This window comes from Piliocolobus tephrosceles, chromosome 7 (genome assembly GCF_002776525.5).
Source record: "Piliocolobus tephrosceles isolate RC106 chromosome 7, ASM277652v3, whole genome shotgun sequence".
Lineage (NCBI taxonomy): Eukaryota > Metazoa > Chordata > Mammalia > Primates > Cercopithecidae > Piliocolobus > Piliocolobus tephrosceles.
The window spans coordinates 94,480,505-94,533,213 of record NC_045440.1 but is presented as its reverse complement, the minus strand read 5'-3'; the positions used below and the strand labels follow the sequence as shown (position 1 = coordinate 94,533,213).

General features: G+C 39.8%; 2 protein-coding genes across 7 annotated transcripts; one reads left to right on the top strand and one right to left on the bottom strand.

Moving 5' to 3' along the window:
* The first annotated feature begins 7,017 nt into the window (after nt 1–7,017).
* On the top strand, nt 7,018–19,825 carry RBM12B (RNA binding motif protein 12B). 4 transcript variants are annotated; one of them, XM_023222847.1, is made up of 4 exons: nt 7,028–7,164; nt 7,349–7,416; nt 10,662–10,710; nt 11,572–19,825. In XM_023222847.1, the coding sequence occupies exon 4, from the start codon at nt 11,600–11,602 to the stop codon at nt 14,603–14,605; it is 3,006 nt and encodes a 1,001-aa protein (XP_023078615.1). In that variant the 5' UTR covers nt 7,028–7,164; nt 7,349–7,416; nt 10,662–10,710; nt 11,572–11,599; the 3' UTR covers nt 14,606–19,825. The 4 variants fall into 4 exon arrangements, with proteins under 4 accessions (XP_023078614.1, XP_023078615.1, XP_023078616.1 ...); XM_023222846.1 differs by lacking the exon at nt 7,349–7,416 and having other exon boundaries at nt 7,018–7,164; XM_023222848.2 differs by lacking the exon at nt 7,349–7,416 and having other exon boundaries at nt 7,039–7,182.
* On the bottom strand, nt 14,839–49,014 carry CIBAR1 (CBY1 interacting BAR domain containing 1). Of its 3 annotated transcripts, XM_023222850.1 has the most exons (9): nt 48,854–49,014; nt 48,068–48,302; nt 45,512–45,580; nt 44,198–44,299; nt 40,864–40,869; nt 39,046–39,150; nt 30,047–30,160; nt 21,759–21,878; nt 18,737–19,775 (listed from the first exon to the last, which is right to left on the bottom strand). In XM_023222850.1, the coding sequence occupies exons 1-9, from the start codon at nt 48,877–48,879 to the stop codon at nt 19,683–19,685; spliced, it is 870 nt and encodes a 289-aa protein (XP_023078618.1). In that variant the 5' UTR covers nt 48,880–49,014; the 3' UTR covers nt 18,737–19,682. The 3 variants fall into 3 exon arrangements, with proteins under 3 accessions (XP_023078620.1, XP_023078619.1, XP_023078618.1); XM_023222852.1 differs by lacking the exon at nt 21,759–21,878 and having other exon boundaries at nt 14,839–19,775; XM_023222851.3 differs by lacking the exon at nt 30,047–30,160 and having other exon boundaries at nt 14,839–19,775.
* Nucleotides 49,015–52,709: the final 3,695 nt, after the last annotated feature.

The window sequence follows — 52,709 nt, the reverse complement described above, 5'->3', positions numbered from 1 at the left end:
CTTAGCCTCCTAAGTAGTTGGGATTATTGGTGCAAGCCATCACACCTGTTTTACATTGTAAGCATTTAATACACATTTTTTGTAGTGGAAAAAATAAAACATGTCTCATTCCTTTCCTTTAGTTTATTGTTGACTTCCAAACTGTGAGGGGAACTTGATGTTTTCTCCTCTCATTTCATCACAAGGAAGAGGATAGAGGGCCAATATGGGTTTGGGTCCAGGACAACAGAGCCTCTGAAACTGCCTTTGCAAAGATTATGACAGTGAGAGAAATCTAATGTGGCTTCACCCCATCTTGCTTCTAGCCTCACAGGCTGGGGGTGCTCATTCCTGGGTGAAGGCCAAGCTAACTATGGGAGGAATTTAGTTTCTAGTTTAACTTGAAAGCAAGGATGATAATAGCCCTTTCCTAAAACTAACCCCTCTTGCTCAGGGCCCAAAAATTGCCCTTGTGAAACTAATGGAAGGGCACAAGATTAAGATTATGGGAGGGGCCTGAATTTTGCTAAACTGTAGATGCAGTTTCTATAATCCCTTATTGCTCAGGAGTCATGTGGTCAGAGGTCACAAGATTTGTGACTTCCTCAATTGCTCCCATAGAAAACATCACTATTGTAAAACCTAAGATTGGTCTTTTGAGATATTTTTCAGACTGACCTCACCTGGATTCATGACTCATGACTCAATTGGTCCTATGCCTGCCCCCGCAACCCCCTGTGTGTACCACAGGGGGGTGTACCACACAGAGGTGTACTCAGTGCGAGAGGATTGTTTTCCAGTCCTCTATGATTTCATCCCCAACCAATCAGCTGCACCCATTCCCTAATCCTCTGTCCACCAAACTATCCTTGAAAAACCCTAACCTCCAAACCTTTGGGGCGACTGATTTGAATAATAACTCCATCTCCCACATGGCCAGTCTTGCATAATAAACTCTTTCTTTACTGCAATCCCATGGTGTCAGTGAATTGGTTTCATTTGTGCAGTGGGCAGTAGAAACTTCTCAGGCGACCACATCTCTGACCACTGTCCTAAAGGACAGAGGACTTTTTGTGTCCATATGACATGGTCTTTGTGAGACAGAGTAGGAACAGGGCACAGTTTCAGCTCACTGTCACTTAGAGTACTCTTTCATGCATTCCCACTGATCACAAAATCCATACCACTATCACACTGATAAGAGTCCTTTTACTTAAAGAATTCCAGGAACTGGCCTTAGGAGATAAGCAAGGTTGTGGAGTGCCCTACCTTGGAAAGGAATATTAAACAAATTATTTATAGCCTTGTTGCCTCAGGCCAATCCACCAGGTGGCCCATTACTCAAGATAAGCATTGCAACCAGTAATGCTGACCTGCATACCCTAATCCTGATGACAATTCCCATGCTTTGCCTAATAAAAAAGCCCAACTGACTCTTTTCTTTGGAGAGTCAGTCAAGGAATTCTCTCCCTCTTATGCCTTGGCATAAGCTGTCCCTCTTATACCTTGGCATAAGCTCCAATGAAACCTTGCCTGGGAAAACTTTTTTGGCCTCATATCAATCTCTATTGCATTGAGAGCCCAAGAACCTATTGCTGTTAACATTTGAGTTTACACTTTTTGGTTTTCTTCTTAAATTCTCTCTCTCTGTAGAGTTTGTTTTCAGAGCTTTAGGTCTTCCTCTTGCTGCTTTCTTCTGTTTTATACACCTGGGATTGGATGGTACCCAGGGGGAAAGGAAGGCTAAGCAGAAGGACATCCTGTTTTACATGGGGTCTTGCCCCATTCACTAAATGGATTCACCTGAGATTTGTGATCCAAAGCTCCAGCAGTAAACCAAGAGATTTTATCCAGCATCCTTTCTACATACCTCCTTTCTGAACCTATAACATTGATAGAGTGTCAGTCAAGACCCCAGAGACAAGACTCCCACTTAACTCAGGCAAAAAATTACCCAAGTTGGAATTTGGAGGTCCTGTTCAGTTCTATCTACCACAAATCATTTGTTAATTCTGTTGAGTCTCTTGAATCTAACTTCTGTCACACACAACTGACCAGACCAAGCTCCTTTATTTGATCAGCAGTGTCCAAATCATGCTCCAATAATCCCTAGGAGTTTTGTAGTTGCATCTCTGAGGACCACTGCAGGGGACAAGTTGGCAAAGAGCATGAGGGACATCAGAGAAACATGCTATGTGACTTTCTTGGTGCTTTACTACGTGTCTTGCTTAATGTTTATATGTATATGTGTCGGTGTGTGTATATGTGTGTATGTATGTGTATACTAATTTTATCTACACAACAACCCTATTATTATCATCTTCCTTTGATACATGAAGAAATTAAGGCACAGAGAGATTCAGCAACTAAAGTGATATAGGTGACAAGTAGCAGAGTTAGGCTTGGAACTATGATATTCTGATTTCTGAGCCAGCTTTCTTGATTCCTACTTTATACTGGAGTTTACTGTGTGCTGAGGATTGTGCTGAATGTTAATGATTTCATTCATTTTTCATGACTGCCCTGTACAGTGGGTACTATTATCTTTACTCTTTCTCTTTTTGCTTTTTTTGTTTTTGTTTTTGAGACAGAGTCTTGTCCTGTCACCCAGGCTGGAGTGCAGTGGCACGATCTCAGCTCACTGCAATCTCTGCCTCCCGGGTTCAAGCGATTCTCCTGCCTCAGCCTCCTGAGTAGCTGGGACTGCAGACATGTGCCACCATGCCCGGCTAATTTTTTGTATTTTTAGTAGAGACTGGGTTTCACCATATTAGCCAGAATGGTCTTCATCTCCTGACCTCATGATTCGCCCACCTTGGCCTCCCAAAGTGCTGGGATTACAGGCATGAACCACTGAGCCTGGCCTTATCTTTACTATTTCAATGAAGAAATATAAGGAATTTGTTCACAGTCATGGAGTGGCAGAGCTGTGTTCACACTTGGGTCTGCCTGCCCTGAGAACCCACTGACTTAATCCCATTACACACACATCTTCCTGTGTGTAATGACTAGTGGATTGTGTGTGCTTTCTCCTCTGCTAGAATGTGAGCTTTTTGAGGAAAGAGGACAATACCATTTTTATCTTTGTCTTTCAGGAGCCTTAGCAAGGTTCTTCTTCTTCTATCTTTGTCTTTCAGGAGCCTTAGCAAGGTGGTGGTTGTTTTTGTTGCTCTTTCTTCTTCTCCTTCTCCTTCTTCCTCTCCTTCTCCCTCTCCCCCTCCCCCTCATTATTCTCTTCTTCTCCTCCTCCTTCTTCTTCCTCTCCTCCTCCTCCTCCTCTTCTTCTCTTCCTCCTCCTCCTCCTCCTTCTCCTAATGGAACTGTGGTACAGAGGACTTAGCAAGGTTCTTGACTCATAGTCAATGATGCTTAATAAATGCTAGATTTGTTACCTACACAGTGGGTGGATTTGTTAGCTTGGAAGGTGACAGTCCAATGACCACAACCAAGGAGGATTTAACGAGGGTATTTCATTACTTGCAACAAGTAAAGAGGACACTGGGGATAGTTCCTAAAGCAGTGCTTCTCCGAGCAACACTGAAAACAGTGCTTTTATTGGGCTGGTTAGCTCAGTCATTGTATGTACAGGTGGAGTAAAGGCAGCAAAGACACAATTGTCGATCACGCTTCTACATAAGTTGCATGTATAGAAAATGGTGAATAAGCTCTTCCCTGGGCGGGGATTTTAGCAGGGTAGTAAAGGGAGTTGACCAAAGTTCATCTTCAACTCAGGCATTTCTGGATCCGAATGGTTTTGGTTTTTGTTTTTCTGGGGCTGAGCTTCTTCCTAGAACTTTTTTGAAACAACAAGAATGCAAGGTGAAACAGTTATAAGTGGGTACTTTTTCACAGTGCATACTCAAAACCCAGGACCTTGGGTTACAAATTGACTGGAAGTCAAGGTATGGAGGCTCTCAGAGTAGAAATCAAGGAATGAGTTGAGAAGATAAAGGTCCCAGAAGTTGAGAAGATTAAGGAACTCTGAGACCAAGTGATAAAAGGCTCTTCGTGTGGATGCTAAAGACCGAGGAAGGGCAACTGAAAACTCTCTGACACCAAAATTGTCCATGAAGGGTGGGTGGTGGTGCAGTGTGGCGAAACACCTGGAAGGCTAATTATCCAAGCAGAGTCACAGAATGGCCACAGCTCAGTGTGGTCACCATGTTTAGGGTCTAGTCTCCTGTTTCTCCATTTGAGAAACTTCATTTTCTCTCGATTTCCCAAAATGATTAGGTTTTCATGCTGACACACCAAAGGCATAAGAAACTGTTCAATAAGCAGAATATCATGTGATTATGCCCAAATTACCTTGACCAGAATTTTCTTGTTCTGATTATAATGGTATCATCATCTAAGAAAGGCAAGGGGTAGACTAGAAAAGGCATTCAGGTGGAGCGTGGTGGCTCACGCCTATAATCCCAGCATTTTGGGAGACAGAGGCAGGTGGATCACTTGAAGTCAGGAGTTCAAGACCAGCCTGGGCTACATGGCGAAACCTCGTCTCTACTGAAAATAGAGGAAAACTTAGCCAGACATGGTGGCACATGCCTGTAATCTCAGATACTAATGAAGCTGAGGCATGAGAATCCTTTGAACCCAGTGTGCCAGGATTGTACCATTGTACTCCAGCATGGGTGACAGAGTGAGACTCTGTCTCAAAAACACCCAAAATGGACAGACATTCAATATAGTGTCCTCGCTGGAGAAAGTCTGTGTGAATAGAAGGAGGGTGGTCAGCCCAGAACAATGAAGGCGGTCATGGGAGGCTGGCAATGCCTGTCAGAGCTTGCTCAGGGGACAGGGTCTGATCTGAGCACACTTGGTCAGGTGAGTCCTATAGTAAGTGGTCATTAAATAACAGCTGTTATTTTTGTTAAGATGAGTGAGGATGTCTCCAGGGAGCCTTAACTGAGAATCACCTTTTGAGATTAAGTAACTCTTGTTCTATTTCTTAGAGTATTGCTTCTGTATTCTTGTTTGAAGGAGTCTGCCTCTGAGGACAGAGTCCTCTTTCTGTGCAATACAGAGTAATGGCTTCTGCAGGCAAACAAGTAGGGTTCAATTTTGCCTGGCTTTTTGTGCAAGCTATGTAATCCTCCATGCCTCCGTTTACCTATTAAAATAGGAATAATAATAGTACCTACCTCCAAAAGTAGTTGTAAAAATAAATTGAGATCATGCATATGTCCTGACACATAATAAATTCTCAATAAATGTTAACTTTTCTTTTTCTTTCTTTTTTTTTTTTTTTGAGACAGAGCTTTGCTCTTGTCACCCAGGCTGAAGTGCAGTGGCATGGTCTCGGCTCACTGCAACCTCCTCCTCCTGGGTTCAAGAGATTCTCCTTCCTCAGCCTCCTGAGTAGCTGGGATTACAGGTGCCCGCCACCACACCCAGCTAATTTTTGTAATGTTAGTAGAGACGGGGTTTCACCATGTTGGCCAGGCTGGTCCCGAACTCCTGAACTCAGGTGATTCGCCCACCTCTGCCTCCCAAAATGCTGGGATTACAGGCGTGAGTCACCATGCCCGGTTAATAAATGTTAACTTTAAGGTCATGTTCCTGAGACTGCAAGGCCAGGACCAAACTATGGATTACCAAGGTAAATGATATCTAGTCAATGAGCCTAGCTCTTCAGAGTGACATCCTCTGCTTCTCTATAGATGACCTTGACATTTCAAACAAGTCACAAATACTTAGTCTCACTTATTTACATATATCTGAGACATACATATTTACTGAACGTTTCCCACAACCCTACTAGTAGTATCCCCATTTTACAGATGAGGAAACTGAGGCACAGAGAGGATAATTTGTCCAGTGAGTAAAAGATGGCTCTCATTTGTGTTAACCATCTTTTTATTTACTTATTAAATTACCTCTTCTTTCTTATAATCTTATCATTTCAAGAATGGGTATTTCGCAGTGAGAAAGGGATCCACAACTCACTTTTTGTGTCATCTGTAACAATGTTTTTAAAATGTACTTTCTGCTTAACGAGCTTTGAATCCATCCACAAACGCATCAAGTAGCTATATAACGTGGTGGACAACTTTGTTATTTGCAAATGATAAAACCAAACACAAGGTTGTTCACCAGGTATTATGTAGCAGGCATCACAGAGTATACCTGTAATAGTGATTTTTCATTACTTAAATTTCAGTACTGGCTCATCTGTTCTCTTGTTTCAAAAATCCAGAAGATGGGAACAAATTTATAAAGACACTTTACAAGGTTATTAATATCTATAAAACCGACTAAGCATGTATTTATTAAGCCCCCAGGTGTTGGGATTGTACTTGGTGAACATCTAAGGCAGTAAAATTACCTTTTCTGTGGTATTCTACGGTCTACAGGAGCTTTTTTATTTGTTTTGAGATGGAGTCTCACTCTTTTGACCAGGCTGGAGTGCAGTGGTGCGATCTTGGCTCACTGCAGCCTCCATCTCTCGGGTTCAAGCGATTCTCCTGCCTCAGCCTCCCGAGCAGCTAGGATTACAGGCGCCCGCCACCGTGCCAGGCTAATTTTTTTTTTTTTTTTTTTTTTTGTATTTTTAGTAGAGACAGGGATTTCGCCCTATTGGCCAGGCTGGTCTCGAACTATCGACCGCAAATGATCCGCCCGCTTCGGCCTCCCAAAGTGCTGGGATTACGACGTAAGCCACCGCGCCCGGCCACAGGAGCTTTTTAGAAGATGCTTTACGCCACACAGTAATGCAACACTGAAAAGACAAGTCGCCTTTTCTCTGCTTCTGCATCTCTTTCCTTAACTTCTGGAAATCTTGAAAGTTTGTCCGCTGTACTTCCACAGTTGTCTACCGAAGATTCTCAGTACATCCACCATCTGAGCCTCGACTGTGTCTCCGAATTTCTCCTGTTGCAAATCGAGGTCCCTGGACTGGCCACAATCTGGGCATGCGCAGAAGCTCAGCCAACTCGGGGCTCCGCCTCTCCTCCTCTAGCAAGGGGAAGCGGGTGAGCGGCAGCGCGCGTGCGCAAGCGTGCTGGTGGGTTACGCCTGGAGAGCGCATGGGCAGAGAAATCTTACGTCCGTTTGTCCGGACCGGAGGGGCAGTGGGCGCCATCTTCTTCTAGGCTCACTGAGGGCTCTACGTGTTCTGGGAAGGCTGCTGCGACGAGGAGTGCCCTCAGCCTCCGGCCTTGTGTGTCCGACTCGGCAGCAGTGGTGTGTGTTTATTGCCAAGTGCGAAGCAGTTCCCCTCGGGGCGCCGGGGGCGGGGAGGGCTTGGCGACCAAGTCGGAAGAACGGGGAAAGGCGGGACCGGCGGCCGCGCCAGTATCTAGCGTAGCTCCTGCCGTTAGGGCACCCTCTTTTTTTGCTAAAACACCGACTCTCCCTTTCCCGTCAGCTTCCATGTGGTGGTGTATGTGCGCTTCCCAGGGATCTTGAGAGTGAAGATCTCGAAGGATTTCATAGGTATTTTTTTTCTTTGCTATGTCATCGTAGTTTGTAGTGGCAGAAAAGCGCTGCAGGCCTGGCTCGTTAGGCTTGAGAAGGGCAAGTGTTTTCAGTTAGATCTGGGGGCAATTCACCCTCTGGCGAGTTAGGGTGGAACGTTTGCCCTTGAGACGGCGTGACGGAAAGGCACAGAGGTTGGGCGGTCCAGGTTAATTTGAAGGCTGATTTTGGCTGAAAGTCTGGCAACAACATCGGATCCCACGTAGCAACTTTGGCCTGGCGCGAAAGAAGGAAGCTCTGACCCCTGGGAGTTGTGGACAAAGGCTTTGGGCTGTAGAATCGATGCCTTCGGATGTGATTCCCGTTTGAGGATGTTGGGAGAAATCCTGTGCCGTGTGGATTCGTCTTCATTTACAGTTCTTCTTAGGGACTGTGGCTCTCATTGGTCATTCCTTTGGTTTTTATTTTAAACATCTACATTATAAAAGGTGGATCATCATAAAGAATAATTGTGGGTTGGTGTAGATTATTTTCTCCAGGGGAAACTCACGTTTAGAGTGTGAATATGCTACATCATGACTTTGGGCTTTACGAATTAGTCGCAAAGAGTTAAAAAAATTCTCTCTCTCACCATATCTGGAAAATGACTTTTTCTTCGCTAGTTAAAAATCAAATGGATCTAATGAGATATTACTTATTCAAATTCTGCCTCCCTTCCGTTTCCCTCTCCGTATCCCGTTAAATCTTGATTAGAAGATACACATTACATATTGTTTAGCTATAATGGTGATTAAGTGGGATGAATCGTTGTATAAAAATAGAAGTTATTTAAAATGCGCTTTTAATTTCACTGCCTTAAGTGACCTTTTAGGGACCCACTTTCTTATTTTCATAGAAATTTTAACAGATTATTGTCTTCAAATGAACACAAAGGCACGATAATACTTTTTGCATTCATAACTAGAAAAATGCAAAATTTTAATTGCAGACTAGGGGAATTTTCGTGTTTTGCTTTTGTGTAATTTAGTGTGTTAAGAGCTGAATTTCTGGAGAATTTGCTTAAGGAAATAGCATGTTGGAACCACAGAAGTGCCCATTTTGAGAGCTGGTCTTTTATAGTTGGTCTCCAAGGGGTGTTACTGTGGAGGCATAAATGGTACATTACCCTACTGTCTCAAGGGCAGAGAGGTTTAAGCATTAGTTGTGTTTAACTGTGGCAAATGAGAGTAAGCTTTTTAAATAGTCTGCTTGAATTGGAATTCATGAGATTTGTGCTCATGAAACTTAGTTAAAAGATCTTACTAGAGATTTTTTTGAATTTGAGATATAATTATTCCTTGAAATGTCTCTAATTTCTCTTGTAGATGAATTTATGTTCCCAGGGTAAATCCCTTTAAATTTTTTAAAAAAGCTTAGGGGAGACAAGAATATGTATATCTTACGGTGCTTTCTAAAATACCTTAACAGTAAAAGAGTAGCTAAGCCAATTTGCATAGGAAGGAGTCTTGGGACTTTAATATGGATAAGCATTCCAGAAGCCATTTATAGTTTTTGTTGAAGTGTTTGTATGGATATTGGTTTGTTGAAGAAAATAGGCTTTTTTTTGGTTGTTATTCTGCAAATACTTGAATAGCAAACCTCATTAATATTTTTCAGATGTAGAATGTGCGAAGTAATTTGATGTCTTTGCTAGTTTAGCTTCTAGTTAATCTATGGACCCTTTTTAAAGGAAAACAAACAGACCTCAGTGCAGTGAATATATCTTCAGACCCCCACTTTGGGGAACAGTGGTACTTAAGTGTAAGTACTGGATTCTCGATTAACGCAACATTTATTTGTACATTGAAAACATATAAATTACGCCAGGCGCAGTGGAGCATACCTGTAAATCCTAGCACTGTGGGAGGCTGAGGCGAGCTAATTGCTTGAGCCCGTGAGTTCCCTACCAGCCTGGGCAACATGGTGAAACCCTGGCTCTACAAAAAATACAAAAATTAGCTGGGTGTGGTGGTGCACACCTGTAGTCCCAGCTACTTGAGAGGCTGAGGTGGGAGGATTGCCTGAGCCTGGGTAAGTCTAGGCTGTAGTGAGCCAAGATCGCACCACTGCACTCCAGCCTGGGTAGCAGAGCGAGAGAGACCCTGTCTCCTCCACCAAAAAAAGTGAGTGTAAATTATAATTATTATTTTGACAAGTCTTCGTGAAATAGTTTGGGTATCCCTGAAAGTATTAAACACAAACTTCTTTAAAAAAAAAAATACATTGAGATTTTCAGTAAACTGGTAATCCCAGTATTCCAGGTTAATTTTTACTTTTACTTTCTACATCATCATTTGGGTTTCCTTAGTAGAGTGCAGAATAGTTGTTTGAAATGGAAATCTGCTATTGGCATTACTAATAAGATAAATAGCATTTTCTGTTTGGCTGAGAAGAATTTTACCAGTTAATATTTTTGCAGTATAAGGAGTGCTACTGAGATTTTTAACTTTAGGGATATTGTAGTATTTGCCTTAATTATACTGGTATTATGAAATTTGGTTCTATGCTCAGACGTGTGAGCTGTTTATGTAGACCTTTAAATTGTATCCAAACAGTAGCCCATAGGTTTGGATTTATTGTTTTAAAAATTGATTTTTGAATTTCAGGCTTTGCTGTTTTATTCATTTATTGTATAATTTTGAATGGTTGCCTTAATTTGATTTGGTCTTATGTTTTGAAAGGGAGGAGAACAGCATGAGAGTTGGATATAAATATGTACTAGATTTTTGAATTTTCATGTGGCAAAATGATTGAAGGTCTTTTTTTTTTTTTAACTTTTGGTATTGAGATTTTACTTGTAGAACAGTTTTTTGAAGTAGATGTAAAACTTGTGTACAGCAAAATGTATAGACCGTAAGGATAGAATTCAGTAAACCTTGATAAATTTATACACCCGTGTAACTACTACTACATTCAAAATATATAACATTTCGGTCACTCCTTTTTTCATGCTACTTCCAATCAAGGAGCAGTTATTCAATTTTCAGCAAGTTTTAAATTTTTAAATAATTTTTATATGTCTATTTGGATATTGTATCTCCTTTTTGCAGAAGGATGATTAATTTCCCCTTGGAACAAAATACCATTTTGTAACACCTGTAATTGTGGTTCCTTATACTGCTTCACTTTTGATAGGTAATTCTGAAATGGATATCCTAATCTGGCATTGTTTAAGATAAATTACAGGGTTCGAGGATTAATTATATTTCATTTTCTTTCCACAGTTAAGTTGCTTTTACAGAATTAACAGGTCTCCAAGAAATTGTAAAAAAGGTAAGATATCCAGAGTTTAAGGCTTTTTACAGAGGCTTGACAAAAAACATGTGAAATAGAATAGTACATCTAGGTACCCATGGCTTCTGTTCCCTTTTTTTTTTTAAAGACAGGGCCTCACTCCGTCACCCAGGCTGGAGTGCAGTGGCACAGTTGCAATCCATTGTATCCTGAGAATTTCAAATTGGGCTCAGGCGGTCTTCCTGCCTCAGCCTCCTGAGTAGCTGGGACTACAGGTGCATGCCACCCTGCCTGGCTAATTTTTTCTTTTTAGAGACAGGCTCTTGCTCTGTTGCCGAGGCTGGTCTTGAACTCCTGGCCTCAAGCAATCCTCTTGCCTTGGCCTTCCAAAGCCTGGAATTATAGGCGTGAGCAATCATGCTGGCCCTGGCTTTTGTTCTCTGTGTCTGGCCAGTGGTAGGCAATTTATTATCATGAGCAGAAATTACATACTAACCATAGATGACTTTTCTAAATATGTAAAATTCATTGCAGTTGATAAAATAATCTACAAAGCTGTCATGTTTCAGTAGAAGATTCTAAATGAGTCTGAAAGTAGTTTGGTCTTCTTGTGAAGCAGCATTTGGCAGACTTACAAAGGAAGATTTGATATTTTTGATGTTCCTATTGTATAGAATAGGTGATACAAAATGTTTCTTCAAGGTAGTTGGTTTATTTGTATTTTTAGATGGGAGAAAGTTTTCTTTAATAATTAGATATGATCAGTATTTTTGTGAACTTGTATCTTGTTTTCATTTATAAATGTTGAAGGAAGCAGGAACGAGGTAATTATTAAGCTTAGTTTGGGCTAAGGTACTTTAAAAATAAGACTTGCTATTATGTGTACCTTTTTGTCTGCAGGTCATTATTGCTGTGGTTTGAACTCAGCATGGCTGTAGTCATCCGTTTACTGGGGCTTCCTTTTATTGCGGGGCCTGTGGATATTCGTCACTTCTTCACGGGATTGACTATTCCTGATGGAGGAGTGCATATAATTGGAGGGGAAATTGGGGAGGCTTTTATTATTTTTGCAACAGATGAAGATGCAAGACGTGCCATAAGTCGTTCAGGAGGGTTTATCAAGGATTCATCTGTAGAGCTCTTTCTTAGTAGCAAGGCAGAAATGCAGAAGACTATAGAAATGAAAAGGACTGATCGTGTAGGAAGAGGGCGTCCAGGATCTGGGACTTCAGGGGTTGGCAGCCTGTCTAATTTTATTGAGTCTGTTAAGGAAGAAGCAAGTAATTCTGGATATGGCTCTTCAATTAATCAAGATGCTGGGTTTCATACTAATGGTACAGGACATGGTAATTTAAGGCCAAGAAAGACAAGGCCATTGAAGGCCGAGAATCCTTTCTTGTTTCTACGAGGTTTGCCTTACCTAGTAAATGAAGATGATGTACGTGTCTTTTTCTCTGGTTTGTGCGTGGATGGAGTAATTTTCTTAAAACATCATGATGGCCGAAATAATGGTGATGCCATAGTAAAATTTGCTTCATGTGTTGATGCTTCAGGAGGTCTTAAATGTCATAGAAGTTTTATGGGTTCAAGATTTATAGAAGTAATGCAAGGATCAGAACAACAGTGGATTGAGTTTGGTGGTAATGCAGTTAAGGAGGGTGACGTTCTTAGGAGATCTGAAGAACATTCTCCACCAAGAGGAATTAATGATAGACATTTTCGAAAACGGTCTCATTCAAAATCTCCCAGAAGAACACGTTCTCGTTCCCCTCTTGGATTTTATGTTCACCTAAAAAATCTGTCCCTCAGTATTGATGAAAGAGATTTAAGAAATTTCTTTAGAGGTACTGATCTGACTGATGAACAGATTAGGTTTTTATATAAAGATGAAAACAGAACAAGATACGCCTTTGTGATGTTCAAGACTCTGAAAGACTATAATACTGCTCTGAGTTTACATAAAACTGTTTTACAGTATCGTCCAGTTCATATTGATCCAATTTCTAGGAAACAAATGTTGAAGTTCATTGCACGTTATGAAAAGAAGAGATCAGGGTCAGTAGAGAGAGATAGGCCTGGACATGTTTCACAAAAATACTCTCAAGAAGGTAACTCTGGCCAAAAGCTGTGCATCTATATAAGAAATTTTCCATTTGATGTTACAAAAGTTGAAGTGCAGAAGTTCTTTGCAGACTTTCTTCTTGCTGAGGATGACATTTACTTGCTTTATGATGACAAAGGTGTTGGTCTGGGAGAAGCATTAGTGAAATTTAAATCAGAAGAACAGGCCATGAAAGCTGAACGTTTAAACCGACGAAGATTCTTAGGGACAGAGGTATTACTAAGACTTATATCTGAGGCACAAATGCAGGAGTTTGGTGTAAATTTTTCCTTGATGTCCAGTGAAAAAATGCAAGCTCGCTCAGAGTCACATGAGCGAGGTGACCATTCTCATTTATTTGACTCAAAAGACCCACCAATATACTCAGTTGGTGCTTTTGAAAACTTTAGACATCAGCTAGAGGACTTGAGGCAACTGGATAACTTCAAGCATCCCCAGAGGGATTTCCGGCAGCCTGACAGGCACCCTCCAGAAGACTTCCGACACTCCTCAGAGGACTTTAGGTTCCCCGCAGAGGATTTCAGGCACTCCCCAGAGGACTTCAGGCGACCTCGGGAGGAAGACTTCAGGCGGCCTTCTGAGGAGGACTTCAGGCGTCCTTGGGAGGAAGATTTCAGGCGCCCTCCGGAGGATGACTTCAGGCACCCTAGGGAGGAGGACTGGAGGAGGCCCCTTGAGGAGGATTGGAGGCGGCCGCCGGAGGAGGATTTCAGGCGGTCTCCCACGGAGGACTTCAGGCAGCTCCCCGAGGAGGACTTCAGGCAACCCCCTGAGGAGGACTTCAGGTGGCTCCCAGAGGAAGATTTCAGGCAGCCACCTGAGGAGGACTGGAGACGGCCCCCAGAGGAGGACTTTAGGCGGCCTCTTCAGGGAGAATGGAGGCGACCACCCGAGGATGACTTCAGGCGGCCCCCAGAGGAGGATTTCAGGCATTCCCCTGAGGAAGACTTCAGGCAGTCGCCCCAGGAGCATTTCCGGAGGCCACCTCAGGAGCATTTCCGTCGGCCACCCCCAGAGCATTTCCGGAGACCACCTCCAGAGCATTTTAGGCGGCCTCCCCCAGAGCACTTCCGGCGGCCACCCCCAGAGCATTTCAGGCGCCCACCCCCAGAACATTTCAGGCGCCCACCCCCAGAGCACTTCCGGAGACCGCCCCAGGAGCATTTCAGGCGGCCGCCTCAGGAGCATTTCAGGCGCTCCCGAGAGGAAGATTTCAGGCACCCACCAGATGAAGACTTCAGGGGCCCTCCTGATGAAGACTTTAGGCACCTTCCTGATGAGGACTTCAGGAGCCCCCAGGAAGAAGATTTTAGATGCCCTTCTGATGAGGACTTCAGGCAGCTCCCAGAGGAAGACCTTAGGGAAGCTCTGGAGGAGGACCCTAGACTTCCTGACAATTTTAGACCTCCTGGTGAGGATTTTAGGAGCCCACCTGATGATTTTAGAAGTCACCGCCCTTTTGTGAATTTTGGTCGTCCAGAAGGTGGCAAGTTTGATTTTGGAAAGCATAATATGGGAAGTTTTCCTGAGGGGAGATTTATGCCTGATCCAAAGATAAATTGTGGTTCAGGTAGAGTAACTCCTATTAAGATAATGAATCTTCCATTTAAAGCTAATGTTAATGAAATTTTAGACTTTTTCCATGGTTACAGAATCATACCTGATTCAGTTTCAATACAGTATAATGAGCAAGGCTTACCTACAGGGGAAGCCATTGTTGCTATGATAAACTATAACGAAGCTATGGCTGCTATTAAAGATCTAAACGATAGGCCAGTTGGGCCCCGAAAAGTAAAGTTAACTTTGCTGTAGAGAGAGAGCATTTCTAAATTCAGTTATCTTCCTTGCAGTATTGATGGAGTAAAATACATTTGTTTTAAAAAGTGTGTGTTTTTTTTTAAATTATCTAATGAAATATTTTATTTTTGACCTGTGAATAGAACAAATGTAAATAGTAGAATGTGAATCTGGTTTTCTTTTGCTTGCAAATTGCCATTAATTTTTTTTCTAATTTAAAATTACATATGCTGTTTTTTTCTTTGATGGGGAGAAAGAACTAATTCCCTGAGTTCGTTCATTTTGTTGATGTCATGGGTAAGCTTCAAGACTTACTGAAGTTGAGTTGTATTTGGGGAAGATACATTTTATATTCACTTTTTTTTTTTTTCATTCTGTAGTCTACATCGTTTACTCAAACTGTATAAGGAAATAGTGACTGTTCAGGTTTGGCATTTTCATTGCTACTTGCCTGCAGAATTAATGCCCTCTTCCTTGTCTGAGATATTACTGTGTTAAGTGTCCTGTTAATTATAAATAGTTCAAAATGGACAGACTGTCAACTTGAAATTTACTTATGTAAAAAGCTTAGGTGATCTTAGGGTTTCCATGTTCATAACTTTACAAAGTTTTATAACAATAAAATTGCAACTTAATAGAACAACTAATTAACTTGTATTTGTATAAAAAGAAAAAAGAATTGCAGCTTGATACTGTGAAGTTTTTCAGTAACTTCATTAAACTATATTTATGATGGGAGGGACCAGACATTCTATAGTAATAATGTATAGTGCTGTGTATAATTCCATGGTTTCTTCAACATCTTATCAACCAAATAAGATTAATACAACATACGCAAAAGACAGTAAAATAAGAATCTAATTATAGGTGCAAGAGGACTCAGGCTTATGCTGGGAAGAATCTGACAAATGGTATAGTTTTCCTAGGAAAAATTTACTGATGAGTCACATAACTTGCATGTAATATTAGGTTCTCATTTTTTAGCTTCAAAACTTTGTGTCCATGCAAAGACTCCATAACTGTTAAGACTTGTGTGGTTGAATTTTGACTTCTTTGATATTCAGCATTTAGTGCATACATTTTGCAAATAGGGAATTTGATTTTCTGTACCCATAATAATATTTATGGCTAACATTTATTAGGCACTTACTATGTGCTAGGCACTGTAAGCACTTTACATGCATAATCTCAGTATTCCCTATGAGTACAGGGTTAATTATTTACCTCTATTTCACAAATGAGATAATGAAGTGGGAGGTTAAGCAACTTGCTTGAAGTCACAGGTAATAAATCATGGGGCCAGTTTTAACCAGACAGACCACTGACTCCAGTTCATGTTTTTGCTGCCTCACTTTTTTAAGTAGTATTTTTAATTAGGAAGACCATGCTAAAGATACTTTCAAGGATAAGTGATATATTTTCTGACTTCGGTTGTTGGTTTAAAATTAGCATAAAAAGGTAAAACCAGCATGCTCAAACATTAAGCTCAAACATTAACATTATTAATAAAAAAAACCCGAGTGACTTTAAAAGTTTCTTTCTGTCCAGGATTTCTCTTGGGATACTCACATTGTATATTACTGGCTTATATTTCACAATTGTTCATTTTATTCAACATGATTGACTCTGGTTGGCCTTTTATAATTTTCATAAAACATAATTTTCCTCAGTTCTGTAATCCAGATTTTCCCCATTGAGTAAATAAGAATACAATTGAATTTGCATAGGGTAATTTAGACATTTAATAGGACATTGCATAGGTAGAATACTTTGTCAGTACTTAGTTACTACCTATATGTATTTTTGTGTTACTTTTCAGTGATGTAAAGAAATCTAACAAATCTGCTTAAATTTGTTTTAAATAGTGAATATCCTGCTCACTATGGAATGAATAAACAGGTAAATTTGATACAAAAAAGCACCGCAGTATGATTCTTTAAGCTTGTAAGTAGCTAGGATGACGTTAAATTGTTTGGAATATCCAAACCAAGCACAATAAAGAAAGTAGAAAGAAATATTTTTAATTGAGCAGAGATTGTATAGATGGTTCATTTGGTCACCCATCTTGAATATATGGAAAGTTAAAAAATACTCAAATACAAAGGAATAAAGCTAAGATGAAGCTTAACGTGAGGGATTACTTACTGTGGAATTGCTTTTCAAACTAGGCTGAGGTGGGATGGTGGTGGTAGATAAGAGGCCAGCTATAGTAAACATAAGCTTTGTAGTTTTATTATTTTAAGAGCCAGAGTCTTGTTCTGTTGGCTAGGCTGGAGTGCAGTGGTCTGATAATGGTTCACTGCAGCTTCCAACTCCTGGGCTCAAGCTGTCCTCCTGCCTCAGCCTCCTGAGAGCTGGGACTACAGCTGTGTGCTATCTTGTCTGGCTAACTTTTTTTATTATTTGTAGAGACAGGGTCTCACTGTGTTGCCCAGGCTGTTCTCAAATTTCTGGTCTCCTGGCCTCAAGTAATCCATCCTCCTTGGTCTCCCAGAATGTGTTGGGATTACAGGTGTGAACCACTGTGCCCAGTCTTGTATTTTGATTTTTAAATTATGTGAATATTTCATTTTACTCCATAATATATCAGGGCTTAATATTTTTAAACTTCATTATAAAACATTTATTACAGAAGTGATGTCTTCTAGTTGGGAGCCATCTTTGCACATCTCTCTCCAACTCTGCCTTTAGTGATATGTCAATAACAAATTGGCCATGACAGGAGTATTTTACACCATGGAAATTGATAAATGCAGCAAATCAAGGAATTCCCCTTCCGTTGTCCCCTCAGAGAGCCAGCTTCCTAGCACCTCATCAATTTCAATTATAAAAAAAGAATAGTAAATTTTCATGTACACATCACTCAGCTTCAGTAATTGTCATCTCATAGCCAGTTTTTCCTCTCCTATCCTCAAGGTATACCAGGTACACTGGAGGTGTATTCTCTAGTCTGATATCCAGTGGCATTTGTCTTCAACATTTTTGTCTAGAAAGTATCTAAAAAAAATGTAGATCATGTCTAGAAAGTCAATCCCACAACAAAGAGATAGGTAAAAATCATATTAGGAATGCATTTCTATTAATTTACTGACATCACTGTTAAGAGCAGTGGTTCTTGATCCATATATCACCTGTTAAGTAGTGACCTTGCTGCCTCTGTTTTTGCAGTAAATAATAGCTGTTGTTTATTGAGGTGTATTAGATACTATATGATGTATAATTATGTATGAATTAACTATCATTTAATTCTGATAATCCTAGTAAATGTACTACAGGTCGAGTATTCCTGATCTGGAAATTTGAAATTTCAAATGCTCCGAAAATTGCAAACTTTTTGAGTGCCAACATGATGCTCAAAGAAAATGCTCATTGCAGCATTTAAGATATCAGATTTTTGGGTTAGGAATGTTGAACTGGTATAATGCAGATACTCCAAAATCTGAAGAAATCCAGAGTCTTAAATACTTCTGGTCCCAAGCACTTCAGATAAAGGATACTCAATTTGTATTCCTATTTTGGAGATAAGAGATGGAGACTTACAGGCTGGGTTGGTTGGATTGGTTGCCTGTTTTTTGTTGTTGCTGCAGTGGGAAGCTAGGAATGGTTTTTTACATTTTTAAGTGTACTTAAGTCTTAAATGGTTACGTAAGTACCCATATAATAGTCTTGAATTTGCCTCAACCCACAAAGAGTAAAAATGTTTACTATCTGGCCCTTTAAGAAGTTTGCCAACCTAGGTCTGGTCTAAATAATGAAAATTTTACATTAATGAAAGTATTTTCATGGATAGTATTCCTTTTGTTCTTAGAATATTTCTTTGAGGTAGGCAGAATGTATGTTTTATTCTAGAATTATTGGTTTATGCAGTTTTTACTTTACAAATAAGGCAAATAATGCTCAAGAGAAGTTGCTGTTTAGTAAACAGCAAAATAAATATAATAACTGTTTTCCCCCGAACTACAACCAAATTTAAATACTGAGGGAGCAGTAAATATCCAAGGATAATCTTGAGTTTCTTAATATCAATTTATTTAGGGTTTTAAAATGTTTTAAATATTTTACAAAAAAAGTACTGAAATAACTTTGTCACTTAGGACTATTCTCAGGAAGGAGTGCTTTGCTAAGAGCCATGAATGACAAAGTCAAAAGTTTTCTAGAAATCTTTATTTTTCTGTTATGAATAATTGCATTTTCTAATTATCCCAAATGATTTTATAAATTCCCTTTTATATGCCTGCCTGGGATCCATGAAATAAAAGTATAATTCCTTACCAAAAGAGAAGCATCAGAGACACTGAAAGGCTCCAATTGTTTTATATTTTCAGAAATAAAAGTGATTGTATACCCTTTTATTAACTGCATGGTAGCTTGGTAAAATTTTTATAGAATTTTTAATGATTTATGGTGTTCTGTGAAGAGGCAACATTCCACTAAATTAGCCTTCCAAAAGTTGCAGTATCATGTATAAGTATGACAGCAGTTTTGTTTTAAAACCAGAGTCAGATTGAATGTGGCTTTTTTTACAGCTGAAATTTATGCCTTATGTGTATTCATAAAACACTGATATCTTAGTGTCACATTATCTTTACTCTTTGATTATACTCTTGAAAAGTAAATTTACTTATCAAATGATAAAGTTTTAAGGGAAAGTAAAAAAAATATTTTTTCTTAAGGCTTCATGGAATAGAATTACATGTAATCAGAATGACTACATAGGACCCTTTTCTGGTAATGAAAGCATGGAGTCTTAACCCAAAAAGCTAAGCAGAATTGTTAGATCTTTTGGTTTCTGTCATAATGTACTATTGGAACTTCAAGTAGATATAGTACATTCATATGAAATACTCTGAAATACAGCATCTTTGAAAAAAAAAGGTACTTACACAAAAATCACCTAACACTAGGTAGGATGTTGAAATGACTGGTATGTAATATTTTTTAAAGCCTTCATTTTTGGTCAGCATAAGTTTCCTTTAATTGTTTTTGTTTCCAGTTGGACTTCACTTTGAGGCTTAACATATCAAAGTGAGTATAAAGTTCTATAGTTTAGTCATTGTGGATTCCATGTCATTTATGATGAAAATGGAAATGTTTACTTAAGAAAATTTTCTTCTTCTGTGACATCTAACTCTTCATCCTCATCATCATCTGCTTGTTGATCCTTTCTTAGTCGACAAGTGGATACCTGTTAAAAGTCAACATACTTTTTAAAATAAAAATACTAACTTAAAAAAATTTTACATGCTTGGTATCTTTTTATGCTATTAAAGAAAAGGGCACACAACAAATATTTCAAAAAAATGTCCATGTCATAATTTTTAGTAGTGACAATTCCCTATGAATTTTAAGGTCAGAGGCCAGTTTTTTCATTCATGATATTTTTTGAATAAAAATGTGTAATTAGCCATTTGATTTTAGTTGGATAGCCGTCAATACTTCAGAAACACTGCTTTAAAAGTATAGACTTAGTATATTATGAATGTTAAAAATAAATTTTGGGTCACAAAAACAGCATTTGAGAATCATAAAATGGATGGCAAAAATAGAAGGATATTTCAGGTAGGCAGTGGGACAGAAATACTGATGTAAAAGTAGCATGATTTAAATGGAATGAGTTGAGAATCTGAACTCACCAGTTTTAAGTTGCCTGACTGCTGCCACATAGGGCATGTTGCTTAAAACTTCTCTGAGAGTGATTATATCTAACCCAGAGGACATTTGGGAATGTCTAGAGACACTGTTGTTTGTCACTATTGGGGCTGTGTGTTTATGTGTGCTGCTGGCATGTTGTGGGTAGAGGCTGGGATGCTAGTATCTGCCTAATATTGTCACAATATACAGGACAGTATTCCATCCCCTTCTTCCTTCCTGGTGGGCCCAATTATTTGTCCCAAAGTCAGCAGTGTTGAGGTTGAGAAACCTGGGATAATGCATTCTAAAGTGCTATACAAGTGTTAGCTAAGGTAACATTATTAGTTGTAGTCAAAACTTTTTTTTTTTTTTGAGATGGAGTCTTGCTCTGTTGCTCAGGCTAGAGTGCAGTGGCCCGATCTCAGCTCACTGCAGCCTCCACCTCCCGGGTTAATGCCCTTCTCCTGCCTCAGCCTCCCGAGTAGCTGGGACTACAGGCGCCTGCCACCATGCCCGGCTAATTTTTTTTTTTGCATTTTTAATAGAGATGGGGTTTCACCGTGTTAGCCAGGATTGTCTCGATCTCCTGACCTCGTGATCTGCCCACCTCGGCCTCCCAAAGTGCTGGGATTGCAAGCGCGAGCCACTGTGCCCGGCAAAACTTTATATGGACTATAAAAGTAAATTTATAGAATTTATGTTCAAAGCACTTAATGTTGGAATAATAAAAATATAATTGGGTTGGGGGAGGGATACATACATATAAAACAAAATAAATGCTTAGAGGAGAATCAAATGAAAATAGAAGGTATGAAATTTACCTAAAAGTTGTATTTTGAAAATAGTTTGTTGAGTTTCATATTCTGAAGGCTAGATATGAAAAGGGCACAGCTCTCTAGATCAGGGTTTGGCAAGTTGTGGCCCAGCCAGCCTCCTGCTTTTGTAAATAGAATTTTATTAGAACACAATCATACTGCTTTATGTGTTACTTCTAGTTGTTATTTATAGTTGTTGGGGTAGAAACCATATGGCCCACAAAGCCTAAGACACTTAGTCTCCACATCTTACAGAAAAAGTTTGTCAGCCACTGCTCTAGATACTGGGAAACTCAGGCTTTCTGGATGTAGACAAAAATGATTTCTGTGTTCAGTAAAAGCCCTTTTTTGGTATAATTTGGTATTTAACTTTATAATTTAATCAGATCCACTAAGTCTTGATAGTGAGATTTAAACCTAAGTTTGACTTCAGAATCTATGCTCTTCATATTATAGCAAATAACACATCTGCATGAGCATTCTTCTGTCTTTTCCACTTCTGAAGTGTTATGCTTTAGAGAGTAATATGTAATTACAGTATAAAAGATACTTAAGAAATAACAGAGCTGCAATAGTGCAATCTTCTGTCATTATAGAAGAGGAAATAGGTCCAGGGGAAGGTAAATTACTGAGGTGGTATGACTGAGGGGAAACATTTTTAGAACTCAACAATTCCAAAGGCAGCAGCTCAAATTCCTTTAAGAGTATGGTTTCTTGCTCACCTGTCCTGTTCCAGATACACACTTAGCTGACAGTGATCTCTGAAGAGATGACTTTGAATTTGCTCGTACAATATCTAAACGAGATGAATAATCTGGTGCATACAGAGAATTTCGGAAAACCTATTATAATGATAAAATAGCATTATAAACTAGATGCTAAACAAAAGACAGTCAAATTAAGTTTCCTTAGTTTTTTTTTTTTTTTTTATTTAAAAACAACTGCCCCCAAATGGACAAAATTCCAATTATTGTAAATGTAAAAGAAAAAAAAATAAGCTAGAAAGATGAAAGCTAAAAATTCTATTTGAACTATGCAAGATGATGACAGATATTAAACTAATTAGTCATGAAACAACCATTTAAATGTTTTTGCCAGGAGAACTGCGAAAGTGGAGACCTTCCAAGAGCATGCAAGCTAGTAGGGAGGCTGTGACTCATGCCTTTGAATCTTTCTGTTCTGCATATTCTCAACTCCTACCAATTTAACTCTGCAGTACTGCTATGAAAATTACATAAGACTAAGTTGGAACCACTGTGATGTATGGATTCCAACCTTACTAGGATCTGGAATGCCAAGACTTGTCAGTTCTCTTTCCTTAAGGCACTATTTCCAAATGTTACCACTCTCAAGCCTTTCTAGCTCCATCTTTTCTACCCTATCCCCACGACTTCTCTAATAGACTAATTAGGTAAGGTTATCAGATATGAATCTCTTCAACTTTCCTCCTTTCCCTTCTCTCTTTTTAAAAATACCATTCTCATTTATTTCCAATGTGCATTTTTTCCTTTAACTAAAACTTCAAACCCAACCAGCAAACAAAAGCTTCTGTTGTCCACAGGTTCCCTCTCCTAGAAAACAAGCTCAAGATCAGTCTCTTTTTTTTTTTAGTTATCTCAAGGTATAACTTCTTAAACTTTCTAGAATATTCGACTTCCATCTCCATTTTTTTCTTTTTAAAAAAATTTCTATTTAGTTATCAACAAACTACAATTGAGCTTTTCACCTTCCACTAAAATTGCTCTTGCTCATCATCACCACAGAGGTCTTTTTTTCCTCTTCATCCTCACTGACCCCCTTCCTGAAACTTAAATGCTACCAAGCTCTTTCACTGTCCTAGCTTCTCTATTTCTTTACATGTCCTTTTCTACTACTTATACCTAAATTATTTTTAAAGGGTTTCCGTTAGGCCACTTTTTATATATAAAAACAATGCTGCTGTGCACAGTGGCTCATGCCTATAATCCCAGCGCTTTGGGAGGCCAAGGCAGGAGGATCACTTGAGCCTAGGAGTTTGAGACCAGCCTGGGCAACATGGCGAAACTCCATCTCTCCAAACAATTAAAAAAACAATCAGCCAGGGGTGGTGGTGCATGCCTGTAGTCCCAGCTACTTGGGAGGCTGAGGCAGGAGAATCACTTGAGGCTGGGAGGCAGAGGTTGCAGTGAGCTAAGATCATACCACTGCACTCCATCCTGGCAACAGAGCGAGACCCTGTCTCAGAATTTCTCTGCAAGATCTTATCTACACTGTTAATGACTACCCTTCAACTAATCCCCTGACAAGCATACCCTGTGATAGCTGTATTCATGCTCCCAATTATCTCCTGCTCTAGACCAGCAGTGTCCAGTAGAACTTTCTGAGATGATGGAAATGCTTGCTGTTCTGTACAAAAACGTAGCCATGTTTGGCTACTAAGTACTTGAAATGTGGTTCATGTGGCTGAGGAGCTGAATTTTTAAATTGAAGTTTAAATAGTTATATATGCCTAATGGCTACTGAACAGTGTAGCTCTAGATTAGCTATTACAATAAAAGACATTATCTTTTACCTAGAAGACCAAGCTATAAGCCTGGGCATTCTCTCTAAATTTCTCACCTGACACTATGGGAGGCTGACGCAGGTGGATCGCTTGAGCCCTAGGAGTTCAAGACCAGCCTGGGCAACATGACGAAACTCCATCTCTACAAAAAATATGAAAATTAGCCAGGCATAGTGGGACATGCCTATAATTCCAGCTACTTGGGAAGCCGAGGTGGGAGGATCACCTAAGCTCAGAGGTCAAGGCTTTAGTGAGCCATGATTGTGCCATTGCACGCCAGCATGGGCAATAGGATGAGACCCTGTCTCAAAAAAAAAATTCATATATATATATATAAAACTTATAAATTTTCTCACCTGAGGCACTTCTCTTTTATTGACTCTACATACTATGCCTTTATAGCTTACTTTTAATTTAAGGCCAAAATATGTTATTGCTGTCTTTTTTTAGACAGGGACCCCTCTGCCACTCAGGGTTAAATGCAGTAGTGCAGTCATAGCTCGCTGTAGCCTTGAACTCCTGGGCTCAAGTGATTCTCCTGCTTCAGCTTCCTGAGTAGCTGGGGCCACAGGTGTACTCTGGCTAATTTTTACATTTTTTTTGCAGACAGTGTCTTGCTATGTTGCCCAGGCAGTCTCAAACTCCTGGCCACAAACCACCTGCTTTAGCCTCCTATAATGCTGAGATTACAAGTGTGAGCCACCATGCTTGGCCTCTTTCTCTATTCTAAAACTTTTTGTGATTCTTGACTGTAAATGCAGAACCTAAGTTATACTATGCCTTTGCAATGCTGGTTCCTTAGCCTAGAATTACAGCAAACTGTCCTTCAAGAATTACTTGTCCTTCAAGAACAATGTAAAACGCCATCTTTCTTCTACATTCCTCTATGTCTGAGTAGCTCCTACTGTTCATACTCTCAAGTATGGCTTTTAACTCAGTGTTTTGTAATTGATTACATATCTGTCTCAAGTTCTCTCTTAAGCAAGGGAGCCCTGTTTTACCTATGCATCTCCCCCCTGGCATATAGAAGATGTTAATTAAATTCACTTTTGCCAAATGAATGATGTTAACCATTAAGTTGCAAACATAGTTAACATCATTCATTTGGCAAAAGTGAATTTAATTAACATCTTCTATGGGGGGGGAAAAGGAGACCTAAATTAGGGGATGGCTATACATTCCTTTAAATCTCAGAGAACTGCAGGACACGGAAGGAATCAAGGATAAAACATAGGAGGTGAGACTTGTGTTTTAAAGTAATTCAGGGATGCTAATTAGGTTAACAGGTTACCAAGGACCAAATTCAATTTTGGTGCCAGACATGGACCACTGACATCCTGGTATGATATAAAAATGCAATGACTTGGGCCGGGCACGGTGGCTCACGCCTGCAGTCCCAGCACTTTGGGAGGCTGAGGCGGGCGGATCATGAGGTCAGGAGATCGAGACCATCTTGGCTAACACGATGAAACCCCATCTCTACTAAAAATACAAAAAATTAGCTGGGCGAGGTGGTGGGTGCCTGTAGTCCCAGCTATGTGGGAGGCTGAAGCAGGAGAATGGCCTCCCGAGAATGTGAACCCGGGAGGCGGAGGTTGCAGTGAGCCGAGATCGTGCCACTGCACTCCAGCCTGGGCAACAGAGTGAGACTCCATCTCAAACAAACAAACAAACAAAAAATGCAATGACTCATTAAACAACTGGTATTTGGAGGAGAAACATTTTTCTTAAAAACATTCCTTTAACTTTTCTAGCAAAGATGGAATTTAAAGTGGGAAATGGAAAACAGTATGTAACCCTTGGGATAGAAGTCTATACCAGTTAAATATTTATTAAAATTAACATTTTACTCCAATTTATTGGCAATAATGCATTTTCCAACATGGTCCAATATTTCTTCTAAGAGCAGTTCTCAAGATCTGAATGTGCTCTGAAGTTAATACAGAGGTGACCTGACAATACTTTTTTTTTTTTTTCCGTGAGATGGAGTCTCACCCTTTCACCCAGGCTGGAGTGCAATGGCACGATCTTGGCTCACTGCAACCTCTGCCTCCCAGGGTCAAGTGATTCTTCCATCTCAGCCTCCCAAGTAGTTGGGATCACAGGCACGCGCCACCACGCCTGGCTAATTTTTTAGAGTTTCACCATGTTGGCCAGGATGGTCTCGAACTCCTGACCTCATGATCCGCCTGCCTCAGCCTCCCAAAGTGTTGGGATTACAGGCCTGAGCCACCGCGCCTGGCTGACAATACTTTCTATGTGAAAAGCAATTAAGATGGTTTGTGATACAACTAGAGGAGCCTAACTACAAAACACTGGCTGCAGATGGAATAAATCTCAGTGGTTCTTACAAAGCATGGACTATCTGGAAGAATAGCAAGTTATTTCTCAGTCTTTTTCTGCATGTTTTCTTTGCTTCTTTCCAAGAAACCTTCTATTTACAGGATCCTTCCTCTTGGTAGGTACCTGTTTGATATTGTATCAGTTACATGAATTAGTTACTTCCCCTGGTCCCACAATTCTCTCCAGACTGTTCTCTTCACAATTGCTATATGGCATAATAATAAATAGTTTATGCCCGTGGTTCATTGAACATGTGCTCGTGCCCTATACTGTGCTGTTTTGCTTTTGTTTTTTTCCATGACATGCCATGATTCTCAACTGTATTGTTTTAAATACACTGTTCTTTCTTCACAACAGTCCTGCCGCAGGACCTTTGTATGTATATCCATGCACTCTCCCTGAAAGTTTTTGCCAGGCACCCTCCCATGCATCTCTCAAGATTCTAAGAAATCACTGATTCTCCCGACTATTTGTAACCCTCCATCACACACAGCACACTTTCTTTTTTCCCTTTATAGGACTGGTCATATTATTAAAAAATGGTTAGTTATTTTTTAAATGTCTGAATTCCCTGGTAGATTTAAAGCTACTGCTTTGACAACTTGGACTGTTTCTAACTTAGAATGCTAAATCCTTCACACTTAGAATCGTGCTTGGTGCATATGAGGTGCTCAATAAATAGTTGTTGAACAAACACGACATGAGGTAAGTACTACAGTATCTCCATTTTAGAAAGGAGGAAGCTGAAGAGCGAGTAAGTTAACTTGCTCAGTATTTCTTCACTAGAAAGTAGGGGAGTTGATATTAAAAAAAAAATCTACCACATATTCCTGAGACCTTTAGTTTTACATAGAGCTCTTTTCCCACAAACTACTTAGATGGCTGATTAAGAGTAGTGGTAAGTTATAAAGGAAGTGGTGTAACAGAAAAATACCTAGGACCTCTGGGATAAGAAGGAAAACCTTGGGGACTGAAGGGCTTGAAGGAACTTTAAGGTCAGTTAACAAATGGCATGTCAAATGTATTATACAAAGAAGAATGAAAATACTTATAAAGTGGGCTACAGTCTTGAAGAAGAATTGGGGGATCACTTTTGAACCTGCCACTAAATGCAGTGTTATTTCTTGCAGGAAATGATTAATGTCACTCAGCAAGAACCATACTTGGAAGTCTAATGTAGAGAGGATTAAAGCATAACGGGCCTTGTAGTCAGACTTCCGGATCAGACTTTCAGCTCTGCTACTTAGTAGCTATAAGATCTCTGGGAAGTTTCTTAACCTCACTATGCTTCCGTTTTCTCATCCACAGAAATCAGAAATAAGTACTTTCATCAAAGTTATTGAGAGGATTAAAATAATATAGTTTTTTTTTTTTTTTTTTTTGAGACGGAGTCTCGCTCTGTCGCCCAGGCTGGAGTGCAGTGGCCGGATCTCAGCTCACCGCAAGCTCCGCCTCCCGGGTTTACGCCATTCTCCTGCCTCAGCCTCCCGAGTAGCTGGGACTACAGGCGCCCGCCACCTCGCCCGGCTAGTTTTTTGTATTTTATAGTAGAGACGGGGTTTCACCGTGTAGACCAGGATGGTCTCGATCTCCTGACCTCGTGATCCACCCGTCTCGGCCTCCCAAAGTGCTGGGATTACAGGCTTGAGCCACCGCGCCCGGCCTAAAATAATATAGTTAAAATGCAAAGATCAATAGCTGACTCACTGTAATATATAAACATTTGCTATTTTATTATTTTATAAATGACAGATGAAAGCTTGATAATTTTTTTTTGGGATGGAGTTTCTGTTGCCAGGCTGGAGTGCAATGGCGTGAACTTGGCTCACTGCAACCTCCGACTCCCAGATTCAAGCGATTCTCCTGCCTCAGCCTCCCAAGTAGCTGGGATTACAGGCGCGTGCCACCAAGCCTGGCTAATTTTTGAGACGGGGTTTCACCACGTTGACCAGGATGGTCTCAATATCCTGACCACGTGATCCGCCTGCCTCGGCCTCCCAAAGTATTGGGATTACAGGCATGAGCCACCGTGCCCGCCCTTTTTATTTTTGGAGATGGAGTCTCACTCTGTCACCCAGGCTGGAGTGCAGTGGCACAATATGAGCTAACTGCAACCTCCGCCTCCCGGGTTCAAGTGATTCTCCTGCCTCAGCCTCCCAAGTAGCTGGGATTACAGGTGCCCGCCACAATGCCCAGCTAATTTTTGTATTTTTAGTAGAGATGGGTTTTCACCATGGCGGCCAGACTGGTCTTGAGCTCCTGACCTCAGGTGATCCACCTGCCTTGGGCTTCCCAAGTGCTGAGATTGCAGGCGTGAGCCACTGCGCCTGGCCTTCATAATCAATTTTTAAAAGCAGGACATGAAAAGGAGTGAAAGTTAAGAAACCTTAGCTGTAGTGTTTGGAAGTAACACTTGGGAAGTCATTACTGACAAATAGAGAAATATAAATATGTATATATAACTGATATAAAACAAGTTAGATTTTGACATTAGAAACATATATACACATACTGTAATATGTACTTTCTTCATTTTCTTTAACCTATATTCTGGTTTTAAGTTTCCTGAAGCCCATGAAGTAATGGGACGGGAAGGCTCAGAGAATCTCTTTATTGATAGTTAACATACAAAAAAAAATTAGGCCAGGCGCAGTGATTCACGCCGGTGATCCTAGCACTTTGGGAGGCCAAGGCGGGCAGATTACGAGGTCAGGAGTTCGAGAGCAGCCTGGCCAACATGGTGAAACCCCATCTCTACTAAAAATAGAAAAATTAGCCGGGCGTGGTGGCAGGCACCTGTAATCCCAGCTACTAGGGAGGCTGAGGCAGGAGAATCACTTGAACCTGGGAGGTGGAGGTTGCAGTGAGCCGAGATCGCGCCACTGTACTCCAGACTTGGTGACAGAGCAAGACTCCGTCCTGGAGGCAGGGGGAAGATACAAAAAAAGTGGGGGGAATCTTCAAATTTGTTAAGTGGTAGACACTTCCATATTTTATTAATACAGAATTCTTGTTATATGTTGGGATTACATGGCTTTTTTCACTTCTGTATTAGAGATGGGGAAAGTATGTCTTGAACAGTTTACTTCAGCATAAATACTTTCGTACCTTTTTTTTTTCCTTTTGGAAGGTAAGAGGGTTGGATATTTACAGAATTGCTCATTGAGGACCAGGCTTTGATATTTACTTGCTCTAATGTTAGTTGGCCAATCAGAATTATCTGCATTTAACTAAAACCATCAGCATAAAGCAAGCTTACATAACCTACATTTATTTCATAGCTTAGTGATGACGTTACATAGTCAGTCAGAATCCTGATTCTGCTATTTACTAGCTAAGTGGCCACAAATAAGTTATTTAAATCCTCTCAGCCTGTTTCTATAGTTGTAAAATGAGAGTTACAGCAACACCTACCACCTAAGATTTTGAGGTTTGAAAGAGAAAATGCATGTAAAGCTTTGGGTATTGTGCATGATGTAAACACTCAAATGTTACTGAAGCCACTAAATGTTAGTTTTTTTTTAGCACACTTCAGTGGGCTTGTATCACCAGTCAAAATGATACATAGTATTTTATTTAATGGCTTTATGTAAATTGTATTTTACTAGCTATTAATAAATTAACTCCTGGAACTTTTGCCATGGTTAATTTGAAAAGTTGAAAATAAATGGAAAATCATAAAAATTCATCTGTTTTGGATTACACATAATAACCACTGTAGTGTTCAAATTTAAAATATTAATCATGGCTGGGCACGGTGGTTCATGCCTGTAATCCCAGCACTTTGGGAGGCCGAGGTGGGCGCATCACTTGAGATCAGGAGTTCAAGACCAGCCTGGCCAACATGGTGAAACCCCGTCTCTACTAAAAATATAAAAATTAGCTGGGCATGGTGGTGGGCACCTGTAATCCAAGCTAGTTGGGAGGCTGAGGCAGGAGAATTGCTTAAACCCACAAGGTGGAAGTTGCAGTGAGCTGAGATCACACTACTGCACTCCTACCTGGGCAACAGAGTAAGACTCTGTCTCAAAAAAAAAAAAGATACTAATCACATACAAACTAATGTTCTCTTTTAAATATTTCCACATTAACAGAAGAACTGAGCTTAGATAGACATAGTCCTACCTCTAAATCTTCATCTTCATCAATGTTTTGTATATTCTGGTAGGCAGCAGTGTAGACCTCTAAAGCTTTGCCGTGAAATAACATTTCGATTGTGATAAATTCAGAAAATATAGTCTAAAAAAAACCAAAGAACTGAATTTAAACAATGATTTAAATTTCTTTATGAATATAGTAACTTTATTCCTCACTATAATCTTGGTATTTTATAAAATACAGAAGTATCTGTTTTTCTATAGGGCAAATAAAGTACAAAAGATAACTGAAAGAGAAACAGTTGTGAAGACCTTTTGCTGCCAAACCTTCAAATTATACAAAGTATTTCCTTTATCACCATTCACTTCCATCTTATTTTTTATTTTAGTTAGTTCTCTTTATACTTAGTAACTGACATTTATAATAACAGAAGATCTGACTAAAATGTATGCTACTGTATACTTTTAATACCATATACTTACTAAGTATTAGAGCAGTTCAGTTATGAAGCTGGTGTTTTAGCAATTCCAACTCATGTTTAAACAGTAGAACATTTTTTCAACAGGAAGTAGGTCCCACACTATATGCTACTTGTATTCTCTAAACATAAAGGAGTTACTTGGTAGTAATGACACTCCTGCCACTGATGATAATACCATATATTTGCATAGAGTGTTCCAGTTTACAGATACTGACCTGCCCAGTGTTGCTCACAGATAAAACTCTTTAGACACAGATCTGATTCTAAGGCTATAAGGTTATAGCTCATTTAAGGTTTTTTTGCTATTGCCCACTGAACTGTGCTGTTCTTGCCAGAATCAATAATTTCCTTCACAGATAAACTGTGCAGGTAACCTCTATATAAGCATGATGGAAACTTATGACAAGGAAGATCATGAACAAAAAGTATGAGTGAAGATGTGCATGTTGATCTAAACAGGGGATGAGGTAATCAGTAGATAGGGAAAAGATGGAAACCAGGCAAGTTTTTAATAAACATGATCGTATCATCTTGTTAATTATAACAAAATAAGCAATGTAGAGAGAACTGGGCTGAATAAGAACAAGGCAGAAAATACTGAAGCATGGATTATATTAGAAGGCTAGTCAAATACACATTTCCCTTCATCCTTGCTCTCCTAAGATAACCCAGAAAAGAGTGGTCATATAGGACAGCCATATAGATAATTATCAGTGGCCTGTGATTCTTCCCTCCAGCCCCATTCTCTCCTACATGATTAGAAAAACACTTAAGGGAGCATTAAGAGGCTTTGATTGCTACTCAGTGATTTATGTCATTCTAACTGAGAGGACAGGGCCTAGGTTAAAAGAGACTTGTAACTATGATTCACAATCACCCTTATTGTCACTTCATTAAGTTAGAGAGGGCTCAGGTATACCAGGCTGGCAACTGACTGATAAACGGCCTTATGCTAAAATACAATTTTGGATTTCATATTAAAGTATCTCTACGTACCCAGGAATACTTTAGAGGAGGAATGGCTTCTGACCAGGGCTGGGACCTACTCTTAGTTGTTAGTGTCCTTATGATAGTTGCAAACCAGAAAGGAGTCAGGTTTTCTTGAGTGTGGAAACTCCTAGAGGGAAAACTGAACTAAGAGTTGATGACAAGCCAAAACACCCATTTTTTAATGCTCAAGAAGTAAACTAGTCAGGCACAATGGCATGTGCCTATAATCCCAGCTACTTGGCAGGCTGACGCAGGAGGTTCCCTTGGGTCCAGGTGCCCCAGACCAGCTTGGCAACATTTGGAGACTTCTGTCTCAACAACAACAAAGTCAACTAGCTAAATTGGACGTAGTGACTAACAGTAAAGCCTCTATCTTGTTTGATTAACAAAAGAGATCTTTAATGAAAAGGTTTTAAGAACATTTTGGCAAAGAGGAAATGACAGCTCTCCAGAGTATAGGATATTCAATAAAGGATGTCAGGAGAACTGTCTACCCATCTGAAAATTAAAGTTATATATCCATGTCATAACACTGCAAAACACAGCTGCCAGCTCAATATTTAATGTTTAAAATATTTTAAAAATCAAAATATAAGCAATACTTATATAACCTAGGGGATGAAAACCTTTCTAAGCATGACACCAAGGAAGAAACCAAAAAGAAGACAGATAGATCTGGCAATAAAAAGAAAACTTAAGAGGTGGCAAAAACACTAAGCAGTAAAATGAGAAAATACATTTGCAACATACTTTCTCTTTCATTTGAAGGGCTAATTGTCTCCATATAAATAATTTTTAGAAATTAGTAAGAAATTCCAACATCCAACAGAAATATAGGTTAAGGAAAAATATAATTTACTAAAGAAATGTATTGCTAAATACATTTAAAAAGCTCAGCAGTAATAATGCAAATGATACTGATTTTTTACCTATCGTCTTATTAAAAATACTGCAACTTATGGTGTCAACATTGTCATATAAAACAAACAAAAAACACACCAGGTGCAGTGGCTTATGCCTGTAATCCCAGCACTTTGGGAGGCCGAGGCAGGTGGATCACCTGAGGTCAGCAGTTCTAGACTACCCTGGCCAACATGGTGAAACCCCATCTACTAAAAATACAAAAATTAGCTGGGCATGGTGGTGCACGCCTGTAATCCCAGCTACTCGGGAGGCTGAGGCAGAAGAATCACTTGAATCCAGGAGGCAGAGGTTGCAGTAAGCCAAGATCATGCCACCATACTACAGCCTGTGTGACAGAGCGAGACTCCGTCTCAAAACAACAACAAAAAAACCAAACTCATCATTGTACCTGTGCTTATGCAGGGTTTAGTAGGAATGTAAACTGGTTTAACCTTTGTGGACAGAAGTTTTAAAAATATACATTAACATTAAAAGTGTATGCTCTGAAGGAGGAGCTCCACATCTGGTAATTTATCTCAAGAAAATAACTGGGCTAGCAGTTAAGGCTGCTCTTTAATGATGTGTAATGATGCAGTGACAGCTACAATTGCAAAAATAACCTAGACATTCACCAATGAGGACTGGTTAAATGAACCAGTATAACCATACTGCAGAATATCATAAAGATAACAAAAAATGATATGGATCTGTTTCTTGGCATAAATATAAATACATCCATAAGTTTTAAGAAGAGATGCTATATATACGGTGGTCCCATTAATGTATAACTGTCAGGGCTAAAAATAGTACCTTCCTCATAATGATGTTTTGAGGAATTAATGAGTTTATTCATGCAAAATGCTTAGAATGGTACCTGGCACACAGTCAATGTTTAAGAAATGTTTGTTATTGTTATTACCATGTCTCTGTATATACGCATAGGAAAAATCTGGAAGGGCAAAATAAAAAATGGTGAATATTTTTGGGTGGTAAGACTAAATTTTTCTCTATAATTTTATGGATAAGTTTTATGATTTATATTTATAATAAAAATAAAGCTATAAAAAATTATGATGTTTCTTGCTTATGTCAGCTATTTCACTACATACTGAGTTCCTATCCCCGTTTGTGACAGGAGTAACTCCTGGTTAAGTACCTTTTTTGTAATTGTGAAATTCCCTTGACATTCATCATATACTGATGACTTTTCCTAATACATGGAAACAAATGGGACTGTAATTTTTTCTCTCATTTTGTACACTAAGTTCTGTAACAGCCTATTTCAGAGAGATACTCTGCAAAGTTCCTATGAAAAGTCTATCAAAAATGTATTACTTGCTGTTTAATTCCAATACCAAAATTCAAATGGACTTATCAATTAAACTCACCTCAAACACAGTAATGCACACACAGTTATGAGCAGTGCTCACTACTGCCAATCATTTCTGCTTCCAGAGTGGTTAAAGGAGCCACAAACTCTGCCCTTATCAGAAGCAGTAGCCTGATAACAGGTAGGAATAGGAATGTTTTGTCTGTTTCTCCCCAAATTAAGAATGGTATCAATAATCTGACTTTTCCAAGTATCCTTCTCACAGAAATGTTTATGAGACATGCTAAGATCAACATGGCAATATGTGAATATTGTTATTAGAAATAAGGGGGCCAGCGAGGCATGGTAGCTCATGCCTGTAATCCCAGCACCTGGGGAGGTCGAGGTGGGAGGATTGCTTGAGCTCAGGAGTTTGAGACCAGCCTGGGCAACACAGGGAGACACCAGCTCTTAAAAAAAAAAAAAAAAAAAAAAAAAAAAAAGCTGTAATGTAACCCTTTTGACTGATCTTTGAGGCAACCTTGTAAGATTTCTACATCCCTCTTTATCATAAAAGATCCCAAATGTGGCCTTACTTGGAAAGGAAGCAATTTGACAGTAATGAGGAATGATGTGCAGAATGGAGATTGAGAACCCTAACAGACTCTGGTATTGATAATCTGGTGCTCATGTTTCTGGGAGTTTGCTAGGGTTATGGGAGTTTGCATTTAAATTGTAGGTTGTTGCAGAAAACAAAATTTGTATGTGGAAAATCTAATTTATCTCAATTTATTAAATTTATCTCAATTTAACCAATCTACTAAAAAACTATTAGAACTAATATTCAAGTTTGGCAAGATTGTAAGACGTAAGTCAGTATGCAAAAATCAACTGTCTTTCTATACATTTGTGACAAGCAATCTGAAAATGAAATTAGGAAAACAAACCCATTTACGATAGCAACAGGAAGTATAAAATAGGAAGAAGTTTAACAAAAGATGCACAATTTATATTCTGAAAACTACAAATAGTGCTTAAAGAAATTAAAGAATATTAAAATAAATGGAAAAACATCCCATGTTTATGGACAGGAAGAATTACTCTTAAGATGTCAATACTCCTGAAATTAATCTACATATGTGATACAATCCTTGTAAGAACCCAAACTGACTTCTTTGTAGAAACTGACAAACTGATTCTAAGATTCATACAGGATTGCAATAGATCCTGAATAGCCATATCAATTTTTAAAAATCTGAAGAAAGTACGAAGACTCACATTACCTGATTGAAAAGCATACCATAAAGCAGTGTTAGGACAGTGTGGTACTGGCATAAGGATAGTCACATAGATTAATGAAAAGGAACGGGAGCCCAGAAGTAAAACCACGTCAACTGATTTTCAACAAAGATGCCAAGACCATTCAATTGAGGAAAGAATAGTCTCTTCAACAAATGGTGCTGCAACAACTAGACAGTCACATGCAAAATAATGAAATTTAACCTTTACAAAATTTAACCATATATAAAAATTAATTCAAATGGATCAAAGACATATAAGAGCTGAAACTATAAAACTGTTAGAGAACATAGGAATAAATATTCATGACCTTGGATTTGGCAGTGGATTCTTAGTTATAACATCAAAGCACAAGTAAGAAGAGAGAAATTGGATTTCATCAAAATTAAAAACTTGTGCTTCAAAGACACTATCAAGAAAGTGACAAGGCAACCCACAGAATGGGAAAAACTGCAGATTATCTGATAAGGGACTTCTATCTAGAATATATAAAAATCTCTCACAACTCAGAAATAAGACAATCCAGTTAAAATAAGGGTAAAGGAGCCGGGCATGGTGGCTCACGCCTGTAATCCCAGAGCTTTGGGAGGTGGAGGTGCACAGATCACCTGAGATCAGGAGTTCACGACCAGCCTGGCCAACATGGCAAACCCCATCTCTACTAAAAATACAAAAATTAGCCAGGCGTGGCGGTGCATGCCTGTAATCCCAGCTACTTGGGAGGCTGAGGCAGGAGAATCACTTGAATCTGGGAGGTGGAGGTTGCAGTGGGCTGAGATCGCGCCACTGCACTCCAGCCTGGGCGACAGAGTGAGAATCCATCTCAAAAAAAAAAAAAAAAAAAAAACGAAAAGGAGAAAAAAAGGGTAAAGGATCTCAATAGCCATTCGTTCAAGGCAGATGACACAGATGGCCAAAAAGCATCATCAGGCAAGGCACAGTGACTCACGCCTGTAAATGCCAGCACTTTGGCAGGCTGAAGTGGGAGGATCACTTGAGACCAGGAGTTCAAAACCAGCCTAGGCAACATAGTGAGACCTTGTCTCTATTTTAAAAAAAGAAAAAAAAAGCATCACATGGAATGCAAATCAAAACTATAATGAGATGACTACTACAATGAAACTACTACTTCAAACCCACTAGGAGGGCTACAATCAAGAAGTCTGATGAATAGCAAGTACTGAGGATGCAGAGAAGTTGTAACCCTCATATACTGCTGGTGGGCAAACACAATGGTGTGTTCACTTTAGAAAATAGTCTGGCACTTCCTCAAATGCTTAAGCATAAAGTTACCAATAATCCAGCAATTCCACTTCTGGGTATATATCCAAAAGAAATGAAAATATATGTCTACATAAACACTTGTACATAAATGTTTATATTAGTATTCACAATAGCCAAAAGGTGGAAACAACTGAAATGTCCTTGAAATGAGTAAACAAAATGTGGTATATCCATACAATGGAATATTAGTTGGTCAAAAAAAGGAATGAAGTACTGACACATCCTACAACATGGATATGCCTTGAGAGCAGGCTAAGTGAAAGAAGCCAGTCATAGAAGTCAATGTATTTGATGATTCCATTCTATGAAATGTGCAGAATAGCTCGATCCATAGAGATGAAGATTAGTGGTGGTTGCTTAGGGTTGGGAAGCAGACGGGGGCAAAAGCTAAACTGTACAAGGTTGAAGTGATGACAATGTTCTAACATGGAGTGGAGAGACATATATATATATATATATCTGTGTATACACTCAAAACCAGAGTTGCACAGTGAATTATAGCTCAATGTTTTTAAAGTGTAGGTTTCTTCCTGTCTTTTTAAAATTTTCTTCTGTGACCAAGAGACTTCCTGAAATCAAGAGACTTCCCTCTTTTGGGGGCATAATAGAGAAAAGCTTAGAAGCTCTTTTCTTCTCTGTGCACCCTCCACCGTACAGCACCTTACTCCCATCTCCTGTTGCTTCAGGAAATCCCAGGTAGCAGGAATTGTAGCTGGGAATGCTGCACTCACTTTCTCTGCGGGGTTTGGTACTCTAATGCTCAGGGAATTAAAACCAGCATCCAGGCAGAACACAGAAGTGAGCCCAAAGATCAGAGTAGAGACAAATTTCCATGTGTAAATGAAAAATTTGCAGGTCTGAGGAACAGCGATGGAGCAAGGAATCAGTTCCCCATCACTAAAGAAGCCTTTACCCAACAGTGGAATCAGGCATAGCTCACAAGTCTCCATTCCCATTTTTCAGGTTAAGGTTAATTAATTATCTTAATAATTCTCCTTTCTCCCTCAGTTTAAGAGGGAATGTCAGCAATTATAAAACTTTATACCCTGACCATACTCTCCTAGCTTGGTAAAGGAATTTGTCTCGGGACAGCCCCCTGAGATGTTCTTCTGTGGGTAGCAATCTACTATTACACAGAAGAGTACAGAGCCTGTGACTAAATTGAGAAGCTCAGAAATCCTTTGAAACTATGACAGGAAATTAAAGAAAATAAAAGATGTAAATGAATACTGTTTGATGGATTTCAGAGATAAATAATATAATTAAGTGGCAGATAATGCTTATTTTATTGAAAGAATATAGCTTATGAAGGAAGATTTGTCAATAGAAGTAAAACAAATATTTAAAGCTTGTTACAGGAAAATCTTCAGTGAGCCAAAAAGAGCCTTAGATGAGTTTTAAAGTCTGTAAGATGGTCATAAGAGGTCCTTCAAGTGTTTCCACGATGGTTATCAAAAAGACCTGCTGAATTTCATGATCCCCAAGAAAGTTTCAAATCTACAAATGTGTTAGAATAAGGCAATTCTTGTGATTTTGTTGACTAAGATACCATATCATAGTAGATGCAAATTTATGTGGTTGGCTACTATTACCCTGTTTACTTATTTGATAATATGTAGTTACTACAAAGTATTAAGCTATAAAAAAATTAATGACTGTATTATAACAGAAACCACACATTAAAAAATTGGTTTATAGCTCCTATTTCTGGCTATTGTACTTTGGGTAAAATATTTATGTCTCTGCTTAATTTCTTTTTTTTTTTTTTTTTTGAGTCAGAGTCTTGCTCTGTCACCCAGGCTGGAATGCAGTGGCATGCTCTTCTTGGCTCACTGCAACCTCCACCTCCTGGGTTCAAGTGATTCTCCTGCCTCAGCCTCCCGGGTAGCTGAGATTACAGGTGCATGCCATCATGCCTAATTTTTTTATTTTTAGTAGAGATGGAGTTTCGCCATGTTGGCCAGGCTGGTCTCAAACTCCTGACCTCAACTGATCTGCCCGCCTTAGCTTCCCAAAGTGCTGGGATTACAGGTGTGAGCCACTGTGCCTGGCTGCTTAATTTCTTAATTACACCACCTCATCCTCATGGAGTTGCTGTGAAGACTGCAAGAATTTATATAAAGTGCCTGTTGTAGCGCCTGGTATATAAAAACACAATAAATGTTAGTTCCCCTTGATTAAATAGTATTTGTTATAAAAAGCTGAATATCTGGCTACTGTTTGGAAATGTTGGTCTTTTATATACCACTGTTTCCACTTAAAAAAAAAAAAACCCATGATATATTTTATTTATAATATTTTTTGCTTTTTCTGTTTTCTTTTTGTTGTTGTTGGGGGGTGGGGTGGGCAGGGTCTGGCTCTGTTGCCCAGGCTGGAACACAGGGAGTGCAGTGGCGCAGTCATGGTTCACTGCTGCTTTAACCTCCCCAGGCTCAGGTGATCCTCCTGCCTCAGCCCCCTAAGAAGCTGGGTCTACAAGCATGTGCCACCACACCTGGCTAGTTTTTTGTAGAGATGCGGTTTTTCCATGTTGCCCAGGCTCGTCCCAAACTCCTGGCCTCAACTGATCCACCTGCCTAGGCCTCCCAAAGTGCTAGGATTACAGACATGAGCCACTGTGCCCGGCCCCTTATTTACCATATTTTCTTTATAAGCAGTATTTATGGGCTAAAAAATATAGAGTAATTTAAATTTTTCATGAGTTTAAAGTAAAAAATAAGGTTAAAAATACATTTTGAACCCTAACAATTACTTTATTACCTTTATATCCTTCATTTTCTGCCTTTCAAAGTTGTTAATAGTTTCCTCCAGATGACGACTTGTTCGGCTAGCATCCATTGCAGCTCTCTGTAATTCCGTTTCTGCCTACAAAAGTATTGCCCAACCAAAGATATAAAAAAATCAAATGAGAATTCATTCAGTTGAGCTTACTGGTAAATTCTACCATTGTGCAGTACTGGCTTTTTGGCATAACAGTGTAAATGGTTAATATTGTATTTTACCATATATAATAAAATGATCTATGTAAGCACATGCAGAATAAAAAGCTTTATTTAGTGACTTGATTCACGATCTAGAAAAAAAAACCCCAAGGACAAAAACTACCCCCAAATCCTTCCCTTTCTGTCTACAAAATCATTTTTTTTTTCCAGACACCCTTGGATAACCTACTGTAAAATCATGTCCCATATTTTCTACTGCTTCCCTCTATTTCACTACCTGTGCCATTTATCAAAAATTATTTTTCTTTTGTCTCTCTCTCCGTTAGCCATTTCTCCCCTGAAAAGGACTTATGACTTAGTAAAGATTATTTCAATTCTCTCAATTACAGATTATCTCTTATTTTTGTTTTTGATAGAGTTTTGCTCGTTGCCCAGGCTAGAGTGCAGTGGCGCAATCTCGGCTCACTGCAACCTCCGCCTCCTGGATTCAAGCGATTCTTCTTACTCAACCTCCTGAGTAGCTAGGATTATAGGCGCATGCCACCATGCCCAGTTAATTTTGTGTATTTTTAGAAGAGATGGGGCACCCGCCTCAGCCTCCCAAAGTGCAGGGATTACAAGTGTAAGCCACCGTGCCCGGCCTATTATCTCTTACTCTTTATGCTTATCTCATAGGACTATTGTATGGATTACATGAAATCATCTTTGGAAAGGACTAAGGAGAGTGGCACACAGTAGAGAGACCTACAGCTATGACAAGTTCTACCACTGAGAGTTTGATCTTTAAAATGTACAACATTGAGGTATTTTGGGTTAGCAGGTATATAACCAAGACTCTTTCTACCTTGCTTGCTTCTACTTGTTCTCCAAATGCATTAAATATTCCTAACTCTATAATATCCTCATCAGGTGGAATATAATATACACTACAAAATATTTCAGCATGGGATTTCTACTTGTAGATTCTTCTTTACAAGACAACCATGTTACACTGCTTCTATTTAGTTAATGCTTATTACAAAAAAATAAATACACTAGTAACTAATGAATTAGATGGCAAGTCTAACACATTTGGACATGTACTCATATTATCTGATCTGTACCGTCCAATCAGTATGGTGGCCACTAGCCATATGGGGCTATTTTCATTAAAACTAATTAAAATTAAATAAAAAATTAAAAACTAGCTCCAAAGTTACTTTAGTTGTATTTCAAGAACTCAATAGCCATATAGAGCCAGTGGCTATAGTACTGTCAAGTGCAGAATATTTCTAATCTAATCGTGTATCTCTCTTTAAGCATCTCCTCTGCTAGAACAAAAGTTGCCCAAAAATATTTAAGATTTTTTCTTAAATGGTAACACAGAAATTTAAAAAGGCACAGCCCAATTTTCGGATTAAATTCTTCCTAATAAAGTTTTGTTTCTTGTGCTAATATTATATTTACTCAAAAGTCACATATATCATCATTTAATAATTAATCATAGAAAAAGTTTGCATTTGTTATCAAAGTTCTGTGATAAGTAATACCGTGACATTTAGCTTTTGCTTTCTTTTTCAAGAAAATGTATAAATTGAAACAAGTAAAAGGGTTTACTATAAGGATCCATTTCTTGACACACCACTTTATTACCCACCTGTGACTGAAATTTTTCATAAAGGAAAAAATACATTTCAAAGAGAGTATAACAATTCTTTCAATAAATTTATATACCCACAGAATTATATACACTTACAATTAGGTTATATATTAATTGTAACCATATATCAATTATGGTTACTTTTGTAATTAGGTTCATTCAACTACACATTTTCAAGATACTAAGTACTTAAAATTATATTCATTTATACCTCTCTGTATTTGTATATACATTTACCATATGGGCTGCAGAGTTTTTAAAAATCATACAAACTTTCAACTTATTCATAACCAGGAATCAAAAACAGTTCTCTATATTTCTGTGTTTGAGATTCTTTAAACTCCAACTTCATTACAGGAAATTCAAAGATAAAATAGAGCTCCTCTGAAGACTTACTACTATGAAAAAATCTCTAACAGTTACTTGATACGCGTTAACCTTGTGCTAGTGAGAATATTCAAGCAGACTAATTCCTAATACTGTTTATTACACATGACTGCTGCAGCTCTTTACTTGTGACTACTTCCTTTTGACTCATGTCTTTACCCTCCTCATTTACTGATATTTTCATTTTAAAATTTAGAAGGGTAAGTCGAGTTGGCTAAATCAGGAAAGCATGGGGAAACAGAAGCCATAGCTGGGCTATGTGTAGCTTCACCTTCTATCACCCTCCAGCAACTACTATTTATTTCTGAAAGTCTCAAATCCCTTTACTTGAGCATAGCAACTCACCCAAAGTAACACATCCATTTTTAGCAAAGAGAATATAGATTTCTAATATTTCTTCTTTTCACTAAAAATTCTTCAAAATTCTATAATATACCAACTTGAATAGGAAATGCTTTGGATTAAAATACTAAGATACAACTCCATGAATAAAGATATTCGTATATTAAATGGAATTAGTTAAAGAGTTTAAAATGATTTTTAAAAGGGTAAGCCAGATTGGTATTTGTCACACTGCATTACAGGAAGCTTGTTTAGAAGCCACCTGGAGTCCTACTTTGGGGGTGAGCAGGCAGAGCCCTGGAATTCTTCTTTTCCCTATCCTCTCTATCAGAGTGACTCTATCTTATCTTACATATCAAACTTAAACATATTTCTACATAGATGAATTTTAAGAGTTTATCCTGGGAAATATTCCATGATACTATGATTGAATATTTGTATATTTATATTGACTACATTTGTATGCAGATTGTCCTTCATGTTTTGGTCTCAGGTTGTCAAAATACACAAGTTGCAGATCTTACCCAGTAAGCACATTGATTCACCTGTGGCAATAACCTCTTAGGTTGTATTTATCTCCCCACCATGTGAACCCACAGACCTGCTTCATCTGTGCTCTAAGATTGTCTCCCTTCCACAGCAGTTTACAGCACAGCATCCAAGTCAGAAAAATGTTTGTCTTAGGAATAGATTCGTTTCTGTGTTTAGTGTAGACACCAGTACTCCTGATTCAATCTTGCCAACTACTCAGGATTCCAGATGTCTTCATATATCACCACCTCCCCCACTCCAGTCCACAAAGAACAAAACAAAACAAAAAATTTTGATCCCTAGCTTAATTCTTAAACACTGGTGAACCCCCCCGCCCCAACCCACAGCCTCTGCCTTGATCTCTAGTTATCAGTCATAAATTTTCCAGCATTCTCTGGTTTGTCTGACTTGCTTAAAACACAGATTCTATCATCTCCATTTGCAGATCTATGACCATCTAGATGTTTCTGTCCCAGTCTCCAGTGGGCACTCCACTCCCAGCCCTATGGCTGCCCATTTTTGTTTAGTACAAAGTTGGGCTTCTGTACCTTTGGTCCAAAGGAAGAAGGACCAAGCAATTGGTGCAGCCCCAAATCGCTGCTCAAGGGACTCCCCTCAGGAATGGAGGTGTTCTGGAACCTCAAATGCTCTCAAAGAGCCACTCCTCATGTGGTTTCTGGCTGAGCTGGGCAGTAACAACCTTAAGGAAGTAGGAAGGAGACACATAGAAGGAATGGAAAAAAGAGGCAGTAGGGATGTTAGTGCTTTTTCTTTTTTGTTTTTTTTTTTTTTGAGACAGAGTTTCACTTTGTTTTCCAGGCTGTAGTGCAGTGGTGTGATCTCAGCTCACCACAACCTCCATCTGCCGGTTCAAGCGATTCTCTTGCCTCAGCCTCCCAAGTAGCTGAGACTACAGGTACGTGCTACCATGCCTGGCTAATTTTTGTATTTTTAGTAGAGATGGCGTTTCACTATGTTGGTCAGGATGGTCTCGAACTCCTGACCTCATGATCTGCCCGCCTTGGCCTCCCAAAGTGCTGGGATTACAAGCATAAGCCAATGCGCCCGGCCAGATGGTAGTGCTTTCTACACAGTCCTGCCTATCTTAGTTGCTGGCAGTTAGGCACTATTTTGTATGCTTTTGCTTAGTAATGAACAACGCACATTGTAGTTTAAGAAATAGTCATGTTTAACAGAAGAACCTTGTTACAGTGGACAGTCGTATCTAGGTTTGTGTCCAACTTGGATCTTAATTATACTCTTAAGTTTCCCTCCTGAGGTTAACTGGCTGGAAGTCATGATTTCACATAGTTGTTTTATTTCTTTCTTTCTTTTTTTTTTTTTTTGAGACGAGTCTGGCTCTGTCGCCCAGACTGGAGTGCAGTGGCGCAATCTCGGCTCACTGCAAGCTCCGCCTCCCAGGTTCACGCCATTTTCCTGCCTTAGCCTCCAGAGTAGTTATGACTACAGGCGCCCACCACCATGCCCGGCTAATTTTTTGTATTTTTAGCAGAGACGGGGTTTCACTGTGTTAGCCAGGATGGTCTCGATCTCCTGACCTTGTGATCTGCCTGCCTCAGCCTCCCAAAGTGCTGGGATTACAGGGGTGAGCTACCACGCCTGACCCACATAATTGTTTTATTTCTAAAAGATGAAGGAAATTAAATGGGAAAATTTTCTTTCCTTTTCTCAAAACAGGGCACAGAGGACACTGATATATTAGGATTAACGATAGATCTTTAAGTTAATTGTAGAATTAATATTTAGTCATCACCATGTGAAAATAAAATTCAGAAATCTGAATTTACTCTTTATAAAAACATCTGAATTTTTTGTTTGTTCATTTGCAAAGTCTACTGTGTAAAACGATATAAGGGGATTTGAATTAGGTGGTGTAACCTCTTTAAAATTAGACAATTTCTATACTGAGAATTTCTAAATGCATTTCTTTTCAATCTTTATATTCAAATTCTCTACTCATTTAAAAGTAAAAATGCACAATTTCTATATACATTTACTTTTGTACTCCATACCTTAAACATTTTTTTAAAGACCCAAATTCAAAGGATACAATAACATGTCGATCAGATGGGTTTCGCTGACGTGTTCTTTCTAACTGAGTTAACTGCTTAGCTTCTCGATTCCTTGCTGTGAATGTTGCCTTGAGGTCATCCTGCAAATTGGCATTTTTTTGTTAGTAAAAATGTCTGACTTAAGAAAATTCACACACTCTGTTTTAAGAATGGAAGAATACTTCTTGTGTGATCCTGGTACCATTACCACAGGAATTACAAGTATTACATAATTAGTGTCTATGTATGTGAGAATGTGTTAATATTCTCTCAAAATAATGACACAATTTCAGTGCAAAACTATTAACCATAATAGATATATGTATATAAATGTGTAATTTTGATGGTGGTAGTGGTTACATGGGTATAAACATTTGTCAAAACTCAATGATCACTTAAAATGGAAGAATTTTATTGCACATAAATCAGGGGCTCCCAACTCCCAGGTCTATTAGGAACTGGGCCAGCACAGCAGGTGAGCGGGGGGCGAGCTAGTATTAAGGCCTGAGCTCTGCCTCTTGTTAGATCAGAGGCAGCATTAGATGCTCATAGGAGTGCAAACCCTATTGTGAACTAAAGAAAAATTGTCTTCCACAAAACCGGTCCCTGGTGCCAAAAAGGTTGGGGACTGCTGATGTAAATTACACTTCAATAAAGTTAGTTTTAAAAATAGAACTCTCTCACACATTTTAAAAGTCTAAATGCTATCATCTGCTTTAAACAAAAACTTATATTCATATAGTAAAGCAATTTCTGTCCATATATTTTTCATGATTATAATTGTTTTAAAGTTTCCATAATAATGTCTATGTTGTTTATGTTGCTACAGTATACTTAATAAGCTCACTAAAAATATTTCATGATTCTTAAAGAGCTAAGGGATCGTTCAGAGTAAAAAGAATGACTATATACTAGTTTGTATTTCTTTTTTTTTTTTTTGAGACAGAGTCTCGCACTGTCGCCCAGGCTGGAGTGCAGTGGCACTATCTTAGCTCACTGCAACCTCTGCCTCCCGGGTTCAAGCGATTTTCTTGCCTCAGCCTCCTGAGTAGCTGGGATTACAGGTGCACGTCACCACGCCCAGCTAATTTTTTTGTACTTTTAGTAGAGACAGGGTTCCACTATGTTGGCCAGGATGGTCTCAAACTCCTGACCTCGTGATCCGCCCTCCTTGGCCTCCCCAAGTGCTGAGATTACAGGCATGAGCCACCACTCCTGGCCACTACTTTGTATTTCTTTTTAAAAAAACAATTGGAAACCTCATACTCTTTGCCAGAGTAACTCATAGTAAGTGAGAAAATAGATTTACTTACCTGTTTCATTTTCACAATGGTCCCATAAGCTTTCAAGGGTTCAACTACTTTGGCTTCAAGTCTTTCAACCTATGGAAAATTATTAAAATTTTAAATTAGAATGCTTAACCTTTTAGCCTATAAATAAAAGGCTAATCACTAGAAATTAATAAGACTCAGAATCTAAACTCAAACACATTAAAGACTGTTAAGCTGCACAGTAATAGTAAAAGTAGAAAAGCATCTGGTAAGCAAAATGACAAGAAAATGTCTCAGGTTTCCCAGGAGCTCATCCTGGCCACATCATCATCTTAGGATTACTTTGTTACCTTACAGTAGTAGTTTAAGGGTGTTAAGACAGCTCAAATTTTAATACAGCTAACATTTTCAGTGTGTTCAGCACAGTACTGGATACTTTAGGTATATTATCTCTGAACTGTAATAGCTCAACTTTTCAGAAAAGAAAATCAAAGCTGAAAGAGCATCTTGGAAACATTTAAAGCAACATAACCTTCAAAAGCAAAAAAGCTTAGAGATCACTGTATTTGCTGCATTTTTTTTTCTGAGAAGCCATTTGTGAATTATCAAAGCCTACAGAACAAGATAAATGGTCTGAGTTGCTGAGCTGTCAAACTGTATCTCTCATCTCTGTTTCATTTAGAATTAAATAGTTTTTCTTAAACGTTATAGGTTTTTAAATCACATTTTGAGTAATTACTTCTTTTACAAGTAGCACTAGTGGAAGGCACTGAAGAGACAGATTTTTTTTTTAAGGCAAGTATTTAAATACAGCATAGGAAAAATAACTCTCTTGGACATTAAAATTTTTTCTCTCACGACAGGTGACATGTATTCAATTGCTTAAAATGAACATGTCATATTTTAATAGCAGGAAAAGGGCTTTTTAATGATACATATTTATATAATTGACAAATACACTTAATTTCATATTGATTTTTCTTTAGTTTCTGTAAACAAAATGTATATGACTGTTTCATTTTAAGATGTTAGGAAAATAAAAATCAACTTCCCATTAAGTATTCAAATATTAGAAATCCTAAAATCATGGATATTCAGGACAGTTTGGTTTACACCATTTCTTATAATCCATACTGATTATTCAGCTTAAGGATTATCTAAGTCTTTTTTCTGTTCTCCTTTTTGTTGCCTACCTTTTTGTCATTGTTCATTAGGACCTCCACCATTTGGTAAGCAAGGGAAATAAAAGGAGAACAAATGCAAATCAATTCACTTTGCTATTTGATAAATAGCATAAAGGTTTTCTACAAAGGGGCACTGAAATTATTGGCTAAAATAAGATTTTAGGATTGCCTGTGAATATAAATTATCTTTGAAACATTAAGTTCCCAGTTAGATGTAACTGAGAGTTACTTGTTTATTACAAAAGAAGTTTCATGACAAGAACTCAACATTTTTCTAAAAGTACCTCCAAACATGATTACTCTTCAAATTTGCATGGATAGCAATGATGAGTTCAATTTTTTTTATACTCATTCTATTTTTTGAAAATTGAAATTTCCATTTTAGGTTCTGATGAGAAAAGTACAAAAAAGCAACGCATTTCTAAATGGGCAACTTCTGATAAGTTCACCTATGTTGTGAAACTGAAAAGAAATACAAGTAAAAGTGCTCATTAAGTATTTAAAGGAAAAAAATGGGCTTTTAGAAAGAAAACAATCACAAGGACACCTCTCCTGCTACCCAGAGCAAAAAGTCCACACGGTGTCTCAGTATTGGTTTGCTTTCATGATATAATTCATAGCATTTTGTTGTTGTTGTTGTTGTTAGTAAACCATTGGTCAATTTTCCAATTGGATGCAGCAATGATCTCTTGCCCATTTATTAATAATTTATCCATCCACATTACCATTCCCAACATTTCCATCTCTAGTCATTCTTTAAAATGTACTTACGTGCCACATAAGACATTAAGTTATGCTTATTTTCTTCCCCCTGCATACTATTCCCACTACCCTCCAGTAAACAGCCACCCCTTGGCCAAAAGTTGGCAAATAAAGTGGGGAAATTCAAGACTTCAGGATTCCCTAAAATTTAGCTTGAAAACGGTAAAATAAAACACAGAAAGCTTCTCTTTTTTTTGAGATAGAGTCTCGCTCTGTCGCCCAGGCTGGAATGCAGTGGCGTAATCTCGGCTCACTGCGAGCTCTGCCTCCCGGGTTCATGCCATTCTCCTGCTTCAGCCTCCCAAGTAGCTGGGACTACAGGAGCCCCGCCACCTCGCCCGGCTAATTTTTTTGTAGTTTTAGTAGAGACAGGGTTTCATCGTGTTAGCCAGGATGGTCTCGATCTCCTGACCTCGTGATCTGCCCGCTTCGGCCTCCCAAAGTGCTGGGATTACAGGCGTGAGCCACCGCGCCCGGCCGAAAGCTTCTCTTTAATAGATTCACGCAGTGTTATAGACATGAAAATGTAGGTTTCAACAAGTTTGTATCCGCCTCTGCAGTTAGGTAGATTACAAGTGAAAGTTCCCACGGTTCCTTCACCCACTACTTCATGGCTCATTCATAACAATGACACTGTGATCTCACTCCATACCTCTGCTTGTCGATAATCCTGAAGTTTGGCAAACTCATTAGCAAAGTTCATCAGGCCCAGCTTTAAATGTGGGGTCTCTGTAGCAGCATACGCGTTGATTTCATTCACCAGGAGGTCGGCTTTGTCCCTCAGCCTGGCAGTTTTCCGCACATAGGCAGCGAAGATTTGGCACAGTTCTCCAAAATGCTTCTCCACATTTGAGACAGCTGTTTGCAGTTGTTTCGTTTGAGCGTTCCTAGAGAAAAAGGTGACACAAAAGGCAAAATACTCTCGTTAGAGATGAGAAGGCTTCACGTTAATGTAACATGCAAACATTCCCCAGGCATTCTGAAGCTTTGAAGGCACAAACCCACCGTCTCCCGGCGCGGACTGCTCTCCATGGGGTCCTGACCTCACTATCCGGGCAGTGTACGCACAGGAAGAGGCACAGGAAGAGGCCCAGGCCGGGTGGGCCTGGCCTTAACTGGGGAGGTGGCTGCTCTGGCTGCTCCGCGCAGCGCGGCCTGGGAGCCCGGCTGCCTCCTAGGCTTCTGCACTGCCAGCGGCAGTGTGGGGACCCGAGACCCGGAGGCGTGGGTGGGTGGCAGCCGGCCGGGCCCCGGGCTCCCCTTCGCCGTCGGCGCTCGCTGCAGCCCAGGGAATTAGGCCCCAGGCCACAGCTGGGACCGTGCAGCCTGCCGCCCAGGGTCGGAATTCGGCGCAGAGGCCCCACGGACAGAGGCTCCACTTCCCTCACCCCAGCCCTCCAGTGTGGGCGGCCCTGGGCAGCTGGGCTCGGGCTGTTACCGGTTTTCCAGGGTGCGCCTCATCATGCTGCCTCGCGCACGGCAGGGGACCTTGCGGGGGCCCAAGGACGGGGACTCCAAGGCGCCTGGGCGCGCGCTGGGGCGCAAGCAGCCGCCGGGAGCCCGAGAGCCCGCCCCTCGCGCCGCCGCGCCAGCCCGGGCGTTTCTATGGAAACGGGGCGCGCGCCCCCGCGGTCAATGCCCGAGGCAGCCTGAGCGCGGCTGGGGCTCGGAAAGCGCAAAGCAGCGAGGGACCGAGACGGGTGATGGGGCGCCCACCCCTGCAGAGCCGCGTGCGCGGTCGTCCCGCGCGTCCCTGCCAGCGAAGCGTGTGGGAAGCACCGCGGGGCTGCGGCTCCTCCATCCTCTCTAACAGCCGCGCTTACCAGACACCCAGCCTCCAGGGCTGCTCGGCTACTCCGAGCAGAGAAAAGACGCCGGTCCGCCGGGAACTAGGAGGGAGATGTGAAACCAGAGGCCCGGGGGCCGCGTCTCCGCCTGTACTACTTGTAGTCTCGTACCAGACGCGTCCACTTCGCTGTTTAATCTGAAAACGTGGGCTCTTGGGAGCTGCCCTTGGAAGGAGCGGTGCTTACTCCCTAACTTTTCATTTGTTCAGCAAATACGTATCAAGTTCCGACTTCGCGGAAGAGATTGTGTTAGACACTGAGAATAACAGACACATAATTAAGAAGCAGGGGTCCCGGACCTGAAGGGCCCTGAGCGTCGGATGAGGAGGCAACGCTTACACCGAACCTGTGCTGAGATGAATAACGAACAGTTCTGGCTCTCGGGTTTGGCCTGGGGCAACAAAAATTCAAAAAGACTAAAACCCCAAACAAACAGGAGGCTCTCCTTTGTCCTTTGAACGCCTCTGTCTCTTTGACCCTCCTGGCCTTCGCGTGTGCTGCTTTTCCCAGTAAACACTGCAAGGACTCCATTCAGACTTTATTTACTTATATGTATTTTTGAGATGGAGTCTTGCTCTGTTGCCCAGAGTGGAGTGTAGTGACGCAATCTTGGCTCACTGCAACCTCCACCTCCTGGGTTCAAGCGATTCTGCTGCCTCAGCCTCCCAAATAGCTGGGATTACAGGCGTGCACCACTATGCTGGCCTAATTTTTTGTATTTTTAGTAGATACGGGCTTGTGCCATGTTGGCCAGGCTGGTCTTGAACTCTTGGCTTCAAGTGATCTACCCCCCCCTTCACTTCCCAAAGTGCTGGGATTACACGCATGAGCCTCAATTCAGACTTTATCTGCTTCGAGAAACCTCTCTGGAATCCTCCCACACTTCGCTTTTTCAGGCAGCGTTAGGGCCTGGTCCTAACGCTTTGGGACAGGGTCCTAATACTGTCTGAAGGAGCGAAGTGCAAAGTGTTGGAATGCTGAAACAGTACACTTTGTTGATTTTGTACTGTCTCCTATACGCTAGACTTTGAGCCCTTTGAGACAGAGGAAATGTGATTTTGGTCTCGTATTCCTCGCTGCCGTGTGCTGCTGATTAAAAGTTTTTATTTTGGACAAATAGATGTCTGCCGTCCTTTGTTTTCAACTTCCCCTATTCGCTTGAGTTACAATGTGTACCTCTCTTTGCTCCTTGCGTTCACTCAGCATGTTATTGGTTGGATGCCTGGTGTGTTCCAGGTATTATGCTCGGCTTTGAGGTTGGCACAGTAACCTAAGATCGGAATAGTCTATGCTTTTAGAGAGCTCACAGTCATGTGACAGGGATAGAAGCTAATCAAACAAAGATGTGTAAAATTGCCACTGAGGTATGTGCTACTGTATCCACTTCTGCAGTGTAACAAATCACCACAAAACTTAGTGACTTTTTACAATTGTTTGGCTAGCTTGGGATTCTGAGTGGGCTGGGTGATTCTTTTACCTTGGTTCTGCTCAGGTGGGCTCTTACTCATCTTTCTGGTCAGCTGGTGGGTGGATGATCTAGGGGGCCTGACTCCTGTGTCATGGCATTGGCAGGTCGTCAGCAGGGGCCACATGTTTCTCATTGTCTAGCACATCAGTCAAGCTTCCTTCCATGCTTTCAGAGTTCCAAAATAGTGGAGCAGGACAAGTCAACTGCCCAAGTGCCTTTCAAGTCTCTGCCTGTGTTATATTTGCTGATACCCTATTGGCAGATGCAAGCCACGTGGCCTAGACTGGAGGGATCAGAGTGAGAGGGAAGTGGAAATGCTATGGATAGTGTGGTTGCTAGAGGAATTGGTGGCTACTTTTCCAGGCTACTATTAGGGGAAACTACATGGCAGCAATTGACCGTATACTTAATATAGAGCTTTAGTTTGAACTTGTCAGGGGAGGACTTCATTGAGAAAGTGACATTTGAGCTAAGATCCAAAGAATAGGAAGGAGTCAACTAGGTGAAGAGGGAGTGAAAAACAGTCCCAAGGGAAGGACAGTATGGGCAGTTTGCCGGCTTGCCTCTTCCAGCCCCATTCCCATCCCTACCCAGAATTTCGTATCTCAGAAAATGGTACTATTGTCCAGCTGATTGTTAAGTCAAAAACCTAGGAGTTACCCTTTCTTTTCTCCAGCCACATGGGCAGTTCCTATCTGTTCCATCTCCAAAATATATCCTGAATCATTCCTTCTTCATTTTTTTCTACATCCCCATAATCCAAGCTATGACCACTAGTCATCCTTACTGCAATCCTCCCTTACTAGTCTCCCCATGTCCACTGTTAAACATTGCAGTGTGAAATCAAACCTGTAAATCAGATGATGTCAACCCTCCAAAGCCTCTCAGTGTGCTTCAAATAAAAATTTAAATCCTATTCTGGCTGCTAAGGCTTTATCTCATTTCTGTTTACCCATCTACCTTCTCTTGCTGCCCCACTGTCCTATAGACACATGTCATATATATGTGTATATATATCTACACATGCACACATATATATGTGTGTATACATACACATATACACACACACACACATATATATATAAGCTTCTCTCTCTGTGTCTGTCTATAGATAAACTTATCTCAGAGTTAGTTCTGTGTTTGTATTTCTCTCTGCCTGGAATGCTCCTTCTTCAAGTCTTCACATGGATGGCCCCTTCGTATAAAATGGTGCTTAAAAAGCACCTATGAGTGGGGTTTTCTCTGATCATCAGATGATTCTATCACCCTGTTTTGTTTCCTTTGAAGCACATGTCACGTCCTGAAATTAACCTATTTATTTACATGCTATTTCTGTCTTCTCCCATCCATGTACTAACCAGGTTGGACCCCACTTAGCTTCCAAGATCAGGCATGTTCAGGTATGGCCGTAGATCTATTTCTGTCTTCTGTGACTAGAATATATTCTCCATGAAACTAGCCATGTTGTTACCTGTTCACTTTATATTCCCAGTACCACCTCAGTGCTTGACTCATAGTAGAAATTCAATAATTAGTTGAGTTTATCAAAGAATAAATACATAAATGAGTGAAAACCCCATGACAGGGAACACAGTATGTGTGAGGACATGGAAGAAAGCTGATGAGGGTGGAGTGGAGGAGGTGGCATCATGTTCTGTCTGAGATTTAGTTGGAGGGGTAGTTGGGGACCAGGTCATATAAGGCGTTTTGGCCATTCTAAGGAGTTTAGAGATTGGTTCTTGTATTAGTCAAGGTTCTTTAGAGAAACAGAACCAATAGTCTGTGTTTGTAAATATAATATGATATAATATAATAATATATAATATATTGTATAATTTTATTATACAATAAAATTACATTGTATAATATAATACACAATTACATAATATGATATATAATTATATATATATAATTACTCCATAATTACTTGAGTAATTATGGAGGCTGAGAAGTCCCCAAATAATTATGGAGGCTGAGAA

Excerpts from the sequence above, each read along its gene's own strand:
- RBM12B (XM_023222846.1), top strand. The coding sequence starts at position 11,600 with ATGGCTGTAGTCATCCGTTTACTGGGGCTTCCTTTTATTGCGGGGCCT.
- CIBAR1 (XM_023222850.1), bottom strand. The coding sequence starts at position 48,879 with ATGATGAGGCGCACCCTGGAAAACCG. Across the intron at positions 48,303-48,853 it reads AGGCGCACCCTGGAAAACCG|GAACGCTCAAACGAAACAAC; the intron begins GTAACAGCCCGA and ends CTTTTTCTCTAG. Across the intron at positions 30,161-39,045 it reads AGAAAATGAAGGATATAAAG|ACTATATTTTCTGAATTTAT; the intron begins GTAATAAAGTAA and ends GGTTTTTTTTAG.